Here is a 72,089-nt window from a genome sequence, read left to right as displayed (position 1 = left end):
GGGAGAGGCAGTGCCTTTAGTAGGACACATAGAAACAGGCGAACAATGTAGAGAGAGACAGTGCCTGTAGTAGAACACAGAGAAACAGGCAAACCTTGAAGAGAGAGGCAGTGCCTATAGTAGAACACAGAGAAACAAGTGAAACATGTAGAGAGAGGCAGTGCCTGTAGTAGAACACATAGAAATAGGTGAACAATGGAGAGAGAGGTGGTGCCTGTAGTAGAACACATAGAAACAGGTGAACAATGTAGAGAGAGGCGGTGCCTGTAGTAGAACACACAGAGAAATAGGCGAATTATGTAGAGAGAGGCAGTGCCTTTAGTAGGACACATAGAAACAGGGAAACCATGCAGAGAGAGGCAGTTCCTGCAGTAGAACACAGAGAAACAGGTGAACCATGCAGAGAGAGGCAGTGTCTGTGGTAGAACACAGAGAAACAGGCAAACCTTGAAGAGAGAGGCAGTGCGTATAGTAGAACACAGAGAAACAAGTGAAACATGTAGAGAGAGGCAGTGTCTGTGGTAGAACACAGAGAAACAGGCAAACCTTGAAGAGAGAGGCAGTGCGTATAGTAGAACACATAGAAACAGGTGAACAATGTAGAGAGAGGCGGTGCCTGCAGTAGAACACACAGAGAAACAGGCGAATTATGTAGAGAGAGGCAGTGCCTGTCGTAGAACACACAGAGAAACAGGCGAATCATGTAGAGGTAGGCAGTGCCTGTAGCAGAACACATAGAAACAGGTGAACAATGTAGAGAGAGGCGGTGCCTGTAGTAGAACACACAGAGAAACAGGCGAATTATGTAGAGAGAGGCAGTGCCTTTAGTAGGACACATAGAAACAGGCGAACAATGTAGAGAGAGACAGTGCCTGTAGTAGAACACAGAGAAACAGGAAAACCATGCAAAGAGAGGCAGTGCCTGTAGTAGAACACAGAGAAATGGGCAAACTGTGTAGAGAGAGGCAGTGTCTGTGTAGAACACAGAGAAACAGGCAAACCATGCAGAGAGAGGCAGTGCCTGTAGTAGAACACTGAGAATAGCAGGTGAACCATGCAGAGAGATGCATTGCCTGTCGTAGAACAAGAGAATCAGGCAAACAATGTAGAGAGAGGCAGTGCCTGTAGTGGAACACAGAGAAACAGGTGAAACATGTAGAGAGAGGCAGTGCCTGTAGTAGAACACTCAGAATAGCAGGTGAACCATGCAGAGAGAGGCAGTGCCTGAAGTAGAACACAGAGAAACAGGCGAACCATGCAGAGAGAGGCAGTGCCTGTAGTGGAACACAGAGAAACTGGTGAAACATGTAGAGAGAGGCAGTGCCTGTACTAGAACTCAGAGAAACAGGCAAACAATGTAGAGAGAGGCAGTGCCTGTAGTAGAACACTCAGAATAGCAGGTGAACCATGCAGAGAGATGCATTGCCTGTAGTAGAACAAGAGAATCAGGCAAACAATGCAGAGAGAGGCAGTGCCTGTAGTGGAACACAGAGAAACAGGTGAAACATGTAGAGAGAGGCAGTGCCTGTAGTAGAACACTCAGAATAGCAGGTGAACCATGCAGAGAGAGGCAGTGCCTGAAGTAGAACACAGAGAAACAGGCGAACCATGCAGAGAGAGGCAGTGCCTGTAGTGGAACACAGAGAAACTGGTGAAACATGTAGAGAGAGGCAGTGCCTGTAGTAAAACACTCAGGAAAGCAGGTGAACCATGCAGAGAGAAGCAGTGCCTGTAGTAGAACACACAGAGAAACAGGCGAATCATGTAGAGGGAGGCAGTGCCTGTAGTAGAACACATAGAAACAGGTGAACAATGTAGAACGAGTCAGTGCCTGTAGTAGAACACAGAGAAAACAGTCAAACTATGCAGAGAGAGGCAGTGCCTGTAGTAGAACACAGAGAAACGGGCAAACTGTGCAGAGAGAGGCAGTGCCTGTAGTAGAACACAGAGAAAACAGGTGAACCGTGCAGAGAGATGCAGTGCCTGTAGCAGAACACAGAGAAAACAGGCGAACCACGCAGAGCGAGGCAGCGCCTATAGTAGAACACAGAGGAACAGGCGAACATTATCGAGAGAGACGGTGCATGCAGTATAAAACAGAGAAAACAGGCACATCATGCAGAGTGAGGCAGTGTCTGTAGTAAACCACAGGAAAAACAGGCGAACCATGCAGAGAGAGACAGCGCCTGTAGTAGAACACGGAGAAACAGGTGAACCATGCAGAGAGAGGCAGTGTCTGTGGTAGAACACAGAGAAACAGGCAAACCTTGAAGAGAGAGGCAGTGCCCATAGTAGAACACAGAGAAACAAGTGAAAAATGTAGAGAGAGGCAGTGCCTGTAGTGGAACACAGAGAAACAGGTGAACCATGTAGAGAGAGGCAGTGTCGTTAGTAAAACACAGAGAAACAGGTGAACCATGTAGAGGGAGGCAGTGCCTGTAGTCGAACACAGAGAAACAGGTGAAACATGTAGAGAGAGGTAATGCCTGAAGTAGAACACAGAGAAAGAGGCGAACCATGCAGAGAGAGGCAGTGCCTGTAGTACAACTCTCAGAAAAGCAGGCGAACCATGCAGAGAGAGGCAGTGCCTGCAGTAGTACCAGAGAATCAGGCAAACAATGTAGAGGGAGGCAGAGTCTGTCGTAGAACTCAGATAAACAGGCGAACCATGCAGAGAGAGGCACTGCCTATATTAGAACACAGAGAAACGGGCAAACCATACAGAGAGAGGCAGTGCCTATAGTAGAACACAGAGAATCAGGCGAACATGCAGAATGAGGCAGTGCCTGTCGTACAACACAGAGAAACAGGCGAACCATGCAGAGAGAGGCACTGCCTATGTTAGAACACAGATAAACAGGCAAAACATGCAGAAAGAGGCAGTGCCTGTAGTACAACACACAGAAAAACAGGTGAACCATGCAAATAGAGGCAGTGCCTGTAGTAGAACACATAGAAACAGGTGATACATGCAGAGAGAAGCAGTGCCTGTAGTAGAACACAGAGAAACAGGCGAACCATGTAGAGCGAGGCCGTGCCTGTAGTAGAACACAGCAAAACAGGCAAACCATGTAGAGAGAGGCAGTGCCTGCAGTAGAACACACAGAGAAACAGGCGAATCATGTAGAGGGAGGCAGTGCCTGTAGTAGAACACATAGAAACAAGTGAACAATGTAGAAGGAGTCAGTGCCTGTAGTAGAACACAGAGAAAACAGTCAAACCATGCAGAGAGAGCCAGTGCCTGAAGTAGAACACAGTGAAACGGGCAAACTGTGCAGACAGAGGCAGTGCCTGTAGTAGAACACAGAGAAAACAGGTGAACCGTGCAGAGAGATGCAGTGCCTGTCGCAGAACACAGAGAAAACAGGCGAACCACGCAGAGCGAGGCAGCGCCTATAGTAGAACACAGAGGAACAGGCGAACATTATAGAGAGAGACGGTGCATGCAGTATAAAACAGAGAAAACAGGCACACCATGCAGAGTGAGGCAGTGTCTGTAGTAAACCACAGGAAAAACAGGTGAACCATGCAGAGAGAGACAGCGCCTGTAGTAGAACACAGAGAAACAGGTGAACCATGCAGAGAGAGGCAGTGCGTATAGTAGAACACAGAGAAACAAGTGAAACATGTAGAGAGAGGCAGTGCCTGTAGTGGAACACAGAGAAAGAGGTGAACCATGTAGAGAGAGGCAGTGTCTGTAGTAGAACACATAGAAACAGGCAAACTATGTAGAGAGAGGCAGAGTCGTTAGTAGAACACAGAGAAACAGGTGAACCATGTAGAGAGAGGCAGTGCCTGTAGTCGAACACAGAGAAACAGGTGAAACATGTAGGGAGAGGTAATGCCTGAAGTAGAACACAGAGAAAGAGGCGAACCATGCAGAGAGAGGCAGTGCCTGTAGTGGAACACTCAGGAAAGCAGGTGAACCATGCAGAGAGAGGCAGTGCCTATAGCAGAACACAGAACAACAGGCGAATACGCCGAGAGAGGCAGTGCCTGTAGTAGAACCAGAGAATCAGGCAAACAATGTAGAGGGAGGCAGAGTCTGTCGTAGAACACAGTAAACAGGCGAACCATGCAGAGAGAGGCAGTGCCTATAGTAGAACACAGAGAAACAGGTGAAACATGCAGAAAGAGGCAGTGCCTGTAGTAGAACACAGAGAAACAGGTGAAACATGCAGAAAGAGGCAGTGCCTTTAGTACAACACACAGAAAAACAGGTGAACCATGCAAATAGAGGCAGTGCCTAGAGTAGAACACATAGAAACAGGTGATACATGCAGAGAGAAGCAGTGCCTGTAGTAGAACACAGAGAAACAGGCAAACCATGCAGAGAGAGGCAGTGCCTGTAGGAGAACACAGCGAAACAGGCAAACCATGTAGAGAGAGGCCGTGCCTGTAGCAGAACACAGAGAAACAGGCAAACCATGTAGAGAGAGGCAGTGCCTGTAGTAGAACACAGAGAAAACAGGGAAACCATGCAGAGAGAGGCAGTGTCGTTAGTAGAACACAGAGAAACAGGTGAACAATGCAGAGAGAGGCAGTGTCTGTGGTAGAACACAGAGAAACAGACAAACCATGTAGAGAGAGGCAGTGCCTGTAGTAGAACACACAGAGAAACAGGCGAATCATGTAGAGGGAGGCAGTGCCTGTAGTAGAACACACAGAAAGAGGTGAACAATGTAGAGAGAGGCGGTGCCTGTAGTAGAACACACAGAGAAACAGGCGAATTATGTATAGAGAGGCAGTGCCTTTCGTAGGACACATAGAAACAGGCAAACCATGCGAAGAGAGGCAGTGTCGTTAGTAGAACACAGAGAAACAGGTGAACCATGCAGAGAGAGGCAGTGTCTGTGGTAGAACACAGAGAAACAGGCAAACCTTGAAGAGAGAGGCAGTGCGTATAGTAGAACACAGAGAAACAAGTGAAACATGTAGAGAGAGGCAGTGCCTGTAGTAGAACACAGAGAAACAGGCAAACCATGCAGAGAGAGGCAGTGCCTGTAGGAGAACACAGCGAAACAGGCGAACCATGTAGAGAGAGGCCGTGCCTGTAGCAGAACACAGAGAAACAGGCAAACCATGTAGAGAGAGGCAGTGTCTGTAGTAGAACACATAGAAACAGGTGAACAATGTAGAGAGAGGCGGTGCCTGTAGTAGAACACACAGAGAAACAGGCGAATTATGTAGAGAGAGGCAATGCCTGTAGTAGAACACACAGAGAAACAGATGAATCATGTAGAGGTAGGCAGTGCCTGTAGTAGAACACATAGAAACAAGTGAACCATGTAGAGCGAGGCCGTGCCTGTAGTAGAACACAGCAAAACAGGCAAACCATGTAGAGAGAGGCAGTGCCTGCAGTAGAACACACAGAGAAACAGGCGAATCATGTAGAGGGAGGCAGTGCCTGTAGTAGAACACATAGAAACAGGTGAACAATGTAGAAGGAGTCAGTGCCTGTAGTAGAACACAGAGAAAACAGTCAAACCATGCAGAGAGAGGCAGTGCCTGTAGTAGAACACAGTGAAACGGGCAAACTGTGCAGACAGAGGCAGTGCCTGTAGTAGAACACAGAGAAAACAGGTGAACCGTGCAGAGAGATGCAGTGCCTGTCGCAGAACACAGAGAAAACAGGCGAACCACGCAGAGCGAGGCAGCGCCTATAGTAGAACACAGAGGAACAGGCGAACATTATAGAGAGAGACGGTGCATGCAGTATAAAACAGAGAAAACAGGCACACCATGCAGAGTGAGGCAGTGTCTGTAGTAAACCACAGGAAAAACAGGCGAACCATGCAGAGAGAGACAGCGCCTGTAGTAGAACACAGAGAAACAGGTGAACCATGCAGAGAGAGGCAGTGTCTGTGGTAGAACACAGAGAAACAGGCAAACCTTGAAGAGAGACGCAGTGCGTATAGTAGAACACAGAGAAACAAGTGAAACATGTAGAGAGAGGCAGTGCCTGTAGTGGAACACAGAGAAACAGGTGAACCATGTAGAGAGAGGCAGTGTCTGTAGTAGAACACATAGAAACAGGCAAACTATGTAGAGAGAGGCAGAGTCGTTAGTAGAACACAGAGAAACAGGTGAACCATGTAGAGAGAGGCAGTGCCTGTAGTCGAACACAGAGAAACAGGTGAAACATGTAGGGAGAGGTAATGCCTGAAGTAGAACACAGAGAATGAGGCGAACCATGCAGAGAGAGGCAGTGCCTGTAGTGGAACACTCAGGAAAGCAGGTGAACCATGCAGAGAGAGGCAGTGCCTATAGCAGAACACAGAACAACAGGCGAATACGCCGAGAGAGGCAGTGCCTGTAGTAGAACCAGAGAATCAGGCAAACAATGTAGAGGGAGGCAGAGTCTGTCGTAGAACACAGTAAACAGGCGAACCATGCAGAGAGAGGCAGTGCCTACAGTAGAACACAGAGAAACAGGTGAAACATGCAGAAAGAGGCAGTGCCTGTAGTAGAACACAGAGAAACAGGTGAAACATGCAGAAAGAGGCAGTGCCTTTAGTACAACACACAGAAAAACAGGTGAACCATGCAAATAGAGGCAGTGCCTAGAGTAGAACACATAGAAACAGGTGATACATGCAGAGAGAAGCAGTGCCTGTAGTAGAACACAGAGAAACAGGCAAACCATGCAGAGAGAGGCAGTGCCTGTAGGAGAACACAGCGAAACAGGCAAACCATGTAGAGGGAGGCCGTGCCTGTAGCAGAACACAGAGAAACAGGCAAACCATGTAGAGAGAGGCAGTGCCTGTAGTAGAACACAGAGAAAACAGGGAAACCATGCAGAGAGAGGCAGTGCCTGCAGTAGAACACAGAGAAACAGGCAAACCATGTAGAGAGAGGCAGTGTCGTTAGTAGAACACAGAGAAACAGGTGAACAATGCAGAGAGAGGCAGTGTCTGTGGTAGAACACAGAGAAACAGGCAAACCATGTAGAGAGAGGCAGTGCCTGTAGTAGAACACACAGAGAAACAGGCGAATCATGTAGAGGGAGGCAGTGCCTGTAGTAGAACACACAGAAACAGGTGAACAATGTAGAGAGAGGCGGTGCCTGTAGTAGAACACACAGAGAAACAGGCGAATTATGTATAGAGAGGCAGTGCCTTTCGTAGGACACATAGAAACAGGCAAACCATGCGAAGAGAGGCAGTGTCGTTAGTAGAACACAGAGAAACAGGTGAACCATGCAGAGAGAGGCAGTGTCTGTGGTAGAACACAGAGAAACAGGCAAACCTTGAAGAGAGAGGCAGTGCGTATAGTAGAACACAGAGAAACAAGTGAAACATGTAGAGAGAGGCAGTGCCTGTAGTAGAACACAGAGAAACAGGCAAACCATGCAGAGAGAGGCAGTGCCTGTAGGAGAACACAGCGAAACAGGCGAACCATGTAGAGAGAGGCAGTGCCTGTAGTAGAACACAGAGAAAACAGGCAAACCATGCAGAGAGAGGCAGTGCCTATAGTAGAACACAGAGAAACGGGCAAACTATGTAGAGAGAGGCAGTGTCGTTAGTAGAACACAGAGAAACAGGTGAACCATGCAGAGAGAGGCAGTGTCTGTGGTAGAACACAGAGAAACAGGCAAACCTTGAAGAGAGAGGCAGTGCGTATAGTAGAACACAGAGAAACAAGTGAAACATGTAGAGAGAGGCAGTGCCTGTAGTAGAACACAGAGAAACAGGCAAACCATGCAGAGAGAGGCAGTGCCTGTAGGAGAACACAGCGAAACAGGCGAACCATGTAGAGAGAGGCCGTGCCTGTAGCAGAACACAGAGAAACAGGCAAACCATGTAGAGAGAGGCAGTGTCTGTAGTAGAACACATAGAAACAGGTGAACAATGTAGAGAGAGGCGGTGCCTGTAGTAGAACACACAGAGAAACAGGCGAATTATGTAGAGAGAGGCAATGCCTGTAGTAGAACACAGAGAAACAGGTGAAACATGCAGAAAGAGGCAGTGCCTTTAGTACAACACACAGAAAAACAGGTGAACCATGCAAATAGAGGCAGTGCCTAGAGTAGAACACATAGAAACAGGTGATACATGCAGAGACAAGCAGTGCCTGTAGTAGAACACAGAGAAACAGGCAAACCATGCAGAGAGAGGCAGTGCCTGTAGGAGAACACAGCGAAACAGGCAAACCATGTAGAGGGAGGCCGTGCCTGTAGCAGAACACAGAGAAACAGGCAAACCATGTAGAGAGAGGCAGTGCCTGTAGTAGAACACAGAGAAAACAGGGAAACCATGCAGAGAGAGGCAGTGCCTGCAGTAGAACACAGAGAAACAGGCAAACCATGTAGAGAGAGGCAGTGTCGTTAGTAGAACACAGAGAAACAGGTGAACAATGCAGAGAGAGGCAGTGTCTGTGGTAGAACACAGAGAAACAGGCAAACCATGTAGAGAGAGGCAGTGCCTGTAGTAGAACACACAGAGAAACAGGCGAATCATGTAGAGGGAGGCAGTGCCTGTAGTAGAACACACAGAAACAGGTGAACAATGTAGAGAGAGGCGGTGCCTGTAGTAGAACACACAGAGAAACAGGCGAATTATGTATAGAGAGGCAGTGCCTTTCGTAGGACACATAGAAACAGGCAAACCATGCGAAGAGAGGCAGTGTCGTTAGTAGAACACAGAGAAACAGGTGAACCATGCAGAGAGAGGCAGTGTCTGTGGTAGAACACAGAGAAACAGGCAAACCTTGAAGAGAGAGGCAGTGCGTATAGTAGAACACAGAGAAACAAGTGAAACATGTAGAGAGAGGCAGTGCCTGTAGTAGAACACAGAGAAACAGGCAAACCATGCAGAGAGAGGCAGTGCCTGTAGGAGAACACAGCGAAACAGGCGAACCATGTAGAGAGAGGCAGTGCCTGTAGTAGAACACAGAGAAAACAGGCAAACCATGCAGAGAGAGGCAGTGCCTATAGTAGAACACAGAGAAACGGGCAAACTATGTAGAGAGAGGCAGTGTCGTTAGTAGAACACAGAGAAACAGGTGAACCATGCAGAGAGAGGCAGTGTCTGTGGTAGAACACAGAGAAACAGGCAAACCTTGAAGAGAGAGGCAGTGCGTATAGTAGAACACAGAGAAACAAGTGAAACATGTAGAGAGAGGCAGTGCCTGTAGTAGAACACAGAGAAACAGGCAAACCATGCAGAGAGAGGCAGTGCCTGTAGGAGAACACAGCGAAACAGGCGAACCATGTAGAGAGAGGCCGTGCCTGTAGCAGAACACAGAGAAACAGGCAAACCATGTAGAGAGAGGCAGTGTCTGTAGTAGAACACATAGAAACAGGTGAACAATGTAGAGAGAGGCGGTGCCTGTAGTAGAACACACAGAGAAACAGGCGAATTATGTAGAGAGAGGCAATGCCTGTAGTAGAACACACAGAGAAACAGATGAATCATGTAGAGGTAGGCAGTGCCTGTAGTAGAACACATAGAAACAAGTGAACCATGTAGAGCGAGGCCATGCCTGTAGTAGAACACAGAGAAAACAGTCAAACCATGCAGAGAGAGGCAGTGCCTGTAGTAGAACACAGTGAAACGGGCAAACTGTGCAGACAGAGGCAGTGCCTGTAGTAGAACACAGAGAAAACAGGTGAACCGTGCAGAGAGATGCAGTGCCTGTCGCAGAACACAGAGAAAACAGGCGAACCACGCAGAGCGAGGCAGCGCCTATAGTAGAACACAGAGGAACAGGCGAACATTATAGAGAGAGACGGTGCATGCAGTATAAAACAGAGAAAACAGGCACACCATGCAGAGTGAGGCAGTGTCTGTAGTAAACCACAGGAAAAACAGGCGAACCATGCAGAGAGAGACAGCGCCTGTAGTAGAACACAGAGAAACAGGTGAACCATGCAGAGAGAGGCAGTGTCTGTGGTAGAACACAGAGAAACAGGCAAACCTTGAAGAGAGACGCAGTGCGTATAGTAGAACACAGAGAAACAAGTGAAACATGTAGAGAGAGGCAGTGCCTGTAGTGGAACACAGAGAAACAGGTGAACCATGTAGAGAGAGGCAGTGTCTGTAGTAGAACACATAGAAACAGGCAAACTATGTAGAGAGAGGCAGAGTCGTTAGTAGAACACAGAGAAACAGGTGAACCATGTAGAGAGAGGCAGTGCCTGTAGTCGAACACAGAGAAACAGGTGAAACATGTAGGGAGAGGTAATGCCTGAAGTAGAACACAGAGAAAGAGGCGAACCATGCATGGAGAGGCAGTGCCTGTAGTGGAACATTCAGGAAAGCAGGTGAACCATGCAGAGAGAGGCAGTGCCTGTAGTGGAACACTCAGGAAAGCAGGCGAACCATGCAGAGAGAGGCAGTGCCTATAGCAGAACACAGAACAACAGGCGAATACGCCGAGAGAGGCAGTGCCTGTAGTAGAACCAGAGAATCAGGCAAACAATGTAGAGGGAGGCAGAGTCTGTCGTAGAACACAGTAAACAGGCGAACCATGCAGAGAGAGGCAGTGCCTATAGCAGAACACAGAACAACAGGCGAATACGCCGAGAGAGGCAGTGCCTGTAGTAGAACCAGAGAATCAGGCAAACAATGTAGAGGGAGGCAGAGTCTGTCGTAGAACACAGTAAACAGGCGAACCATGCAGAGAGAGGCAGTGCCTATAGTAGAACACAGAGAAACAGGTGAAACATGCAGAAAGAGGCAGTGCCTGTAGTAGAACACAGAGAAACAGGTGAAACATGCAGAAAGAGGCAGTGCCTTTAGTACAACACACAGAAAAACAGGTGAACCATGCAAATAGAGGCAGTGCCTAGAGTAGAACACATAGAAACAGGTGATACATGCAGAGAGAAGCAGTGCCTGTAGTAGAACACAGAGAAACAGGCAAACCATGCAGAGAGAGGCAGTGCCTGTAGGAGAACACAGCGAAACAGGCAAACCATGTAGAGAGAGGCCGTGTCTGTAGCAGAACACAGAGAAACAGGCAAACAATGTAGAGAGAGGCAGTGCCTGTAGTAGAACACAGAGAAAACAGGGAAACCATGCAGAGAGAGGCAGTGCCTGCAGTAGAACACAGAGAAACAGGCAAACCATGTAGAGAGAGGCAGTGTCGTTAGTAGAACACAGAGAAACAGGTGAACAATGCAGAGAGAGGCAGTGTCTGTGGTCGAACACAGAGAAACAGACAAACCATGTAGAGAGAGGCAGTGCCTGTAGTAGAACACACAGAGAAACTGGCGAATCATGTAGAGGGAGGCAGTGCCTGTAGTAGAACACACAGAAACAGGTGAACAATGTAGAGAGAGGCGGTGCCTGTAGTAGAACACACAGAGAAACAGGCGAATTATGTATAGAGAGGCAGTGCCTTTCGTAGGACACATAGAAACAGGCAAACCATGTAGAGAGAGGCCGTGTCTGTAGCAGAACACAGAGAAACAGGCAAACAATGTAGAGAGAGGCAGTGTCGTTAGTAGAACACAGAGAAACAGGTGAACCATGCAGAGAGAGGCAGTGTCTGTGGTAGAACACAGAGAAACAGGCAAACCTTGAAGAGAGAGGCAGTGCGTATAGTAGAACACAGAGAAACAAGTGAAACATGTAGAGAGAGGCAGTGCCTGTAGTAGAACACAGAGAAACAGGCAAACCATGCAGAGAGAGGCAGTGCCTGTAGGAGAACACAGCGAAACAGGCGAACCATGTAGAGAGAGGCCGTGCCTGTAGCAGAACACAGAGAAACAGGCAAACCATGTAGAGAGAGGCAGTGTCTGTAGTAGAACACATAGAAACAGGTGAACAATGTAGAGAGAGGCGGTGCCTGTAGTAGAACACACAGAGAAACAGGCGAATTATGTAGAGAGAGGCAATGCCTGTAGTAGAACACACAGAGAAACAGATGAATCATGTAGAGGTAGGCAGTGCCTGTAGTAGAACACATAGAAACAAGTGAACCATGTAGAGCGAGGCCGTGCCTGTAGTAGAACACAGCAAAACAGGCAAACCATGTAGAGAGAGGCAGTGCCTGCAGTAGAACACACAGAGAAACAGGCGAATCATGTAGAGGGAGGCAGTGCCTGTAGTAGAACACATAGAAACAGGTGAACAATGTAGAAGGAGTCAGTGCCTGTAGTAGAACACAGAGAAAACAGTCAAACCATGCAGAGAGAGGCAGTGCCTGTAGTAGAACACAGTGAAACGGGCAAACTGTGCAGACAGAGGCAGTGCCTGTAGTAGAACACAGAGAAAACAGGTGAACCGTGCAGAGAGATGCAGTGCCTGTCGCAGAACACAGAGAAAACAGGCGAACCACGCAGAGCGAGGCAGCGCCTATAGTAGAACACAGAGGAACAGGCGAACATTATAGAGAGAGACGGTGCATGCAGTATAAAACAGAGAAAACAGGCACACCATGCAGAGTGAGGCAGTGTCTGTAGTAAACCACAGGAAAAACAGGCGAACCATGCAGAGAGAGACAGCGCCTGTAGTAGAACACAGAGAAACAGGTGAACCATGCAGAGAGAGGCAGTGTCTGTGGTAGAACACAGAGAAACAGGCAAACCTTGAAGAGAGACGCAGTGCGTATAGTAGAACACAGAGAAACAAGTGAAACATGTAGAGAGAGGCAGTGCCTGTAGTGGAACACAGAGAAACAGGTGAACCATGTAGAGAGAGGCAGTGTCTGTAGTAGAACACATAGAAACAGGCAAACTATGTAGAGAGAGGCAGAGTCGTTAGTAGAACACAGAGAAACAGGTGAACCATGTAGAGAGAGGCAGTGCCTGTAGTCGAACACAGAGAAACAGGTGAAACATGTAGGGAGAGGTAATGCCTGAAGTAGAACACAGAGAATGAGGCGAACCATGCAGAGAGAGGCAGTGCCTGTAGTGGAACACTCAGGAAAGCAGGTGAACCATGCAGAGAGAGGCAGTGCCTATAGCAGAACACAGAACAACAGGCGAATACGCCGAGAGAGGCAGTGCCTGTAGTAGAACCAGAGAATCAGGCAAACAATGTAGAGGGAGGCAGAGTCTGTCGTAGAACACAGTAAACAGGCGAACCATGCAGAGAGAGGCAGTGCCTATAGTAGAACACAGAGAAACAGGTGAAACATGCAGAAAGAGGCAGTGCCTGTAGTAGAACACAGAGAAACAGGTGAAACATGCAGAAAGAGGCAGTGCCTTTAGTACAACACACAGAAAAACAGGTGAACCATGCAAATAGAGGCAGTGCCTAGAGTAGAACACATAGAAACAGGTGATACATGCAGAGAGAAGCAGTGCCTGTAGTAGAACACAGAGAAACAGGCAAACCATGCAGAGAGAGGCAGTGCCTGTAGGAGAACACAGCGAAACAGGCAAACCATGTAGAGGGAGGCCGTGCCTGTAGCAGAACACAGAGAAACAGGCAAACCATGTAGAGAGAGGCAGTGCCTGTAGTAGAACACAGAGAAAACAGGGAAACCATGCAGAGAGAGGCAGTGCCTGCAGTAGAACACAGAGAAACAGGCAAACCATGTAGAGAGAGGCAGTGTCGTTAGTAGAACACAGAGAAACAGGTGAACAATGCAGAGAGAGGCAGTGTCTGTGGTAGAACACAGAGAAACAGGCAAACCATGTAGAGAGAGGCAGTGCCTGTAGTAGAACACACAGAGAAACAGGCGAATCATGTAGAGGGAGGCAGTGCCTGTAGTAGAACACACAGAAACAGGTGAACAATGTAGAGAGAGGCGGTGCCTGTAGTAGAACACACAGAGAAACAGGCGAATTATGTATAGAGAGGCAGTGCCTTTCGTAGGACACATAGAAACAGGCAAACCATGCGAAGAGAGGCAGTGTCGTTAGTAGAACACAGAGAAACAGGTGAACCATGCAGAGAGAGGCAGTGTCTGTGGTAGAACACAGAGAAACAGGCAAACCTTGAAGAGAGAGGCAGTGCGTATAGTAGAACACAGAGAAACAAGTGAAACATGTAGAGAGAGGCAGTGCCTGTAGTAGAACACAGAGAAACAGGCAAACCATGCAGAGAGAGGCAGTGCCTGTAGGAGAACACAGCGAAACAGGCGAACCATGTAGAGAGAGGCAGTGCCTGTAGTAGAACACAGAGAAAACAGGCAAACCATGCAGAGAGAGGCAGTGCCTATAGTAGAACACAGAGAAACGGGCAAACTATGTAGAGAGAGGCAGTGTCGTTAGTAGAACACAGAGAAACAGGTGAACCATGCAGAGAGAGGCAGTGTCTGTGGTAGAACACAGAGAAACAGGCAAACCTTGAAGAGAGAGGCAGTGCGTATAGTAGAACACAGAGAAACAAGTGAAACATGTAGAGAGAGGCAGTGCCTGTAGTAGAACACAGAGAAACAGGCAAACCATGCAGAGAGAGGCAGTGCCTGTAGGAGAACACAGCGAAACAGGCGAACCATGTAGAGAGAGGCCGTGCCTGTAGCAGAACACAGAGAAACAGGCAAACCATGTAGAGAGAGGCAGTGTCTGTAGTAGAACACATAGAAACAGGTGAACAATGTAGAGAGAGGCGGTGCCTGTAGTAGAACACACAGAGAAACAGGCGAATTATGTAGAGAGAGGCAATGCCTGTAGTAGAACACACAGAGAAACAGATGAATCATGTAGAGGTAGGCAGTGCCTGTAGTAGAACACATAGAAACAAGTGAACCATGTAGAGCGAGGCCGTGCCTGTAGTAGAACACAGCAAAACAGGCAAACCATGTAGAGAGAGGCAGTGCCTGCAGTAGAACACACAGAGAAACAGGCGAATCATGTAGAGGGAGGCAGTGCCTGTAGTAGAACACATAGAAACAGGTGAACAATGTAGAAGGAGTCAGTGCCTGTAGTAGAACACAGAGAAAACAGTCAAACCATGCAGAGAGAGGCAGTGCCTGTAGTAGAACACAGTGAAACGGGCAAACTGTGCAGACAGAGGCAGTGCCTGTAGTAGAACACAGAGAAAACAGGTGAACCGTGCAGAGAGATGCAGTGCCTGTCGCAGAACACAGAGAAAACAGGCGAACCACGCAGAGCGAGGCAGCGCCTATAGTAGAACACAGAGGAACAGGCGAACATTATAGAGAGAGACGGTGCATGCAGTATAAAACAGAGAAAACAGGCACACCATGCAGAGTGAGGCAGTGTCTGTAGTAAACCACAGGAAAAACAGGCGAACCATGCAGAGAGAGACAGCGCCTGTAGTAGAACACAGAGAAACAGGTGAACCATGCAGAGAGAGGCAGTGTCTGTGGTAGAACACAGAGAAACAGGCAAACCTTGAAGAGAGACGCAGTGCGTATAGTAGAACACAGAGAAACAAGTGAAACATGTAGAGAGAGGCAGTGCCTGTAGTGGAACACAGAGAAACAGGTGAACCATGTAGAGAGAGGCAGTGTCTGTAGTAGAACACATAGAAACAGGCAAACTATGTAGAGAGAGGCAGAGTCGTTAGTAGAACACAGAGAAACAGGTGAACCATGTAGAGAGAGGCAGTGCCTGTAGTCGAACACAGAGAAACAGGTGAAACATGTAGGGAGAGGTAATGCCTGAAGTAGAACACAGAGAAAGAGGCGAACCATGCATGGAGAGGCAGTGCCTGTAGTGGAACATTCAGGAAAGCAGGTGAACCATGCAGAGAGAGGCAGTGCCTGTAGTGGAACACTCAGGAAAGCAGGCGAACCATGCAGAGAGAGGCAGTGCCTATAGCAGAACACAGAACAACAGGCGAATACGCCGAGAGAGGCAGTGCCTGTAGTAGAACCAGAGAATCAGGCAAACAATGTAGAGGGAGGCAGACTCTGTCGTAGAACACAGTAAACAGGCGAACCATGCAGAGAGAGGCAGTGCCTATAGCAGAACACAGAACAACAGGCGAATACGCCGAGAGAGGCAGTGCCTGTAGTAGAACCAGAGAATCAGGCAAACAATGTAGAGGGAGGCAGAGTCTGTCGTAGAACACAGTAAACAGGCGAACCATGCAGAGAGAGGCAGTGCCTATAGTAGAACACAGAGAAACAGGTGAAACATGCAGAAAGAGGCAGTGCCTGTAGTAGAACACAGAGAAACAGGTGAAACATGCAGAAAGAGGCAGTGCCTTTAGTACAACACACAGAAAAACAGGTGAACCATGCAAATAGAGGCAGTGCCTAGAGTAGAACACATAGAAACAGGTGATACATGCAGAGAGAAGCAGTGCCTGTAGTAGAACACAGAGAAACAGGCAAACCATGCAGAGAGAGGCAGTGCCTGTAGGAGAACACAGCGAAACAGGCAAACCATGTAGAGAGAGGCCGTGTCTGTAGCAGAACACAGAGAAACAGGCAAACAATGTAGAGAGAGGCAGTGCCTGTAGTAGAACACAGAGAAAACAGGGAAACCATGCAGAGAGAGGCAGTGCCTGCAGTAGAACACAGAGAAACAGGCAAACCATGTAGAGAGAGGCAGTGTCGTTAGTAGAACACAGAGAAACAGGTGAACAATGCAGAGAGAGGCAGTGTCTGTGGTCGAACACAGAGAAACAGACAAACCATGTAGAGAGAGGCAGTGCCTGTAGTAGAACACACAGAGAAACTGGCGAATCATGTAGAGGGAGGCAGTGCCTGTAGTAGAACACACAGAAACAGGTGAACAATGTAGAGAGAGGCGGTGCCTGTAGTAGAACACACAGAGAAACAGGCGAATTATGTATAGAGAGGCAGTGCCTTTCGTAGGACACATAGAAACAGGCAAACCATGTAGAGAGAGGCCGTGTCTGTAGCAGAACACAGAGAAACAGGCAAACAATGTAGAGAGAGGCAGTGTCGTTAGTAGAACACAGAGAAACAGGTGAACCATGCAGAGAGAGGCAGTGTCTGTGGTAGAACACAGAGAAACAGGCAAACCTTGAAGAGAGAGGCAGTGCGTATAGTAGAACACAGAGAAACAAGTGAAACATGTAGAGAGAGGCAGTGCCTGTAGTAGAACACAGAGAAACAGGCAAACCATGCAGAGAGAGGCAGTGCCTGTAGGAGAACACAGCGAAACAGGCGAACCATGTAGAGAGAGGCCGTGCCTGTAGCAGAACACAGAGAAACAGGCAAACCATGTAGAGAGAGGCAGTGCCTGTAGTAGAACACAGAGAAAACAGGCAAACCATGCAGAGAGAGGCAGTGCCTGCAGTAGAACACAGAGAAACGGGCAAACTATGTAGAGAGAGGCAGTGTCGTTAGTAGAACACAGAGAAACAGGTGAACCATGCAGAGAGAGGCAGTGTCTGTGGTAGAACACAGAGAAACAGGCAAACCTTGAAGAGAGAGGCAGTGCGTATAGTAGAACACAGAGAAACAAGTGAAACATGTAGAGAGAGGCAGTGCCTGTAGTAGAACACAGAGAAACAGGCAAACCATGCAGAGAGAGGCAGTGCCTGTAGGAGAACACAGCGAAACAGGCGAACCATGTAGAGAGAGGCCGTGCCTGTAGCAGAACACAGAGAAACAGGAAAACCATGTAGAGAGAGGCAGTGTCTGTAGTAGAACACATAGAAACAGGTGAACAATGTAGAGAGAGGCGGTGCCTGTAGTAGAACACACAGAGAAACAGGAGAATTATGTAGAGAGAGGCAATGCCTGTAGTAGAACACACAGAGAAACAGATGAATCATGTAGAGGTAGGCAGTGCCTGTAGTAGAACACATGGAAACAGGTGAACAATGTAGAGAGAGGCGGTGCCTGTAGTAGAACACACAGAGAAACAGGCGAAATATGTAGAGAGAGGCAGTGCCTTTAGTAGGACACATAGAAACAGGCGAACAATGTAGAGAGAGACAGTGCCTGTAGTAGAACACAGAGAAACAGGAAAACCATGCAAAGAGAGGCAGTGCCTGTAGTAGAACACAGAGAATCAGGCAAACAATGTAGAGGGAGGCAGAGTCTGTAGTAGAACACAGAGAAACAGGCGAACCATGCAGAGAGAGGCACTGCCTACAGTAGAACACAGAGAAACAGGTGAAACATGCAGAAAGAGGCAGTGCCTGTAGTACAACACACAGAAAAACAGGTGAACCATGCAAATAGAGGCAGTCCCTGTAGTAGAACACATAGAAACAGGTGATATATGCAGAGAGAAGCAGTGCCTGTAGTAGAACACAGAGAAACAGGCAAACCATGTAGAGAGAGGCAGTGCCTGCAGTAGAACACACAGAGAAACAGGCGAATCATGTAGAGGGAGGCAGTGCCTGTAGTAGAATACATAGAAACAGGTGAACAATGTAGAACGAGTCAGTGCCTGTAGTAGAACACAGAGGAAACAGTCAAACCATGCAGAGAGAGGCAGTGCCTGTAGTAGAACACAGAGAAACGGGCAAACTGTGCAGAGAGAGGCAGTGCCTGTAGTAGAACACAGAGAAAACAGGTGAACCGTGCAGAGAGATGCAGTGCCTGTAGCAGAACACAGAGAAAACAGGCGAACCACGCAGAGCGAGGCAGCGCCTATAGTAGAACACAGAGGAACAGACGAACATTATAGAGAGAGACGGTGCATGCAGTATAAAACAGAGAAAACAGGCACACCATGCAGAGTGAGGCAGTGCCTGTAGTAAACCACAGGAAAAACAGGCGAACCATGCAGAGAGAGACAGCGCCTGTAGTAGAACACAGAGAAACAGGTGAACCATGCAGAGAGAGGCAGTGTCTGTGGTAGATCACAGAGAAACAGGCAAACCTTGAAGAGAGAGGCAGTGCCTATAGTAGAAATCAGAGAAACAAGTGAAACATGTAGAGAGAGGCAGTGCCTGTAGTGGAACACAGAGAAACAGGTGAACCATGTAGAGAGAGGCAGTGTCTGTAGTAGAACACATAGAAACAGGCAAACCATGTAGAGTGAGGCAGTGCCTGTAGTGGAACACAGAAATACAGGAGAACCATGTAGAGAGATGCAGTGCCTGTGGTAGAACACACAGAGAAACAGGCGAACAATGTAGAGGGAGGCAGTGCCTGTAGTAGAACACAGAGAAACAGGCGAACCATGTAGAGAGAGGCCGTGCCTGTAGCAGAACACAGAGAAACAGGCAAACCATGTAGAGAGTGGCAGCGCCTGTCGTAGAACACAGAGAAAACAGGCGAACCATGCAGAGAGAGGCAGTGCCTGTAGTAGAACACAGAGAAACGGGCAAACTATGTAGAGAGAGGCAGTGCCTGTAGTAGAACACAGAGAAACGGGCAAACTATGTAGAGAGAGGCAGTGTCGTTAGGAGAATACAGAGAAACGGCAAACTGTGTAGAGAGAGGCAGAGTCTTTAGTAGAACACAGAGAAACAGGTGAACCATGTAGAGAGAGGCAGTGCCTGTAGTCGAACACAGAGAAACAGGTGAAACATGTAGAGAGAGGTAATGCCTGAAGTAGAACACAGAGAAACAGGTGAACCACGTAGAGAGAGGCAGTGTCTGTAGTAGAACACATAGAAACAGGCAAACCATGTAGAGTGAGGCAGTGCCTGTAGTGGAACACAGAGATACAGGAGTACCATGCAGAGAGAGGCAGTGCCTGTAGTAGAACACACAGAGAAGCAGCCGAACAATGTAGAGGGAGGCAGTGCCTGTAGTAGAACACAGAGAAACAGGCGAACCATGTAGAGAGAGGCCGTGCCTGTAGCAGAACACAGAGAAACAGGCAAACCATGTAGAGAGAGGCAGCGCCTGTAGTAGAACACATAGAAACAGGCGAACAATGTAGAAAGAGGCAGTGCCTCTAGTAGAGCACAGATAAAACAGGCAAACCATGCAGAGAGAGGCAGTGCCTGTAGTAGAACACAGAGAAACGGGCAAACTATGTAGAGAGAGGCTGTGCCTGTAGTAGAACACAGAGAAACAGGCAAACTATGTAGAGAGAGGCAGTGTCGTTAGGAGAACACAGAGAAACGGCCAAACTATGTAGAGAGAGGCAGAGTCGTTAGTAGAACACAGAGAAACAGGTGAACCATGTAGAGAGAGGCAGTGCCTGTAGTCGAACACAGAGAAACAGGTGAAAAATGTAGGGAGAGGTAATGCCTGAAGTAGAACACAGAGAAAGAGGCGAACCATGCAGAGAGAGGCAGTGCCTGTAGTGGAACACAGAGAAACTGGTGAAACATGTAGAGAGAGGCAGTGCCTGTAGTAGAAACAGAGAATCAGACAAACAATGTAGAGGGAGGCAGAGTCTGTCGTAGAACACAGTAAACAGGCGAACCATGCAGAGAGAGGCACTGCCTATATTAGAACACAGAGAAACGGGCAAACCATGCAGAGAGAGGCAGTGCCTATAGTAGAACACAGAGAAACAGGTGAAACATGCAGAAAGAGGCAGTGCCTGTAGCGGAACACAGAGAAACAGGCAAACCATGTAGAGAGAGGCAGCGCCTGTAGTAGAACACATAGAAACAGGCGAACAATGTAGAAAGAGGCAGTGCCTCTAGTAGAACACAGAGAAAATAGGCAAACCATGCAGAGAGAGGCAGTGCCTGTAGTAGAACACAGAGAAACGGGCAAATTATGTAGAGAGAGGCAGAGTCGTTAGTAGAACACAGAGAAACGGGCAAACTATGTAGAGAGAGGCAGAGTCGTTAGTAGAACACAGAGAAACAGGTGAACCATGTAGAGAGAGGTAATGCCTGTAGTCGAACACAGAGAAACAGGTGAAACATGTAGAGAGAGGTAATGCCTGAAGTAGAACATAGAGAAACAGGCGAACCATGCAGAGAGAGGCAGTGCCTGTAGTAAAACACTCAGGAAAGCAGGTGAACCATGCAGAGAGAGGCAGTGCCTATAGCAGAACACAGACCAACAGGCGAATACGCCGAGAGAGGCAGTGCCTGTAGTAGAACCAGAGAATCAGGCAAACAATGTAGAGGGAGGCAGAGTCTGTCGTAGAACACAGTAAACAGGCGAACCATGCAGAGAGAGGCACTGCCTATATTAGAACACAGAGAAACGGGCAAACCATGCAGAGAGTGGCAGTGCCTATAGTAGAACACAGAGAAACAGGTGAAACATGCAGAAAGAGGCAGTGCCTTTAGTACAACACACAGAAATACAGGTGAACCATGCAAATAGAGGCAGTCCCTGGAGTAGAACACATAGAAACAGGTGATACATGCAGAGAGAAGCAGTGCCTGTAGTAGAACACAGAGAAACAGGCGAACCATGTAGAGCGAGGCCGTGCCTGTAGTAGAACACAGCGAAACAGGCAAACCATGTAGAGAGAGGCAGTGCCTGTAGTAGAACGCACAGAGAAACAGGCGAATCATGTAGAGGGAGGCAGTGCCTGTAGTAGAACACATAGAAACAGGCGAACAATGTAGAACGAGTCAGTGCCTGTAGTAGAACACACAGAGAAACAGGCGAATTATGTATAGAGAGGCAGTGCCTTTCGTAGGACACATAGAAACAGGCAAACCATGCGAAGAGAGGCAGTGCCTGTAGTAGAACACAGAGAAATGGGCAAACTGTGTAGAGAGAGGCAGTGTCTGTGTAGAACACAGAGAAACAGGCAAACCATGCAGAGAGAGACAGTGCCTGTAGTAGAACACAGAGAAACAGGCAAACCATGCAGAGAGAGGCAGTGCCTGCAGTAGAACACAGAGAAACGGGCAAACTATGTAGTGAGAGGCAGTGTCGTTAGTAGAACACAGAGAAACAGGTGAACCATGCAGAGAGAGGCAGTGTCTGTGGTAGAACACAGAGAAACAGGCAAACCTTGAAGAGAGAGGCAGTGCCCAGAGTAGAACACAGAGAACCAAGTGAAACATGTAGAGAGAGGCAGTGCCTGTAGTGGAACACAGAGAAACAGGTGAACCATGTAGAGAGAGGCCGTGCCTGTAGTAGAACACAGAGAAACAGGCAAACCATGTAGAGAGAGGCAGTGCCTGTAGTAGAACACAGAGAAACAGGCGAACCATGTAGAGAGAGGCCGTTCCTGTTGCAGAACACAGAGAAACAGGCAAACCATGTAGAGAGAGGCAGTGCCTGTAGTAGAACACATAGAAACAGGTTAACAATGTAGAACGAGTCAGTGCCTGTAGTAGAACACAGAGAAAACAGTCAAACCATGCAGAGAGAGGCAGTGCCTGTAGTGGAACACAGAGAAACAGGCAAACCATGTAGAGAGAGGCAGTGCCTGTAGTAGAACACAGAGAAACAGGCGAACCATGTAGAGAGAGGCCGTGCCTGTAGTAGAACACAGAGAAAACAGGCAAACCATGCAGAGAGAGGCACTGCCTATATTAGAACACAGAGAAACTGGCAAACCATGCAGAGAGGGGCAGTGCCTACAGTAGAACACAGAGAAATGGGCAAACTGTGTAGAGCGAGGCAGTGTCTGTGTAGAACACGGAGAAACAGGCAAACAATGCAGAGAGAGGCAGTGCCTGTAGTAGAACCCAGAGAAAACAGGCAAACCATGCAGAGAGAGGCAGTGCCTGCAGTAGAACACAGAGTAACGGGCAAACTATGTAGAGAGAGGCAGTGTCATTAGTAGAACACCGAGAAACAGGTGAACCATGCAGAGAGAGGCAGTGTCTGTGGTAGAACACAGAGAAACAGGCAAACCATGTAGAGAGAGGCAGTGCCTGTAGTAGAACACAGAGAAACAGGCGAACCATGTAGAGAGAGGCCGTGCCTGTAGCAGAACACAGAGAAACAGGCAAACCATGTAGAGAGAGGCCGTGCCTGTAGTAGAACACAGAGAAAACAGGCAAACCATGCAGAGAGAGGCAGTGCCTGTCATAGAACATAGAGAAACAGGCGAACCATGCCGAGAGAGGCATTGCCTGTAGTAGAACCAGAGAAACAGGTGAAACATGTAGAGAGAGGCCGTGCCTGTTGCAGAACGCAGAGAAACAGGCAAACCATGTAGAGAGAGGCAGTGCCTGTAGTAGAACACATAGAAACAGGTTAACAATGTAGAACAAGTCAGTGCCTGTAGTAGAACATAGAGAAAACAGTCAAACCATGCAGAGAGAGGCAGTGCCTGTAGTGGAACACAGAGAAACAGGCAAACCATGTAGAGAGAGGCAGTGCCTGTAGTAGAACACAGAGAAACAGGCGAACCATGTAGAGCTAGGCCGTGCCTGTAGTAGAACACAGAGAAAACAGGCAAACCATGCAGAGAGAGGCACTGCCTATATTAGATCACAGAGAAACGGGCAAACCATGCAGAGAGGGGCAGTGCCTATAGTAGAACACAGAGAAACAGGTGAAACATGCAGAAAGAGGCATTGCCTGTCGTACAACACACAGAAAAACAGGTGAACCATGCAAATAGAGGCAGTCCCTGGAGTAGAACACATAGAAACAGGTGATACATGCAGAGAGAAGCAGTGCCTGTAGTAGAACACAGAGAAACAGGCGAACCATGTAGAGCGAGGCCGTGCCTGTAGTAGAACACAGCAAAACAGGCAAACCATGTAGAGACAGAGGCAGTGCCTGCAGTAGAACACACAGAGAAACAGGCGAATCATGTCGAGGGAGGCAGTGCCTGTAGTAGAACACATAGAAACAGGTGAACAATGTAGAACGAGTCAGTGCCTGTAGTAGAACACAGAGGAAACAGTCAAACCATGCATGGAGAGGCAGTGCCTGTAGTAGAACACAGAGAAACGGGCAAACTGTGCAGACAGAGGCAGTGCCTGTAGTAGAACACAGAGAAAACAGGTGAACCGTGCAGAGAGATGCAGTGCCTGTAGCAGAACACAGAGAAAACAGGCGAACCACGCAGAGCGAGGCAGCGCCTATAGTAGAACACAGAGGAACAGGCGAACATTATAGAGAGAGACGGTGCATGCAGTATAAAACAGAGAAAACAGGCACACCATGCAGAGTGAGGCAGTGCCTGTAGTAAACCACAGGAAAAACAGGCGAACCATACGGAGAGAGACAGCACCTGTAGTAGAACACAGAGAAACAGGTGAACCATGCAGAGAAATGCAGTGTCTGTGGTAGAACACAGAGAAACAGGCAAACCTTGAAGAGAGAGGCAGTGCCTATAGTAGAACACAGAGAAACAAGTGAAACATGTAGAGAGAGGCAGTGTCTGTAGTAGAACACATAGAAACAGGCAAACCATGTAGAGTGAGGCAGTGCCTGTAGTGGAACACAGAGATACAGGAGAACCATGTAGAGAGAGGCAGTGCCTGTAGTAGAACACACAGAGAAGCAGCCGAACAATGTAGCGGGAGGCAGTGCCTGTAGTAGAACACGCAGAGAAACAGGCGAACCATGTAGAGAGAGGCCGTGCCTGTAGCAGAACACAGAGAAACAGGCAAACCATGTAGAGAGAGGCAGCGCCTGTAGTAGAACACATAGAAACAGGCGAACAATGTAGAAAGAGGCAGTGCCTCTAGTAGAACACAGAGAAAATAGGCAAACCATGCAGAGAGAGGCAGTGCCTGTAGTAGAACACAGAGAAACGGGCAAACTATGTAGAGAGAGGCAGTGTCGTTAGGAGAACACAGAGAAACGGACAAACTATGTAGAGAGAGGCAGAGTCGTTAGTAGAACACAGAGAAACAGGTGAACCATGTAGAGAGAGGCAGTGCCTGTAGTCGAACACAGAGAAACAGGTGAAACATGTAGAGAGAGGTAATGCCTGAAGTAGAACATAGAGAAACAGGCGAACCATGCAGAGAGAGGCAGTGCCTGTAGTGGAACACAGAGAAACTGGTGAAACATGTAGAGAGAGGCAGTGCCTGTAGTAGAACCAGAGAATCAGACAAACAATGTAGAGGGAGGCAGAGTCTGTCGTAGAACACAGTAAACAGGCGAACCATGCAGAGAGAGGCTCTGCCTATATTAGAACACAGAGAAACGGGCAAACCATGCAGAGAGTGGCAGTGCCTATAGTAGAACACAGAGAAACAGGTGAAACATGCAGAAAGAGGCAGTGCCTTTAGTACAACACACAGAAAAACAGGTGAACCATGCAAATAGACGCAGTCCCTGTAGTAGAACATATAGAAACAGGTGATACATGCAGAGAGAAGCAGTGCCTGTAGTAGAACACAGAGAAACAGGCGAACCATGTAGAGGGAGGCCGTGCCTGTAGTAGAACACAGCGAAACAGGCAAACCATGTAGAGAGAGGCAGTGCCTGTAGTAGAACACACAGAGAAACAGGCGAATCATGTAGAGGGAGGCAGTGCCTGTAGTAGAACACATAGAAACAGGTGAACAATGTAGAGAGAGGCGGTGCCTGTAGTGGAACACACAGAGAAACAGGCGAATTATGTATAGAGAGGCAGTGCCTTTCATAGGACACATAGAAACAGGCAAACCATGCGCAGAGAGGCAGTGCCTGTAGTAGAACACAGAGAAATGGGCAAACTGTGTAGAGCGAGGCAGTGTCTGCGTAGAACACAGAGAAACAGGCAAACAATGCAGAGAGAGGCAGTGCCTGTAGTAGAACCCAGAGAAAACAGGCAAACCATGCAGAGAGAGGCAGTGCCTGCAGTAGAACACAGAGAAACGGGCAAACTATGTAGAGAGAGGCAGTGTCATTAGTAGAACACCGAGAAACAGGTGAACCATGCAGAGAGAGGCAGTGTCTGTGGTAGAACACAGAGAAACAGGCAAACCATGTAGAGAGAGGCAGTGCCTGTAGTAGAACACAGAGAAACAGGCGAACCATGTAGAGAGAGGCCGTGCCTGTAGCAGAACACAGAGAAACAGGCAAACTATGTAGAGAGAGGCCGTGCCTGTAGTAGAACACAGAGAAAACAGGCAAACCATGCAGAGAGAGGCAGTGCCTGTCATAGAACATAGAGAAACAGGCGAACCATGCCGAGAGAGGCATTGCCTGTAGTAGAACCAGAGAAACAGGTGAAACATGTAGAGAGAGGCCGTGCCTGTTGCAGAACGCAGAGAAACAGGCAAACCATGTAGAGAGAGGCAGTGCCTGTAGTAGAACACATAGAAACAGGTTAACAATGTAGAACAAGTCAGTGCCTGTAGTAGAACATAGAGAAAACAGTCAAACCATGCAGAGAGAGGCAGTGCCTGTAGTGGAACACAGAGAAACAGGCAAACCATGTAGAGAGAGGCAGTGCCTGTAGTAGAACACAGAGAAACAGGCGAACCATGTAGAGCGAGGCCGTGCCTGTAGTAGAACACAGAGAAAACAGGCAAACCATGCAGAGAGAGGCACTGCCTATATTAGATCACAGAGAAACGGGCAAACCATGCAGAGAGGGGCAGTGCCTATAGTAGAACACAGAGAAACAGGTGAAACATGCAGAAAGAGGCATTGCCTGTCGTACAACACACAGAAAAACAGGTGAACCATGCAAATAGAGGCAGTCCCTGGAGTAGAACACATAGAAACAGGTGATACATGCAGAGAGAAGCAGTGCCTGTAGTAGAACACAGAGAAACAGGCGAACCATGTAGAGCGAGGCCGTGCCTGTAGTAGAACACAGCAAAACAGGCAAACCATGTAGAGACAGAGGCAGTGCCTGCAGTAGAACACACAGAGAAACAGGCGAATCATGTCGAGGGAGGCAGTGCCTGTAGTAGAACACATAGAAACAGGTGAACAATGTAGAACGAGTCAGTGCCTGTAGTAGAACACAGAGGAAACAGTCAAACCATGCATGGAGAGGCAGTGCCTGTAGTAGAACACAGAGAAACGGGCAAACTGTGCAGACAGAGGCAGTGCCTGTAGTAGAACACAGAGAAAACAGGTGAACCGTGCAGAGAGATGCAGTGCCTGTAGCAGAACACAGAGAAAACAGGCGAACCACGCAGAGCGAGGCAGCGCCGATAGTAGAACACAGAGGAACAGGCGAACATTATAGAGAGAGACGGTGCATGCAGTATAAAACAGTGAAAACAGGCACACCATGCAGAGTGAGGCAGTGCCTGTAGTAAACCACAGGAAAAACAGGCGAACCATACAGAGAGAGACAGCACCTGTAGTAGAACACAGAGAAACAGGTGAACCATGCAGAGAGAGGCAGTGTCTGTGGTAGAACACAGAGAAACAGGCAAACCTTGAAGAGAGAGGCAGTGCCTATAGTAGAACACAGAGAAACAAGTGAAATATGTAGAGAGAGGCAGTGTCTGTAGTAGAACACATAGAAACAGGCAAACCACGTAGAGTGAGGCAGTGCCTGTAGTGGAACACAGAGATACAGGAGAACCATGTAGAGAGAGGCAGTGCCTGTAGTAGAACACACAGAGAAGCAGCCGAATCATGTAGAGGGAGGCAGTGCCTGTAGTAGAACACAGAGAAACAGGCGAACCATGTAGAGAGAGGCAGCGCCTGTAGTAGAACACATAGAAACAGGCGAACAATGTAGAAAGAGGCTGTGCCTCTAGTAGAACACAGAGAAAATAGGCAAACCATGCAGAGAGAGGCAGTGCCTGTAGTAGAACACAGAGAAACGGGCAAACTATGTAGAGAGAGGCAGTGTCGTTAGGAGAACACAGAGAAACGGGCAAACTATGTAGAGAGAGGCAGAGTCGTTAGTAGAACACAGAGAAACAGGTGAACCATGTAGAGAGAGGCAGTGCCTGTAGTCGAACACAGAGAAACAGGTGAAACATGTAGAGAGAGGTAATGCCTGAAGTAGAACATAGAGAAACAGGCGAACCATGCAGAGAGAGGCAGTGCCTGTAGTGGAACACAGAGAAACTGGTGAAACATGTAGAGAGAGGCAGTGCCTGTAGTAGAACCAGAGAATCAGACAAACAATGTAGAGGGAGGCAGAGTCTGTCGTAGAACACAGTAAACAGGCGAACCATGCAGAGAGAGGCTCTGCCTATATTAGAACACAGAGAAACGGGCAAACCATGCAGAGAGAGGCAGTGCCTATAGTAGAACACAGAGAAACAGGTGAAACATGCAGAAAGAGGCAGTGCCTGTAGCGGAACACAGAGAAACAGGCAAACCATGTAGAGAGAGGCAGCGCCTGTAGTAGAACACATAGAAACAGGCGAACAATGTAGAAAGAGGCAGTGCCTCTAGTAGAACACAGAGAAAACAGGCAAACCATGCAGAGAGAGGCAGTGCCTGTAGTAGAACACAGAGAAACGGGCAAACTATGTAGAGAGAGGCAGTGTCGTTAGGAGAACACAGAGAAACGGGCAAACTATGTAGAGAGAGGCAGAGTCGTTAGTAGAACACAGAGAAACAGGTGAACCATGTAGAGAGAGGCAGTGCCTGTAGTCGAACACAGAGAAACAGGTGAAACATGTAGAGAGAGGTAATGCCTGAAGTAGAACATAGAGAAACAGGCGAACCATGCAGAGAGATGCAGTGCTAGTAGTGGAACACAGAGAAACTGGTGAAACATGTAGAGAGAGGCAGTGCCTGTAGTAAAACACTCAGGAAAGCAGGTGAACCATGCAGAGAGAGGCAGCGCCTATAGCAGAACACAGACCAACAGGCGAATACGCCGTGAGAGGCAGTGCCTGTAGTAGAACCAGAGAATCAGGCAAACAATGTAGAGGGAGGCAGAGTCTGTCGTAGAACACAGTAAACAGGCGAACCATGCAGAGAGAGGCACTGCCTATATTAGAACACAGAGAAACGGGCAAACCATGCAGAGAGAGGCAGTGCCTATAGTAGAACACAGAGAAACAGGTGAAACATGCAGAAAGAGGCAGTGCCTTTAGTACAACACACAGAAATACAGGTGAACCATGCAAATAGAGGCAGTCCCTGGAGTAGAACACATAGAAACAGGTGATACATGCAGAGAGAAGCAGTGCCTAGAGTAGAACACAGAGAAACAGGCGAACCATGTAGAGCGAGGCCGTGCCTGTAGTAGAACACAGCGAAACAGGCAAACCATGTAGAGAGAGGCAGTGCCTGTAGTAGAACACACAGAGAAACAGGCGAATCATGTAGAGGGAGGCAGTGCCTGTAGTAGAACACATAGAAACAGGCGAACAATGTAGAACGAGTCAGTGCCTGTAGTAGAACACACAGAGAAACAGGCGAATTATGTATAGAGAGGCAGTGCCTTTCGTAGGACACATAGAAACAGGCAAACCATGCGAAGAGAGGCAGTGCCTGTAGTAGAACACAGAGAAATGGGCAAACTGTGTAGAGAGAGGCAGTGTCTGTGTAGAACACAGAGAAACAGGAAAACCATGCAGAGAGAGGCAGTGCCTGTAGTAGAACACAGAGAAACAGGCAAACCATGTAGGGAGAGGCCGTGCCTGTAGCAGAACACAGAGAAACAGGCAAACCATGTAGAGAGAGGCAGTGCCTGTAGTAGAACCCAGAGAAAACAGGCAAACCATGCAGAGAGAGGCAGTGCCTGCAGTAGAACACAGAGAAACGGGCAAACTATGTAGAGAGAGGCAGTGTCGTTAGTAGAACACAGAGAAACAGGTGAACCATGCAGAGAGAGGCAGTGTCTGTGGTAGAACACAGAGAAACAGGCAAACCTTGAAGAGAGAGGCAGTGCCTATAGTAGAACACAGAGAAACAAGTGAAACATGTAGAGAGAGGCAGTGTCTGTAGTAGAACACATAGAAACAGGTGAACCATGTAGAGAGAGGCCGTGCCTGTAGTAGAACACAGAGAAACAGGCAAACCATGTAGAGAGAGGCAGTGCCTGTAGTAGAACCCAGAGGAAACAGTCAAACCATGCATGGAGAGGCAGTGCCTGTAGTAGAACACAGAGAAACGGGCAAACTGTGCAGACAGAGGCAGTGCCTGTAGTAGAACACAGAGGAAACAGGTGAACCGTGCAGAGAGATGCAGTGCCTGTAGCAGAACACAGAGAAAACAGGCGAACCACGCAGAGCGAGGCAGCGCCTATAGTAGAACACAGAGGAACAGGCGAACATTATAGAGAGAGACGGTGCATGCAGTATAAAACAGAGAAAACAGGCACACCATGCAGAGTGAGGCAGTGCCTGTAGTAAACCACAGGAAAAACAGGCGAACCATACGGAGAGAGACAGCACCTGTAGTAGAACACAGAGAAACAGGTGAACCATGCAGAGAAATGCAGTGTCTGTGGTAGAACACAGAGAAACAGGCAAACCTTGAAGAGAGAGGCAGTGCCTATAGTAGAACACAGAGAAACAAGTGAAACATGTAGAGAGAGGCAGTGTCTGTAGTAGAACACATAGAAACAGGCAAACCATGTAGAGTGAGGCAGTGCCTGTAGTGGAACACAGAGATACAGGAGAACCATGTAGAGAGAGGCAGTGCCTGTAGTAGAACACACAGAGAAGCAGCCGAACAATGTAGCGGGAGGCAGTGCCTGTAGTAGAACACAGAGAAACAGGCGAACCATGTAGAGAGAGGCCGTGCCTGTAGCAGAACACAGAGAAACAGGCAAACCATGTAGAGAGAGGCAGCGCCTGTAGTAGAACACATAGAAACAGGCGAACAATGTAGAAAGAGGCAGTGCCTCTAGTAGAACACAGAGAAAATAGGCAAACCATGCAGAGAGAGGCAGTGCCTGTAGTAGAACACAGAGAAACGGGCAAACTATGTAGAGAGAGGCAGTGTCGTTAGGAGAACACAGAGAAACGGGCAAACTATGTAGAGCGAGGCAGAGTCGTTAGTAGAACACAGAGAAACAGGTGAACCATGTAGAGAGAGGCAGTGCCTGTAGTCGAACACAGAGAAACAGGTGAAACATGTAGAGAGAGGTAATGCCTGAAGTAGAACATAGAGAAACAGGCGAACCATGCAGAGAGAGGCAGTGCCTGTAGTGGAACACAGAGAAACTGGTGAAACATGTAGAGAGAGGCAGTGCCTGTAGTAGAACCAGAGAATCAGACAAACAATGTAGAGGGAGGCAGAGTCTGTCGTAGAACACAGTAAACAGGCGAACCATGCAGAGAGAGGCTCTGCCTATATTAGAACACAGAGAAACGGGCAAACCATGCAGAGAGTGGCAGTGCCTATAGTAGAACACAGAGAAACAGGTGAAACATGCAGAAAGAGGCAGTGCCTTTAGTACAACACACAGAAAAACAGGTGAACCATGCAAATAGACGCAGTCCCTGTAGTAGAACATATAGAAACAGGTGATACATGCAGAGAGAAGCAGTGCCTGTAGTAGAACACAGAGAAACAGGCGAACCATGTAGAGGGAGGCCGTGCCTGTAGTAGAACACAGCGAAACAGGCAAACCATGTAGAGAGAGGCAGTGCCTGTAGTAGAACACACAGAGAAACAGGCGAATCATGTAGAGGGAGGCAGTGCCTGTAGTAGAACACATAGAAACAGGTGAACAAGGTAGAGAGAGGCGGTGCCTGTAGTGGAACACACAGAGAAACAGGCGAAATATGTATATAGAGGCAGTGCCTTTCATAGGACACATAGAAACAGGCAAACCATGCGCAGAGAGGCAGTGCCTGTAGTAGAACACAGAGAAATGGGCAAACTGTGTAGAGCGAGGCAGTGTCTGCGTAGAACACAGAGAAACAGGCAAACAATGCAGAGAGAGGCAATGCCTGTAGTAGAACCCAGAGAAAACAGGCAAACCATGCAGAGAGAGGCAGTGCCTGCAGTAGAACACAGAGAAACGGGCAAACTATGTAGAGAGAGGCAGTGTCATTAGTAGAACACCGAGAAACAGGTGAACCATGCAGAGAGAGGCAGTGTCTGTGGTAGAACACAGAGAAACAGGCAAACCATGTAGAGAGAGGCAGTGCCTGTAGTAGAACACAGAGAAACAGGCGAACCATGTAGAGAGAGGCCGTGCCTGTAGCAGAACACAGAGAAACAGGCAAACTATGTAGAGAGAGGCCGTGCCTGTAGTAGAACACAGAGAAAACAGGCAAACCATGCAGAGAGAGGCAGTGCCTGTCATAGAACATAGAGAAACAGGCGAACCATGCCGAGAGAGGCATTGCCTGTAGTAGAACCAGAGAAACAGGTGAAACATGTAGAGAGAGGCCGTGCCTGTTGCAGAACGCAGAGAAACAGGCAAACCATGTAGAGAGAGGCAGTGCCTGTAGTAGAACACATAGAAACAGGTTAACAATGTAGAACAAGTCAGTGCCTGTAGTAGAACATAGAGAAAACAGTCAAACCATGCAGAGAGAGGCAGTGCCTGTAGTGGAACACAGAGAAACAGGCAAACCATGTAGAGAGAGGCAGTGCCTGTAGTAGAACACAGAGAAACAGGCGAACCATGTAGAGCGAGGCCGTGCCTGTAGTAGAACACAGAGAAAACAGGCAAACCATGCAGAGAGAGGCACTGCCTATATTAGATCACAGAGAAACGGGCAAACCATGCAGAGAGGGGCAGTGCCTATAGTAGAACACAGAGAAACAGGTGAAACATGCAGAAAGAGGCATTGCCTGTCGTACAACACACAGAAAAACAGGTGAACCATGCAAATAGAGGCAGTCCCTGTAGTAGAACACATAGAAACAGGTGATACATGCAGAGAGAAGCAGTGCCTGTAGTAGAACACAGAGAAACAGGCGAACCATGTAGAGCGAGGCCGTGCCTGTAGTAGAACACAGCAAAACAGGCAAACCATGTAGAGACAGAGGCAGTGCCTGCAGTAGAACACACAGAGAAACAGGCGAATCATGTCGAGGGAGGCAGTGCCTGTAGTAGAACACATAGAAACAGGTGAACAATGTAGAACGAGTCAGTGCCTGTAGTAGAACACAGAGGAAACAGTCAAACCATGCATGGAGAGGCAGTGCCTGTAGTAGAACACAGAGAAACGGGCAAACTGTGCAGACAGAGGCAGTGCCTGTAGTAGAACACAGAGAAAACAGGTGAACCGTGCAGAGAGATGCAGTGCCTGTAGCAGAACACAGAGAAAACAGGCGAACCACGCAGAGCGAGGCAGCGCCGATAGTAGAACACAGAGGAACAGGCGAACATTATAGAGAGAGACGGTGCATGCAGTATAAAACAGTGAAAACAGGCACACCATGCAGAGTGAGGCAGTGCCTGTAGTAAACCACAGGAAAAACAGGCGAACCATACAGAGAGAGACAGCACCTGTAGTAGAACACAGAGAAACAGGTGAAACATGCAGAGAGAGGCAGTGTCTGTGGTAGAACACAGAGAAACAGGCAAACCTTGAAGAGAGAGGCAGTGCCTATAGTAGAACACAGAGAAACAAGTGAAATATGTAGAGAGAGGCAGTGTCTGTAGTAGAACACATAGAAACAGGCAAACCACGTAGAGTGAGGCAGTGCCTGTAGTGGAACACAGAGATACAGGAGAACCATGTAGAGAGAGGCAGTGCCTGTAGTAGAACACACAGAGAAGCAGCCGAATCATGTAGAGGGAGGCAGTGCCTGTAGTAGAACACAGAGAAACAGGCGAACCATGTAGAGAGAGGCAGCGCCTGTAGTAGAACACATAGAAACAGGCGAACAATGTAGAAAGAGGCTGTGCCTCTAGTAGAACACAGAGAAAATAGGCAAACCATGCAGAGAGAGGCAGTGCCTGTAGTAGAACACAGAGAAACGGGCAAACTATGTAGAGAGAGGCAGTGTCGTTAGGAGAACACAGAGAAACGGGCAAACTATGTAGAGAGAGGCAGAGTCGTTAGTAGAACACAGAGAAACAGGTGAACCATGTAGAGAGAGGCAGTGCCTGTAGTCGAACACAGAGAAACAGGTGAAACATGTAGAGAGAGGTAATGCCTGAAGGAGAACATAGAGAAACAGGCGAACCATGCAGAGAGAGGCAGTGCCTGTAGTGGAACACAGAGAAACTGGTGAAACATGTAGAGAGAGGCAGTGCCTGTAGTAGAACCAGAGAATCAGACAAACAATGTAGAGGGAGGCAGAGTCTGTCGTAGAACACAGTAAACAGGCGAACCATGCAGAGAGAGGCTCTGCCTATATTAGAACACAGAGAAACGGGCAAACCATGCAGAGAGAGGCAGTGCCTATAGTAGAACACAGAGAAACAGGTGAAACATGCAGAAAGAGGCAGTGCCTGTAGCGGAACACAGAGAAACAGGCAAACCATGTAGAGAGAGGCAGCGCCTGTAGTAGAACACATAGAAACAGGCGAACAATGTAGAAAGAGGCAGTGCCTCTAGTAGAACACAGAGAAAACAGGCAAACCATGCAGAGAGAGGCAGTGCCTGTAGTAGAACACAGAGAAACGGGCAAACTATGTAGAGAGAGGCAGTGTCGTTAGGAGAACACAGAGAAACGGGCAAACTATGTAGAGAGAGGCAGAGTCGTCAGTAGAACACAGAGAAACAGGTGAACCATGTAGAGAGAGGCAGTGCCTGTAGTCGAACACAGAGAAACAGGTGAAACATGTAGAGAGAGGTAATGCCTGAAGTAGAACATAGAGAAACAGGCGAACCATGCAGAGAGATGCAGTGCTAGTAGTGGAACACAGAGAAACTGGTGAAACATGTAGAGAGAGGCAGTGCCTGTAGTAAAACACTCAGGAAAGCAGGTGAACCATGCAGAGAGAGGCAGCGCCTATAGCAGAACACAGACCAACAGGCGAATACGCCGTGAGAGGCAGTGCCTGTAGTAGAACCAGAGAATCAGGCAAACAATGTAGAGGGAGGCAGAGTCTGTCGTAGAACACAGTAAACAGGCGAACCATGCAGAGAGAGGCACTGCCTATATTAGAACACAGAGAAACGGGCAAACCATGCAGAGAGAGGCAGTGCCTATAGTAGAACACAGAGAAACAGGTGAAACATGCAGAAAGAGGCAGTGCCTTTAGTACAACACACAGAAATACAGGTGAACCATGCAAATAGAGGCAGTCCCTGGAGTAGAACACATAGAAACAGGTGATACATGCAGAGAGAAGCAGTGCCTGTAGTAGAACACAGAGAAACAGGCGAACCATGTAGAGCGAGGCCGTGCCTGTAGTAGAACACAGCGAAACAGGCAAACCATGTAGAGAGAGGCAGTGCCTGTAGTAGAACACACAGAGAAACAGGCGAATCATGTAGAGGGAGGCAGTGCCTGTAGTAGAACACATAGAAACAGGCGAACAATGTAGAACGAGTCAGTGCCTGTAGTAGAACACACAGAGAAACAGGCGAATTATGTATAGAGAGGCAGTGCCTTTCGTAGGACACATAGAAACAGGCAAACCATGCGAAGAGAGGCAGTGCCTGTAGTAGAACACAGAGAAATGGGCAAACTGTATAGAGAGAGGCAGTGTCTGTGTAGAACACAGAGAAACAGGAAAACCATGCAGAGAGAGGCAGTGCCTGCAGTAGAAGACAGAGAAACAGGCAAACCATGTAGAGAGAGGCCGTGCCTGTAGTAGAACACAGAGAAACAGGCAAACCATGTAGAGAGAGGCAGTGCCTGTAGTAGAACCCAGAGAAAACAGGCAAACCATGCAGAGAGAGGCAGTGCCTGCAGTAGAACACAGAGAAACGGGCAAACTATGTAGAGAGAGGCAGTGTCGTTAGTAGAACACAGAGAAACAGGTGAACCATGCAGAGAGAGGCAGTGTCTGTGGTAGAACACAGAGAAACAGGCAAACCTTGAAGAGAGAGGCAGTGCCCATAGTAGAACACAGAGAACCAAGTGAAACATGTAGAGAGAGGCAGTGCCTGTAGTGGAACACAGAGAAACAGGTGAACCATGTAGAGAGAGGCCGTGCCTGTAGTAGAACACAGAGAAACAGGTAAACCATGTAGAGAGAGGTAGTGCCTGTAGTAGAACACAGAGAAACAGGCGAACCATGTAGAGAGAGGCCGTGCCTGTTGCAGAACACAGAGAAACAGGCAAACCATGTAGAGAGAGGCAGTGCCTGTAGTAGAACACATAGAAACAGGTTAACAATGTAGAACGAGTCAGCGCCTGTAGTAGAACACAGAGAAAACAGTCAAACCATGCAGAGAGAGGCAGTGCCTGTAGTGGAACACAGAGAAACAGGCAAACCATGTAGAGAGAGGCCGTGCCTGTAGTAGAACACAGAGAAAACAGTCAAACCATGCAGAGAGAGGCAGTGCCTGTAGTAGAACACAGAGAAACAGGCGAACCATGTAGAGAGAGGCCGTGCCTGTAGTAGAACACAGAGAAAACAGGCAAACCATGCAGAGAGAGGCACTGCCTATATTAGATCACAGAGAAACGGGCAAACCATGCAGAGAGGGGCAGTGCCTATAGTAGAACACAGAGAAACAGGTGAAATATGCAGAAAGAGGCATTGCCTGTCGTACAACACACATGAAAAACAGGTGAACCATGCAAATAGAGGCAGTCCCTGTAGTAGAACACATAGAAACAGGTGATACATGCAGAGAGAAGCAGTGCCTGTAGTAGAACACAGAGAAACAGGCGAAAAATGTAGAGCGAGGCCGTGCCTGTAGTAGAACACAGCAAAACAGGCAAACCATGTAGAGAGAGGCAGTGCCTGCAGTAGAACACACAGAGAAACAGGCGAATCATGTAGAGGGAGGCAGTGCCGGTAGTAGAACACATAGAAACAGGGGAACAATGTAGAACGAGTCAGTGCCTGTAGTAGAACACAGAGGAAACAGTCAAACCATGCATGGAGAGGCAGTGCCTGTAGTAGAACACAGAGAAACGGGCAAACTGTGCAGACAGAGGCAGTGCCTGTAGTAGAACACAGAGAAAACAGGTGAACCGTGCAGAGAGATGCAATGCCTGTAGCAGAACACAGAGAAAACAGGCGAACCACGCAGAGCGAGGCAGCGCCTATAGTAGAACACAGAGGAACAGGCGAACATTATAGAGAGAGACGGTGCATGCAGTATAAAACAGAGAAAACAGGCACACCATGCAGAGTGAGGCAGTGCCTGTAGTAAACCACAGGAAAAACAGGTGAACCATGCAGAGAGAGACAGCACCTGTAGTAGAACACAGAGAAACAGGTGAACCATGCAGAGAGAGGCAGTGTCTGTGGTAGAACACAGAGAAACAGGCAAACCTTGAAGAGAGAGGCAGTGCGTATAGTAGAACACAGAGAAACAAGTGAAACATGTAGAGAGAGGCAGTGCCTGTAGTGGAACACAGAGAAACAGGTGAACCATGTAGAGAGAGGCAGTGTCTGTAGTAGAACACATAGAAACAGGCAAACCATGTAGAGTGAGGCAGTGCCTGTAGTGGAACACAGAGATACAGGAGAACCATGAAGAGAGAGGCAGTGCCTGTAGTAGAACACGCAGAGAAACAGGCGAATCATGTAGAGGGTGGCAGTGCCTGTAGTAGAACGCATAGAAACAGGCGAACAATGTAGAACGAGTCAGTGCCTGTAGTAGAACACAGAGAAACAGGCGAACCATGTAGAGAGAGGCCGTGCCTGTAGCAGAACACAGAGAAACAGGCAAACCATGTAGAGAGAGGCAGCGCCTGTAGTAGAACACATAGAAACAGGCGAACAATGTAGAAAGAGGCAGTGCCTCTAGTAGAACACAGAGAAAACAGGCAAACCATGCATAGAGAGGCAGTGCCTACAGTAGAACACAGAGAAACGGGCAAACTATGTAGAGAGAGGCAGTGTCGTTAGGAGAACACAGAGAAACGGGCAAACTATGTAGAGAGAGGCAGAGTCGTTAGTAGAACACAGAGAAACAGGTGAACCATGTAGAGAGAGGCAGTGCCTGTAGTCGAACACAGAGAAACAGGTGAAACATGTAGAGAGAGGTCATGCCTGAAGTAGAACACAGAGAAACAGGCGAACCATGCAGAGAGAGGCAGTGCCTGTAGTGGAACAGAGAGAAACTGGTGAAACATGTAGAGAGAGGCAGTGCCTGTAGTAGAACCAGAGAATCAGACAAACAATGTAGAGGGAGGCAGAGTCTGTCGTAGAACACAGTAAACAGGCGAACCATGCAGAGAGAGGCACTGCCTATATTAGAACACAGAGAAACGGGCAAACCATGCAGAGAGTGGCAGTGCCTATAGTAGAACACAGAGAAACAGGTGAAACATGCAGAAAGAGGCAGTGCCTTTAGTACAACACACAGAAATACAGGTGAACCATGCAAATAGACGCAGTCCCTGTAGTAGAACACATAGAAACAGGTGATACATGCAGAGAGAAGCAGTGCCTGTAGTAGAACACAGAGAAACAGGCGAACCGTGTAGAGGGAGGCCGTGCCTGTAGTAGAACACAGCGAAACTGGCAAACCATGTAGAGAGAGGCAGTGCCTGTAGTAGAACACACAGAGAAACAGGCGAATCATGTAGAGGGAGGCAGTGCCTGTAGTAGAACACATAGAAACAGGTGAACAATGTAGAGAGAGAGGCGGTGCCTGTAGTGGAACACACAGAGAAACAGGCGAATTATGTATAGAGAGGCAGTGCCTTTCGTAGGACACATAGAAACAGGCAAACCATGCGCAGAAAGGCAGTGCCTGTAGTAGAACACAGAGAAATGGGCAAACTATGTAGAGCGAGGCAGTGTCTGTGTAGAACACAGAGAAACAGGCAAACCATGCAGAGAGAGGTAGTGCCTGTAGTAGAACACAGAGAAACAGGCAAACCATGTAGAGAGAGGCCGTGCCTGTAGCAGAACACAGAGAAACAGGCAAACCATGTAGAGAGAGGCAGTGCCTGTAGTAGAACCCAGAGAAAACAGGCAAACCATGCAGAGAGAGGCAGTGCCTGTCATAGAACATAGAGAAACAGGCGAACCATGCAGAGAGAGGCATTGCCTGCAGGAAAACCAGAGAAACAGGTGAAACATGTAGAGAGAGGCCGTGCCTGTTGCAGAACACAGAGAAACAGGCAAACCATGTAGAGAGAGGCAGTGCCTGTAGTAGAACACATAGAAACAGGTTAACAATGTAGAACGAGTCAGTGCCTGTGGTATAACACAGAGAAAACAGTCAAACCATGCAGAGAGAGGCAGTGCCTGTAGTGGAACACAGAGAAACAGGCAAACCATGTAGAGAGAGGCAGTGCCTGTAGTAGAACACAGAGAAACAGGCGAACCATGTAGAGCGAGGCCGTGCCTGTAGTAGAACACAGAGAAAACAGGCAAACCATGCAGAGAGAGGCACTGCCTATATTAGATCACAGAGAAACGGGCAAACCATGCAGAGAGGGGCAGTGCCTATAGTAGAACACAGAGAAACAGGTGAAACATGCAGAAAGAGGCATTGCCTGTCGTACAACACACAGAAAAACAGGTGAACCATGCAAATAGAGGCAGTCCCTGTAGTAGAACACATAGAAACAGGTGATACATGCAGAGAGAAGCAGTGCCTCTAGTAGAACACAGAGAAACAGGCGAACAATGTAGAGCGAGGCCGTGCCTGTAGTAGAACACAGCAAAACAGGCAAACCATGTAGAGAGAGGCAGTGCCTGCAGTAGAACACACAGAGAAACAGGCGAATCATGTAGAGGGAGGCAGTGCCTGTAGTAGAACACATAGAAACAGGTGAACAATGTAGAACGAGTCAGTGCCTGTAGTAGAACACAGAGGAAACAGTCAAACCATGCATGGAGAGGCAGTGCCTGTAGTAGAACACAGAGAAACGGGCAAACTGTGCAGACAGAGGCAGTGCCTGTAGTAGAACACAGAGAAAACAGGTGAACCGTGCAGAGAGATGCAGTGCCTGTAGCAGAACACAGAGAAAACAGGCGAACCACGCAGAGCGAGGCAGCGCCTATAGTAGAACACAGAGGAACAGGCGAACATTATAGAGAGAGACGGTGCATGCAGTATAAAACAGAGAAAACAGGCACACCATGCAGAGTGAGGCAGTGCCTGTAGTAAACCACAGGAAAAACAGGTGAACCATGCAGAGAGAGACAGCACCTGTAGTAGAACACAGAGAAACAGGTGAACCATGCAGAGAGAGGCAGTGTCTGTGGTAGAACACAGAGAAACAGGCAAACCTTGAAGAGAGAGGCAGTGCGTACAGTAGAACACAGAGAAACAAGTGAAACATGTAGAGTGAGGCAGTGCCTGTAGTGGAACACAGAGAAACAGGTGAACCATGTAGAGAGAGGCAGTGTCTGTAGTAGAACACATAGAAACAGGCAAACCATGTAGAGTGAGGCAGTGCCTGTAGTGGAACACAGAGATACAGGAGAACCATGTAGAGAGAGGCAGTGCCTGTAGTAGAACACGCAGAGAAACAGACGAATCATGTAGAGGGAGGCAGTGCCTGTAGTAGAACGCATAGAAACAGGCGAACAATGTAGAACGAGTCAGTGCCTGTAGTAGAACACAGAGAAACAGGCGAACCATGTAGAGAGAGGCCGTGCCTGTAGCAGAACACAGAGAAATAGGCAAACCATGTAAAGACAGGCAGTGCCTGTAGTAGAACACATAGAAACAGGCGAACAATGTAGAAAGAGGCAGTGCCTCTAGTAGAACACAGAGAAAACAGGGAAACCATGCAGAGAGAGGCAGTGCCTGTAGTAGAATACAGAGAAACGGGCAAACTATGTAGAGAGAGGCAGTGTCGTTAGGAGAACACAGAGAAACGGGAAAACTATGTAGAGAGAGGCAGAGTCGTTAGTAGAACACAGAGAAACAGGTGAACCATGTAGAAAGAGGCAGTGCCTGTAGTGGAACACAGAGAAACAGGTGAAACATGTAGAGAGAGGTAATGCCTGAAGTAGATCACAGAGAAACAGGCGAACCATGCATGGAGAGGCAGTGCCTGTAGTAGAACACAGAGAAACGGGCAAACTGTGGAGACAGAGGCAGTGCCTGTAGTAGAACACAGAGAAAACAGGTGAACCGTGCAGAGAGATGCAGTGCCTGTAGCAGAACACAGAGAAAACAGGCGAACCACGCAGAGCGAGGCAGCGCCTATAGTAGAACACAGAGGAACAGGCGAACATTATAGAGAGAGACGGTGCATGCAGTATAAAACAGAGAAAACAGGCACACCATGCAGAGTGAGGCAGTGCCTGTAGTAAACCACAGGAAAAACAGGTGAACCATGCAGAGAGAGACAGCGCCTGTAGTAGAACACAGAGAAACAGGTGAACCATGCAGAGGGAGGCAGTGTCTGTGGTAGAACACAGAGAAACAGGCAAACCTTGAAGAGAGAGGCAGTGCGTATAGTAGAACACAGAGAAACAAGTGAAACATGTAGAGAGAGGCAGTGCCTGTAGTGGAACACAGAGAAACAGGTGAACCATGTAGAGAGAGGCAGTGTCTGTAGTAGAACACATAGAAACAGGCAAACCATGTAGAGTGAGGCAGTGCCTGTAGTGGAACACAGAGATACAGGAGAACCATGTAGAGAGAGGCAGTGCCTGTAGTAGAACACGCAGAGAAACAGACGAATCATGTAGAGGGAGGCAGTGCCTGTAGTAAAACGCATAGAAACAGGCGAACAATGTAGAACGAGTCAGTGACTGCAGTAGAACACAGAGAAACAGGCGAACCATGTAGAGAGAGGCCGTGCCTGTAGCAGAACACAGAGAAATAGGCAAACCATGTAGAGAGAGGCAGTGCCTGTAGTAGAACACATAGAAACAGGCGAACAATGTAGAAAGAGGCAGTGCCTCTAGTAGAACACAGAGAAAACAGGGAAACCATGCAGAGAGAGGCAGTGCCTGTAGTAGAACACAGAGAAACGGGCAAACTATGTAGAGAGAGGCAGTGTCGTTAGGAGAACACAGAGAAACGGGCAAACTATGTAGAGAGAGGCAGAGTCGTTAGTAGAACACAGAGAAACAGGTGAAACATGTAGAGAGAGGTAATGCCTGAAGTAGAACATAGAGAAACAGGCGAACCATGCAGAGAGAGGCAGTGCCTGTAGTGGAACACAGAGAAACTGGTGAAACATGTAGAGAGAGGCAGTGCCTGTAGTAGAACCAGAGAATCAGACAAACAATGTAGAGGGAGGCAGAGTCTGTCGTAGAGCACAGTAAACAGGCGAACCATGCAGAGAGAGGCTCTGCCTATATTAGAACACAGAGAAACGGGCAAACCATGCAGAGAGAGGCAGTGCCTATAGTAGAACACAGAGAAACAGGTGAAACATGCAGAAAGAGGCAGTGCCTGTACCGGAACACAGAGAAACAGGCAAACCATGTAGAGAGAGGCAGCGCCTGTAGTAGAACACATAGAAACAGGCGAACAATGTAGAAAGAGGCAGTGCCTCTAGTAGAACACAGAGAAAACAGGCAAACCATGCAGAGAGAGGCAGTGCCTGTAGTAGAACACAGAGAAACGGGCAAACTATGTAGAGAGAGGCAGTGTCGTTAGGAGAACACAGAGAAACGGGCAAACTATGTAGAGAGAGGCAGAGTCGTTAGTAGAACACAGAGAAACAGGTGAACCATGTAGAGAGAGGCAGTGCCTGTAGTCGAACACAGAGAAACAGGTGAAACATGTAGAGAGAGGTAATGCCTGAAGTAGAACATAGAGAAACAGGCGAACCATGCAGAGAGATGCAGTGCTAGTAGTGGAACACAGAGAAACTGGTGAAACATGTAGAGAGAGGCAGTGCCTGTAGTAAAACACTCAGGAAAGCAGGTGAACCATGCAGAGAGAGGCAGCGCCTATAGCAGAACACAGACCAACAGGCGAATACGCCGTGAGAGGCAGTGCCTGTAGTAGAACCAGAGAATCAGGCAAACAATGTAGAGGGAGGCAGAGTCTGTCGTAGAACACAGTAAACAGGCGAACCATGCAGAGAGAGGCACTGCCTATATTAGAACACAGAGAAACGGGCAAACCATGCAGAGAGAGGCAGTGCCTATAGTAGAACACAGAGAAACAGGTGAAACATGCAGAAAGAGGCAGTGCCTTTAGTACAACACACAGAAATACAGGTGAACCATGCAAATAGAGGCAGTCCCTGGAGTAGAACACATAGAAACAGGTGATACATGCAGAGAGAAGCAGTGCCTGCAGTAGAACACAGAGAAACAGGCGAACCATGTAGAGCGAGGCCGTGCCTGTAGTAGAACACAGCGAAACAGGCAAACCATGTAGAGAGAGGCAGTGCCTGCAGTAGAACACACAGAGAAACAGGCGAATCATGTAGAGGGAGGCAGTGCCTGTCGTACAACACAGAGAAACAGGCGAACCATGCAGAGAGAGGCACTGCCTATGTTAGAACACAGAGAAACAGGCAAAACATGCAGAAAGAGGCAGTGCCTGTAGTACAACACACAGAAAAACAGGTGAACCATGCAAATAGAGGCAGTGCCTGTAGTAGAACACATAGAAACAGGTGATACATGCAGAGAGAAGCAGTGCCTGTAGTAGAACACAGAGAAACAGGCGAACCATGTAGAGCGAGGCCGTGCCTGTAGTAGAACACAGCAAAACAGGCAAACCATGTAGAGAGAGGCAGTGCCTGCAGTAGAACACACAGAGAAACAGGCGAATCACGTAGAGGGAGGCAGTGCCTGTAGTAGAACACATAGAAACAGGCGAACAATGTAGAACGAGTCAGTGCCTGTAGTAGAACACACAGAGAAACAGGCGAATTATGTATAGAGAGGCAGTGCCTTTCGTAGGACACATAGAAACAGGCAAACCATGCGAAGAGAGGCAGTGCCTGTAGTAGAACACAGAGAAATGGGCAAACTGTGTAGAGAGAGGCAGTGTCTGTGTAGAACACAGAGAAACAGGAAAACCATGCAGAGAGAGGCAGTGCCTGTAGTAGAACACAGAGAAACAGGCAAACCATGTAGGGAGAGGCCGTGCCTGTAGCAGAACACAGAGAAACAGGCAAACCATGTAGAGAGAGGCAGTGCCTGTAGTAGAACCCAGAGAAAACAGGCAAACCATGCAGAGAGAGGCAGTGCCTGCAGTAGAACACAGAGAAACGGGCAAACTATGTAGAGAGAGGCAGTGTCGTTAGTAGAACACAGAGAAACAGGTGAACCATGCAGAGAGAGGCAGTGTCTGTGGTAGAACACAGAGAAACAGGCAAACCTTGAAGAGAGAGGCAGTGCCCATAGTAGAACACAGAGAACCAAGTGAAACATGTAGAGAGAGGCAGTGCCTGTAGTGGAACACAGAGAAACAGGTGAACCATGTAGAGAGAGGCCGTGCCTGTAGTAGAACACAGAGAAACAGGTAAACCATGTAGAGGGAGGCAGTGCCTGTAGTAGAACACAGAGAAACAGGCGAACCATGTAGAGAGAGGCCGTGCCTGTTGCAGAACACAGAGAAACAGGCAAACCATGTAGAGAGAGGCAGTGCCTGTAGTAGAACACATAGAAACAGGTTAACAATGTAGAACGAGTCAGCGCCTGTAGTAGAACACAGAGAAAACAGTCAAACCATGCAGAGAGAGGCAGTGCCTGTAGTGGAACACAGAGAAACAGGCAAACCATGTAGAGAGAGGCAGTGCCTGTAGTGGAACGCCGAGAAACTGGTGAAACATGTAGAGAGAGGCAGTGCCTGTACTAGAACTCAGAGAAACAGGCGAACATTGCAGAGAGAGGCAGTGCCTATAGCAGAACACAGAGAAAAAGTCGGACATGAAGAGAGAGGCAGTGCCTGTAGTAGAACCAGGGAATCAGGCAAACAATGTAGAGGGAGGCAGAGTCTGCAGTAGAACACAGAGAAACAGGCAAACCATGCAGAGAGAGGCACTGCCTATATTAGAACACAGAGAAACAGGCGAACAATGTAGAGAGAGGCAGTGCCTGAAGTAGAACTCAGAGAAACAGGCGAACCATGCAGAGAGATGCATTGCCTGAGGTAGAACAAGAGAATCAGGCAAACAATGTAGAGAGAGGCAGTGCCTGTAGTAGAACCCAGAGAAAACAGGCAAACCATGCAGAGAGAGGCAGTGCCTGCAGTAGAACACAGAGAAACGGGCAAACTATGTAGAGAGAGGCAGTGTCATTAGTACAACACAGAGAAACAGGTGAACCATGCAGAAAGAGCCGGTGTCTTTGGTAGAACACAGAGAAACAGGCAAACCATGTAGAGAGAGGCAGTGCCTGTAGTAGAACACAGAGAAACAGGCGAACCATGTAGAGAGAGGCCGTGCCTGTATCAGAACACAGAGAAACAGGCAAACCATGTAGAGAGAGGCCGTGCCTGTAGTAGAACATAGAGAAAGCAGGCAAACCATGCAGAGAGAGGCAGTGCCTGTCATAGAACATAGAGAAACAGGCGAACCATGCAGAGAGAGGCATTGCCTGCAGGAAAACCAGAGAAACAGGCGAACCATGTAGAGAGAGGCCGTGCCTGTTGCAGAACACAGAGAAACAGGCAAACCATGTAGAGAGAGGCAGTGCCTGTAGTAGAACACATAGAAACAGGCGAACAATGTAGAAAGAGGCAGTGCCTCTAGTAGAACACAGAGAAAACAGGGAAACCATGCAGAGAGAGGCAGTGCCTGTAGTAGAACACAGAGAAACGGGCAAACTATGTAGAGAGAGGCAGTGTCGTTAGGAGAACACAGAGAAACGGGCAAACTATGTAGAGAGAGGCAGAGTCGTTAGTAGAACACAGAGAAACAGGTGAACCATGTAGAAAGAGGCAGTGCCTGTAGTCGAACACAGAGAAACAGGTGAAACATGTAGAGAGAGGTAATGCCTGAAGTAGAACATAGAGAAACAGGCGAACCATGCAGAGAGAGGCAGTGCCTGTAGTGGAACACAGAGAAACTGGTGAAACATGTAGAGAGAGGCAGTGCCTGTAGTAGAACCAGAGAATCAGACAAACAATGTAGAGGGAGGCAGAGTCTGTCGTAGAACACAGTAAACAGGCGAACCATGCAGAGAGAGGCACTGCCTATATTAGAACACAGAGAAACGGGCAAACCATGCAGAGAGAGGCAGTGCCTATAGTAGAACACAGAGAAATAGGTGAAACATGCAGAAAGAGGCAGTGCCTTTAGTACAACACACAGAAAAACAGGTGAACCATGCAAATAGAGGCAGTCCCTGTAGTAGAACACATAGAAACAGGTCATACATGCAGGGAGAAGCAGTGCCTGTAGTAGAACACAGAGAAACAGGCGAACCATGTAGAGGGAGGCCGTGCCTGTAGTAGAACACAGCGAAACAGGCAAACCATGTAGAGAGAGGCAGTGCCTGTAGTAGAACACACAGAGAAACAGGCGAATCATGTAGAGGGAGGCAGTGCCTGTCGTAGAACACATAGAAACAGGTGAACAATGTAGAGAGAGGCGGTGCCTGTAGTGGAACACACAGAGAAACAGGCGAATTATGTATAGAGAGGCAGTGCCTTTCATAGGACACATAGAAACAGGCAAACCATGCGCAGAGAGGCAGTGCCTGTAGTAGAACACAGAGAAATGTGCAAACTGTGTAGAGCGAGGCAGTGTCTGTGTAGAACACAGAGAAACAGGCAAACCATGCAGAGAGAGGCAGTGCCTGTCGTAGAACACAGAGAAAACAGGCAAACCATGCAGAGAGAGGCAGTGGCTGCAGTAGAACACAGAGAAACTGGCAAACTATGTAGAGAGAGGCAGTGTCATTAGTAGAACACCGAGAAACAGGTGAACCATGCAGAGAGAGGCAGTGTCTGTGGTAGAACACAGAGAAACAGGCAAACCATGTAGAGAGAGGCAGTGCCTGTAGTAGAACACAGAGAAACAGGCGAACCATGTAGAGAGAGGCCGTGCCTGTAGCAGAACACAGAGAAACAGGCAAACCATGTAGAGAGAGGCCGTGCCTGTGGTAGAACACAGAGAAAACAGGCAAACCATGCAGAGAGAGGCAGTGCCTGTCATAGAACATAGAGAAACAGGCAAACGATGCCGAGAGAGGCATTGCGTGTAGTAGAACCAGAGAAACAGGTGAAACATGTAGAGAGAGGCCGTGCCTGTAGTGGAACACAGACAAACAGGTGAACCATGTAGAGAGAGGCAGTGTCTGTAGTAGAACACATAGAAACAGGCAAACCATGTAGAGTGAGGCAGTGCCTGTAGTGGAACACAGTGATACAGGAGAACCATGTAGAGAGAGGCAGTGCCTGTAGTAGAACACGCAGAGAAACAGACGAATCATGTAGAGGGAGGCAGTGCCTGTAGTAGAACGCATAGAAACAGGCGAACAATGTAGAACGAGTCAGTGCCTGTAGTAGAACACAGAGAAACAGGCGAACCATGTAGAGAGAGGCCGTGCCTGTAGCAGAACACAGAGAAACAGGCAAACCATGTAGAGAGAGGCAGTGTCGTTAGGAGAACACAGAGAAACGGGCAAACTATGTAGAGAGAGGCAGAGTCGTTAGTAGAACACAGAGAAACAGGTGAACCATGTAGAAAGAGGCAGTGCCTGTAGTCGAACACAGAGAAACAGGTGAAACATGTAGAGAGAGGCCGTGCCTGTAGTAGAACACATAGAAACAGGTTAACAATGTAGAACAAGTCAGTGCCTGTAGTAGAACACAGAGAAAACAGTCAAACCATGCAGAGAGAGGCAGTGCCTGTAGTGGAACACAGAGAAACAGGCAAACCATGTAGAGAGAGGCAGTGCCTGTAGTAGAACACAGAGAAACAGGCGAACCATGTAGAGCGAGGCCGTGCCTGTAGTAGAACACAGAGAAAACAGGCAAACCATGCAGAGAGAGGCACTGCCTATAGTAGAACACAGAGAAACAGGTGAAACATGCAGAAAGAGGCATTGCCTGTCGTACAACACACAGAGAAACAGGTGAACCATGCAAATAGAGGCAGTCCCTGTAGTAGAACACATAGAAACAGGTGATACATGCAGAGAGAAGCAGTGCCTGTAGTAGAACACAGAGAAACAGGCGAACCATGTAGAGCGAGGCCGTGCCTGTAGTAGAACACAGCAAAACAGGCAAACCATGTAGAGAGAGGCAGTGCCTGCAGTAGAACACACAGAGAAACAGGCGAATCATGTAGAGGGAGGCAGTGCCTGTAGTAGAACACATAGAAACAGGTGAACAATGTAGAACGAGTCAGTGCCTGTAGTAGAACACAGAGGAAACAGTCAAACCATGCATGGAGAGGCAGTGCCTGTAGTAGAACACAGACAAACGGGCAAACTGTGCAGACAGAGGCAGTGCCTGTAGTAGAACACAGAGAAAACAGGTGAACCGTGCAGAGAGATGCAGTGCCTGTAGCAGAACACAGAGAAAACAGGCGAACCACGCAGAGCGAGGCAGCGCCTATAGTAGAACACAGAGGAACAGGCGAACATTATAGAGAGAGACGGTGCATGCAGTATAAAACAGAGAAAACAGGCACACCATGCAGAGTGAGGCAGTGCCTGTGGTAGAACACAGAGAAACAGGCAAACCTTGAAGAGAGAGGCAGTGCGTATAGTAGAACACAGAGAAACAAGTGAAACATGTAGAGAGAGGCAGTGCCTGTAGTGGAACACAGACAAACAGGTGAACCATGTAGAGAGAGGCAGTGTCTGTAGTAGAACACATAGAAACAGGCAAACCATGTAGAGTGAGGCAGTGCCTGTAGTGGAACACAGAGATACAGGAGAACCATGTAGAGAGAGGCAGTGCCTGTAGTAGAACACGCAGAGAAACAGACGAATCATGTAGAGGGAGGCAGTGCCTGTAGTAGAACGCATAGAAACAGGCGAACAATGTAGAACGAGTCAGTGCCTGTAGTAGAACACAGAGAAACAGGCGAACCATGTAGAGAGAGGCCGTGCCTGTAGCAGAACACAGAGAAACAGGCAAACCATGTAGAGAGAGGCAGTGTCGTTAGGAGAACACAGAGAAACGGGCAAACTATGTAGAGAGAGGCAGAGTCGTTAGTAGAACACAGAGAAACAGGTGAACCATGTAGAGAGAGGCAGTGCCTGTAGTCGAACACAGAGAAACAGGTGAAACATGTAGAGAGAGGTAATGCCTGAAGTAGAACACAGAGAAACAGGCGAACCATGCAGAGAGAGGCAGTGCCTGTAGTGGAACACAGAGAAACTGGTGAAACATGTAGAGAGAGGCAGTGCCTGTAGTAGAACCAGAGAATCAGACAAACAATGTAGAGGGAGGCAGAGTCTGTCGTAGAACACAGTAAACAGGCGAACCATGCAGAGAGAGGCACTGCCTATATTAGAACACAGAGAAACGGGCAAACCATGCAGAGAGTGGCAGTGCCTATAGTAGAACACAGAGAAATAGGTGAAACATGCAGAAAGAGGCAGTGCCTTTAGTACGACACACAGAAAAACAGGTGAACCATGCAAATAGAGGCAGTCCCTGTAGTAGAACATATAGAAACAGGTGATACATGCAGAGAGAAGCAGTGCCTGTAGTAGAACACAGAGAAACAGGCGAACCATGTAGAGGGAGGCCGTGCCTGTAGTAGAACACAGCCAAACAGGCAAACCATGTAGAGAGAGGCAGTGCCTGTAGTAGAACACACAGAGAAACAGGCGAATCATGTAGAGGGAGGCAGTGCCTGTAGTAGAACACATAGAAACAGGTGAACAATGTAGAGAGAGGCGGTGCCTGTAGTGGAACACACAGAGAAACAGGCGAATCATGGAGAGGGAGGCAGTGCCTGTAGTAGAACACATAGAAACAGGTGAACAATGTAGAGAGAGGCGGTGCCTGTAGTGGAACACACAGAGAAACAGGCGAATTATGTATAGAGAGGCAGTGCCTTTCATAGGACACATACAAACAGGCAAACCATGCAGAGAGAGGCAGTGCCTGTAGTAGAACACAGAGAAGTGGGCAAACTGTGTAGAGCGAGGCAGTGTCTGTGTAGAACACAGAGAAACAGGCAAACCATGCAGAGAGAGGCAGTGCCTGTAGTAGAACACACAGAGAAACAGGCGAATTATGTAGAGAGAGGCAGTGCCTGTAGTAGAACACAGAGAAACAAGTGAAACATGTAGAGAGAGGCAGTGCCTGTAGTGGAACACAGAGAAACAGGTGAACCATGTAGAGAGAGGCCGTGCCTGTAGTAGAACACAGAGAAACAGGCAACCCATGTAGAGAGAGGCAGTGCCTGTAGGAGAACACAGAGAAACAGGCGAACCATGTAGAGAGAGGCCGTGCCTGTAGTACAACACAGAGAAACAAGCGAACCATGTAGAGAGAGGCCGTGCCTGTAGCAGAACACAGAGAAACAGGCAAACCATGTAGAGAGAGGCAGTGTCTGTAGTAGAACACACAGAGAAACAGGAGAATCATGTAGAGGTAGGCAGTGCCTGTAGTAGAACACACAGAGAAACAGTAGAATCATGTAGAGGTAGGCAGTGCCTGTGGTAGAAACATAGCAACAGGTGAACAATGTAGAGAGAGGCGGTGCCTGTAGTAGAACACACAGAGAAACAGGCGAATTATGTAGAGAGAGGCAGTGCCTGTAGTAGAACACAGAGAAACAAGTGAAACATGTAGAGAGAGGCAGTGCCTGTAGTGGAACACAGAGAAACAGGTGAACCATGTAGAGAGAGGCCGTGCCTGTAGTAGAACACAGAGAAACAGGCAAACCATGTAGAGAGAGGCAGTGCCTGTAGTAGAACACAGAGAAACAGGCGAACCATGTTAGAGAGAGGCCGTGCCTGTAGCAGAACACAGAGAAACAGGCAAACCATGTAGAGAGAGGCCGTGCCTGTAGTAGAACACAGAGAAAACAGGCAAACCATGCAGAGAGAGGCAGTGCCTGTAGTAGAACACAGAGAAACAGGCAAACCATGTAGAGAGAGGCAGTGCCTGTAGTGGAACACACAGAGAAACAGGAGAATCATGTAGAGGTAGGCAGTGCCTGTAGTAGAACACACAGAGAAACAGGAGAATCATGTAGAGGTAGGCAGTGCCTGTAGTAGAACACATAGAAACAGGTGAACAATGTAGAGAGAGGCGGTGCCTGTAGTAGAACACACAGAGAAACAGGCGAATTATGTAGGGAGAGGCAGTGCCTGCAGTAGAACCAGAGAATCAGGCAAACAATGTCGAGGGAGGCAGAGTCTGTAGTATAACACAGAGAAACAGGTGAACCATGCAGAGAGAGGCACTGCCTGTATTAGAACACAGAGAATTGGGCAAAGCATGCAGAGAGAGGCAGTGCCGATAGTAGAACACAGAGAAACAGGTGAAACATGCAGAAAGAGGCAGTGCCTGTAGTACAACACACAGAAAAACAGGTGAACCATGCAAATAGAGGCAGTGCCTATAGTAGAACACATAGAAACAGGTGATACATGCAGAGAGAAGCAGTGCCTGTAGTAGAACACAGAGAAACAGACGAACCATGTAGAGAGAGGCAGTGCCTGTAGTAGAACACAGCGAAACAGGCAAACCATGTAGAGAGAGGCAGTGCCTGTAGTAGAACACACAGAGAAACAGGCTAATCATGTAGAGGGAGGCAGTGTCTGTAGTAGAACACATAGAAACAGGCGAACATTGTAGAAAGAGGCAGTGCATGTAGTAGAACACAGAGAAAACAGGCAAACCATGCAGGGAGAGGCAGTGACTTTAGTAGCACACAGAGAAACGGTCAAACTATGTCGAGAGAGGCAGTATCGTTAGTAGAACACAGAGAAACAGGTGAACCATGCAGAGAGAGGCAGTGCCTATAGTAGAACACGGAGAAACAAGTGAAACATGTAGAGAGAGGCAGTGCCTGTAGTGGCACCCAGAGAAACAGGCGGACCATGTAGAGAGAGGCAGTGTCTGTAGTAGAACACATAGAAACAGGCAAACCATGCAGAGTGAGGCAGCGCCTGTAGTGGAACACAGAGAAACAGGCGAACCCTGTAGAGAGAGGCAGTGTCTTTAGTAGAACACATGGAAACAGGTGAACAATGTAGAGAGAGGCGGTGCCTGTAGTAGAACACACAGAGAAACAGGCGAATTATGTAGAGAGAGGCAGTGCCTGTAGTAGGACACATAGAAACAGGTGAACAATGTAGAGAGGGTCAGTGCCTGCAGTAGAACACAGAGAAATGGGCAAACTGTGTAGAGAGAGGCAGTGTCTGTGTAGAACACAGAGAAACAGGCAAACCATGCAGAGAGAGGCAGTGCCTGGAGTAGAACACTCAGAATATCAGGCGAACCATGCTGAGAGAGTCATTGCCTGTAGTAGAACCAGAGAATCAGGCAAACAATGTAGAGAGAGGCAGTGCCTGTAGTGGAACACAGAGAAACTGGTGAAACATGTAGAAAGAGGCCGTGCCTGAAGTAGAACACAGAGAAACAGGCGAACCATGCAGAGAGAGGCAGTGCCTGTAGTGGAACGCCGAGAAACTGGTGAAACATGTAGAGAGAGACAGTGCCTGTACTAGAACTCAGAGAAACAGGCGAACATTGCAGAGAGAGGCAGTGCCTATAGCAGAACACAGAGAAAAAGTCGGACATGCAGAGAGAGGCAGTGCCTGTAGTAGAACCAGAGAATCAGGCAAACAATGTAGAGAGAGGCAGTGCCTGTAGTGGAACACAGAGAAACTGGTGAAACATGTAGAAAGAGGCCGTGCCTGAAGTAGAACACAGAGAAACAGGCGAACAATGTAGAGAGAGGCAGTGCCTGAAGTAGAACTCAGAGAAACGGGCAAACTATGTAGAGAGAGGCAGTGTCGTTAGTAGAACACAGAGAAACAGGTGAACCATGCAGAGAGAGGCAGTGTCTGTGGTAGAACACAGAGAAACAGGCAAACCTTAAAGAGAGAGGCAGTGCCCAGAGTAGAACACAGAGAACCAAGTGAAACATGTAGAGAGAGGCAGTGCCTGTAGTGGAACACAGAGAAACAGGTGAACCATGTAGAGAGAGGCCGTGCCTGTAGTAGAACACAGAGAAACAGGTAAACCATGTAGAGAGAGGCAGTGCCTGTAGTAGAACACAGAGAAACAGGCGAACCATGTAGAGAGAGGCCGTGCCTGTTGCAGAACACAGAGAAACAGGCAAACCATGTAGAGAGAGGCAGTGCCTGTAGTAGAACACATAGAAACAAGTTAACAATGTAGAACGAGTCAGCGCCTGTAGTAGAACACAGAGAAAACAGTCAAACCATGCAGAGAGAGGCAGTGCCTGTAGTGGAACACAGAGAAACAGGCAAACCATGTAGAGAGAGGCAGTGCCTGTAGTAGAACACAGAGAAACAGGCGAACCATGCAGAGAGAGGCCGTGCCTGTAGTAGAACACAGAGAAAACAGGCAAACCATGCAGAGAGAGGCACTGCCTATATTAGATCACAGAGAAACGGGCAAACCATGCAGAGAGGGGCAGTGCCTATAGTAGAACACAGAGAAACAGGTGAACCATGCAGAAAGAGGCATTGCCTGTCGTACAACACACAGAAAAACAGGTGAACCATGCAAATAGAGGCAGTCCCTGTAGTAGAACACATAGAAACAGGTGATACATGCAGAGAGAAGCAGTGCCTGTAGTAGAACACAGAGAAACAGGCGAACAATGTAGAGCGAGGCCGTGCCTGTAGTAGAACACAGCAAAACAGGCAAACCATGTAGAGAGAGGCAGTGCCTGCAGTAGAACACACAGAGAAACAGGCGAATCATGTAGAGGGAGGCAGTGCCTGTAGTAGAACACATAGAAACAGGGGAACAATGTAGAACGAGTCAGTGCCTGTAGTAGAACACAGAGGAAACAGTCAAACCATGCATGGAGAGGCAGTGCCTGTAGTAGAACACAGAGAAACGGTCAAACTGTGCAGACAGAGGCAGTGCCTGTAGTAGAACACAGAGAAAACAGGTGAACCGTGCAGAGAGATGCAGTGCCTCTAGCAGAACACAGAGAAAACAGGCGAACCACGCAGAGCGAGGCAGCGCCTATAGTAGAACACAGAGGAACAGGCGAACATTATAGAGAGAGACGGTGCATGCAGTATAAAACAGAGAAAACAGGCACACCATGCAGAGTGAGGCAGTGCCTGTAGTAAACCACAGGAAAAACAGGTGAACCATGCAGAGAGAGACAGCGCCTGTAGTAGAACACAGAGAAACAGGTGAACCATGCAGAGAGAGGCAGTGTCTGTGGTAGAACACAGAGAAACAGGCAAACCTTGAAGAGAGAGGCAGTGCGTATAGTAGAACACAGAGAAACATGTGAAACATGTAGAGAGAGGCAGTGCCTGTAGTGGAACACAGAGAAACAGGTGAACCATGTAGAGAGAGGCAGTGTCTGTAGTAGAACACATCGAAACAGGCAAACCATGTAGAGTGAGGCAGTGCCTGTAGTGGAACACAGAGATACAGGAGAACCATGTAGAGAGAGGCAGTGCCTGTAGTAGAACACGCAGAGAAACAGACGAATCATGTAGAGGGAGGCAGTGCCTGTAGTAGAACGCATAGAAACAGGCGAACAATGTAGAACGAGTCAGTGCCTGTAGTAGAACACAGAGAAACAGGCGAACCATGTAGAGAGAGGCCGTGCCTGTAGCAGAACACAGAGAAACAGGCAAACCATGTAGAGAGAGGCAGCGCCTGTAGTAGAACACATAGAAACAGGCGAACAATGTAGAAAGAGGCAGTGCCTCTAGTAGAACACAGAGAAAACAGGGAAACCATGCAGAGTGAGGCAGTGCCTGTAGTAGAACACAGAGAAACGGGCAAACTATGTAGAGAGAGGCAGTGTCGTTAGGAGAACACAGAGAAACGGGAAAACTATGTAGAGAGAGGCACAGTCGTTAGTAGAACACAGAGAAACAGGTGAACCATGTAGAGAGAGGCAGTGCCTGTAGTCGAACACAGAGAAACAGGTGAAACATGTAGGGAGAGGTAATGCCTGAAGTAGAACACAGAGAAAGAGGCGAACCATGCAGAGAGAGGCAGTCCCTGTAGTAGAACACATAGAAACAGGTGATACATGCAGAGAGAAGCAGTGCTTGTAGTAGAACACAGAGAAACAGGCAAACCATGTAGAGAGAGGCAGTGCCTGTAGCAGAACACAGAGAAACAGGCAAGCCATGCAGAGAGAGGCAGTGCCTGTAGTAGAACACAGAGAAACTGGTGAAACATGTAGAGAGAGGCAGTGCCTGTAGTAGAACCAGAGAATCAGACAAACAATGTAGAGGGAGGCAGAGTCTGTCGTAGAACACAGTAAACAGGCGAACCATGCAGAGAGAGGCAGTGCCTATAGTAGAACACAGAGAAACAGGTGAAACATGCAGAAAGAGGCAGTGCCTTTAGTACAACACACAGAAAAACAGGTGAACCATGCAAATAGAGGCAGTCCCTGTAGTAGAACACATAGAAACAGGTGATACATGCAGAGAGAAGCAGTGCTTGTAGTAGAACACAGAGAAACAGGCAAACCATGTAGAGAGAGGCAGTGCCTGTAGTAGAACACACAGAGAAACAGGCGAATCATGTAGAGGGAGGCAGTGCCTGTAGTAGAACACATAGAAACAGGTGAACAATGTAGAGAGAGGCGGTGCCTGCAGTGGAACACACAGAGAAACAGGCGAATTATGTATAGAGAGGCAGTGCCTTTCGTAGGACACATAGAAACAGGCAAACCATGCGCAGAGAGGCAGTGCCTGTAGTAGAACACAGAGAAATGGGCAAACTGTGTAGAGCGAGGCAGTGTCTGTGTAGAACACAGAGAAACAGGCAAACCATGCAGAGAGAGGTAGTGCCTGTAGTAGAACACAGAGAAACAGGCAAACCATGTAGAGAGAGTCCGTGCCTGTAGCAGAACACAGAGAAACAGGCAAACCATGTAGAGAGAGGCAGTGCCTGTAGTAGAACACAGAGAAAACAGGCAAACCATGCAGAGAGAGGCAGTGCCTGCAGTAGAACACAGAGAAACGGGCAAACTATGTAGAGAGAGGCAGTGTCATTAGTAGAACACAGAGAAACAGGTGAACCATGCAGAGAGAGGCAGTGTCTGTGGTAGAACACAGAGAAACAGGCAAACCATGTAGAGAGAGGCAGTGCCTGTAGTAGAACACAGAGAAACAGGCGAACCATGTAGAGAGAGGCCGTGCCTGTAGCAGAACACAGAGAAACAGGCAAGCCATGCAGAGAGAGGCAGTGCCTGTAGTAGAACACAGAGAAAACAGGCAAACCATGCAGAGAGAGGCAGTGCCTGTCATAGAACATAGAGAAACAGGCGAACCATGCAGAGAGAGGCATTGCCTGTAGTAGAACCAGAGAAACAGGTGAAACATGTAGAGAGAGGCCGTGCCTGTTGCAGAACACAGAGAAACAGGCAAAACATGTAGAGAGAGGCAGTGCCTGTAGTAGAACACATAGAAACAGGTTAACAATGTAGAACGAGTCAGTGCCTGTAGTAGAACACAGAGAAAACAGTCAAACCATGCAGAGAGAGGCAGTCCCTGTAGTAGAACACAGAGAAACGGGCAAACTATGTAGAAAGAGGCAGTGCCTTTAGTACAACACACAGAAAAACAGGTGAACCATGCAAATAGAGGCAGTCCCTGTAGTAGAACACATAGAAACAGGTGATACATGCAGAGAGAAGCAGTGCCTGTAGTAGAACACAGAGAAACAGGCGAACCATGTAGAGGGAGGCCGTGCCTGTAGTAGAACACAGCGAAACAGGCAAACCATGTAGAGAGAGGCAGTGCCTGTAGTAGAACACACAGAGAAACAGGCGAATCATGTAGAGGGAGGCAGTGCCTGTAGTAGAACACATAGAAACAGGTGAACAATGTAGAGAGAGGCGGTGCCTGTAGTGGAACACACAGAGAAACAGGCGAATTATGTATAGAGAGGCAGTGCCTTTCGTAGGACACATAGAAACAGGCAAACCATGCGCAGAGAGGCAGTGCCTGTAGTAGAACACGGAGAAATGGGCAAACTGTGTAGAGCGAGGCAGTGTCTGTGTAGAACACAGAGAAACAGGCAAACCATGCAGAGAGAGGCAGTGCCTGTAGTTGAACACAGACAAAACAGGCAAACCATGCAGAGAGAGGCAGTGCCTGCAGTAGAACACAGAGAAACGGGCAAACAATGTAGAGAGAGGCAGTGCCTGTAGTAGAACACAGAGAAACAGGCGAACCATGTAGCGAGAGGCCGTGCCTGTAGCAGAACACAGAGAAACAGGCAAACCATGTAGAGAGAGGCAGCGCCTGTAGTAGAACACACAGAAACAGGCGAACAATGTAGAAAGAGGCAGTGCCTCTAGTAGAACACAGAGAAAACAGGGAAACCATGCAGAGTGAGGCAGTGCCTGTAGTAGAACACAGAGAAACGGGCAAACTATGTAGAGAGAGGCAGTGTCGTTAGGAGAACACAGAGAAACGGGCAAACTATGTAGAGAGAGGCAGAGTCGTTAGTAGAACACAGAGAAACAGGTGAACCATGTAGAGAGAGGCAGTGCCTGTAGTCGAACACAGAGAAACAGGTGAAACATGTAGAGAGAGGTAATGCCTGAAGTAGAACACAGAGAAACAGGCGAACCATGCAGAGAGAGGCAGTGCCTGTAGTGGAACACAGAGAAACTGGTGAAACATGTAGAGAGAGGCAGTGCCTGTAGTAGAACCAGAGAATCAGACAAACAATGTAGAGGGAGGCAGAGTCTGTCGTAGAACACAGTAAACAGGCGAACCATGCAGAGAGAGGCACTGCCTATATTAGAACACAGAGAAACGGGCAAACCATGCAGAGAGAGGCAGTGCCTATAGTAGAACACAGAGAAACAGGTGAAACATGCAGAAAGAGGCAGTGCCTTTAGTACAACACACAGAAAAACAGGTGAACCATGCAAATAGAGGCAGTCCCTGTAGTAGAACACATAGAAACAGGTGATACATGCAGAGAGAAGCAGTGCCTGTAGTAGAACACAGAGAAACAGGCGAACCATGTAGAGGGAGGCCGTGCCTGTAGTAGAACACAGCGAAACAGGCAAACCATGTAGAGAGAGGCAGTGCCTGTAGTAGAACACACAGAGAAACAGGCGAATCATGTAGAGGGAGGCAGTGCCTGTAGTAGAACACATAGAAACAGGTGAACAATGTAGAGAGAGGCGGTGCCTGTAGTGGAACACACAGAGAAACAGGCGAATTATGTATAGAGAGGCAGTGCCTTTCGTAGGACACATAGAAACAGGCAAACCATGCGCAGAGAGGCAGTGCCTATAGTAGAACACAGAGAAACAGGTGAAACATGCAGAAAGAGGCAGTGCCTTTAGTACAACACACAGAAAAACAGGTGAACCATGCAAATAGAGGCAGTCCCTGTAGTAGAACACATAGAAACAGGTGATACATGCAGAGAGAAGCAGTGCCTGTAGTAGAACACAGAGAAACAGGCGAACCATGTAGAGGGAGGCAGAGTCTGTCGTAGAACACAGTAAACAGGCGAACCATGCAGAGAGAGGCACTGCCTATATTAGAACACAGAGAAACGGACAAACCATGCAGAGAGAGGCAGTGCCTATAGTAGAACACAGAGAAACAGGTGAAACATGCAGAAAGAGGCAGTGCCTTTAGTACAACACACAGAAAAACAGGTGAACCATGCAAATAGAGGCAGTCCCTGTAGTAGAACACATAGAAACAGGTGATACATGCAGAGAGAAGCAGTGCCTGTAGTAGAACACAGAGAAACAGGCGAACCATGTAGAGGGAGGCAGAGTCTGTCGTAGAACACAGTAAACAGGCGAACCATGCAGAGAGAGGCACTGCCTATATTAGAACACAGAGAAACGGGCAAACCATGCAGAGAGAGGCAGTGCCTATAGTAGAACACAGAGAAACAGGTGAAACATGCAGAAAGAGGCAGTGCCTTTAGTACAACACACAGAAAAACAGGTGAACCATGCAAATAGAGGCAGTCCCTGTAGTAGAACACATAGAAACAGGTGATACATGCAGAGAGAAGCAGTGCCTGTAGTAGAACACAGAGAAACAGGCGAACCATGTAGAGGGAGGCCGTGCCTGTAGTAGAACACAGAGAAATGGGCAAACTATGTAGAGCGAGGCAGTGTCTGTGTAGAACACAGAGAAACAGGCAAACCATGCAGAGAGAGGTAGTGCCTGTAGTAGAACACAGAGAAACAGGCAAACCATGTAGAGAGAGGCCGTGCCTGTAGCAGAACACAGAGAAACAGGCAAACCATGTAGAGAGAGGCAGTGCCTGTAGTAGAACACAGAGAAAACAGGCAAACCATGCAGAGAGAGGCAGTGCCTGCAGTAGAACACAGAGAAACGGGCAAACTATGTAGAGAGAGGCAGTGTCATTAGTAGAACACAGAGAAACAGGTGAACCATGCAGAGAGAGGCAGTGTCTGTGGTAGAACACAGAGAAACAGGCAAACCATGTAGAGAGAGGCAGTGCCTGTAGTAGAACACAGAGAAACAGGCGAACCATGTAGAGAGAGGCCGTGCCTGTAGCAGAACACAGAGAAACAGGCAAGCCATGTAGAGAGAGGCCGTGCCTGTAGTAGAACACAGAGAAAACAGGCAAACCATGCAGAGAGAGGCAGTGCCTGTCATAGAACATAGAGAAACAGGCGAACCATGCAGAGAGAGGCATTGCCTGTAGTAGAACCAGAGAAACAGGTGAAACATGTAGAGAGAGGCCGTGCCTGTTGCAGAACACAGAGAAACAGGCAAACCATGTAGAGAGAGGCAGTGCCTGTAGTAGAACACATAGAAACAGGTTAACAATGTAGAACGAGTCAGTGCCTGTAGTAGAACACAGAGAAAACAGTCAAACCATGTAGAGAGAGGCCGTGCCTGTAGCAGAACACAGAGAAACAGGCAAACCATGTAGAGAGAGGCAGTGCCTGTAGTAGAACACAGAGAAAACAGGCAAACCATGCAGGGAGAGGCAGTGCCTGCAGTAGAACTCAGAGAAACGGGCAAACTATGTAGAGAGAGGCAGTGTCATTAGTAGAACACAGAGAAACAGGTGAACCATGCAGAGAGAGGCAGTGTCTGTGGTAGAACACAGAGAAACAGGCAAACCATGTAGAGAGAGGCAGTGCCTGTAGTAGAACACAGAGAAACAGGCGAACCATGTAGAGAGAGGCCGTGCCTGTAGCAGAACACAGAGAAACAGGCAAGCCATGTAGAGAGAGGCCGTGCCTGTAGTAGAACACAGAGAAAACAGGCAAACCATGCAGAGAGAGGCAGTGCCTGTCATAGAACATAGAGAAACAGGCGAACCATGCAGAGAGAGGCATTGCCTGTAGTAGAACCAGAGAAACAGGTGAAACATGTAGAGAGAGGCCGTGCCTGTTGCAGAACACAGAGAAACAGGCAAAACATGTAGAGAGAGGCAGTGCCTGTAGTAGAACACATAGAAAAAGGTTAACAATGTAGAACGAGTCAGTGCCTGTAGTAGAACACAGAGAAAACAGTCAAACCATGCAGAGAGAGGCAGTGCCTGTAGTAGAACACAGAGAAACGGGCAAACTATGTAGAAAGAGGCAGTGCCTTTAGTACAACACACAGAAAAACAGGTGAACCATGCAAATAGAGGCAGTCCCTGTAGTAGAACACATAGAAACAGGTGATACATGCAGAGAGAAGCAGTGCCTGTAGTAGAACACAGAGAAACAGGCGAACCATGTAGAGGGAGGCCGTGCCTGTAGTAGAACACAGCGAAACAGGCAAACCATGTAGAGAGAGGCAGTGCCTGTAGTAGAACACACAGAGAAACAGGCGAATCATGTAGAGGGAGGCAGTGCCTGTAGTAGAACACATAGAAACAGGTGAACAATGTAGAGAGAGGCGGTGCCTGTAGTGGAACACACAGAGAAACAGGCGAATTATGTATAGAGAGGCAGTGCCTTTCGTAGGACACATAGAAACAGGCAAACCATGCGCAGAGAGGCAGTGCCTGTAGTAGAACACAGAGAAATGGGCAAACTGTGTAGAGCGAGGCAGTGTCTGTGTAGAACACAGAGAAACAGGCAAACCATGCAGAGAGAGGTAGTGCCTGTAGTAGAACACAGAGAAACAGGCAAACCATGTAGAGAGAGTCCGTGCCTGTAGCAGAACACAGAAAAAACAGGCAAACCATGCAGAGAGAGGCAGTGCCTGCAGTAGAACACAGAGAAACGGGCAAACTATGTAGAGAGAGGCAGTGTCATTAGTAGAACACAGAGAAACAGGTGAACCATGCAGAGAGAGGCAGTGTCTGTGGTAGAACACAGAGAAACAGGCAAACCATGTAGAGAGAGGCAGTGCCTGTAGTAGAACACAGTGAAACAGGCGAACCATGTAGAGAGAGGCCGTGCCTGTAGCAGAACACAGAGAAACAGGCAAGCCATGTAGAGAGAGGCCGTGCCTGTAGTAGAACACAGAGAAAACAGGCAAACCATGCAGAGAGAGGCAGTGCCTGTCATAGAACAGAGAGAAACAGGCGAACCATGCAGAGAGAGGCATTGCCTGTAGTAGAACCAGAGAAACAGGTGAAACATGTAGAGAGAGGTCGTGCCTGTTGCAGAACACAGAGAAACAGGCAAACCATGTAGAGAGAGTCAGTGCCTGTAGTAGAACACATAGAAACAGGTTAACAATGTAGAACGAGTCAGTGCCTGTAGTAGAACACAGAGAAAACAGTCAAACCATGCAGAGAGAGGCAGTGCCTGTAGTAGAACACAGAGAAACAGGCGAACCATGTAGAGCGAGGCCGTGCCTGTAGTAGAACACAGAGAAAACAGGCAAACCATGCAGAGAGAGGCATTGCCTTTATTAGATCACAGAGAAACGGGCAAACCATGCAGAGAGGGGCAGTGCCTATAGTAGAACACAGAGAAACAGGTGAAACATGCAGAAAGAGGCATTGCCTGTCGTACAACACACATGAAAAACAGGTGAACCATGCAAATAGAGGCAGTCCCTGTAGTAGAACACATAGAAACAGGTGATACATGCAGAGAGAAGCAGTGCCTGTAGTAGAACACAGAGAAACAGGCGAAAAATGTAGAGCGAGGCCGTGCCTGTAGTAGAACACAGCAAAACAGGCAAACCATGTAGAGAGAGGCAGTGCCTGTAGTAGAACACAGAGAAACGGGCAAACTATGTAGAAAGAGGCAGTGCCTTTAGTACAACACACAGAAAAACAGGTGAACCATGCAAATAGAGGCAGTCCCTGTAGTAGAACACATAGAAACAGGTGATACATGCAGAGAGAAGCAGTGCCTGTAGTAGAACACAGAGAAACAGGCGAACCATGTAGAGGGAGGCCGTGCCTGTAGTAGAACACAGCGAAACAGGCAAACCATGTAGAGAGAGGCAGTGCCTGTAGTAGAACACACAGAGAAACAGGCGAATCATGTAGAGGGAGGCAGTGCCTGTAGTAGAACACATAGAAACAGGTGAACAATGTAGAGAGAGGCGGTGCCTGTAGTGGAACACACAGAGAAACAGGCGAATTATGTATAGAGAGGCAGTGCCTTTCGTAGGACACATAGAAACAGGCAAACCATGCGCAGAGAGGCAGTGCCTGTAGTAGAACACAGAGAAATGGGCAAACTGTGTAGAGCGAGGCAGTGTCTGTGTAGAACACAGAGAAACAGGCAAACCATGCAGAGAGAGGTAGTGCCTGTAGTAGAACACAGAGAAACAGGCAAACCATGTAGAGAGAGTCCGTGCCTGTAGCAGAACACAGAAAAAACAGGCAAACCATGCAGAGAGAGGCAGTGCCTGCAGTAGAACACAGAGAAACGGGCAAACTATGTAGAGAGAGGCAGTGTCATTAGTAGAACACAGAGAAACAGGTGAACCATGCAGAGAGAGGCAGTGTCTGTGGTAGAACACAGAGAAACAGGCAAACCATGTAGAGAGAGGCAGTGCCTGTAGTAGAACACAGTGAAACAGGCGAACCATGTAGAGAGAGGCCGTGCCTGTAGCAGAACACAGAGAAACAGGCAAGCCATGTAGAGAGAGGCCGTGCCTGTAGTAGAACACAGAGAAAACAGGCAAACCATGCAGAGAGAGGCAGTGCCTGTCATAGAACAGAGAGAAACAGGCGAACCATGCAGAGAGAGGCATTGCCTGTAGTAGAACCAGAGAAACAGGTGAAACATGTAGAGAGAGGTCGTGCCTGTTGCAGAACACAGAGAAACAGGCAAACCATGTAGAGAGAGTCAGTGCCTGTAGTAGAACACATAGAAACAGGTTAACAATGTAGAACGAGTCAGTGCCTGTAGTAGAACACAGAGAAAACAGTCAAACCATGCAGAGAGAGGCAGTGCCTGTAGTAGAACACAGAGAAACAGGCGAACCATGTAGAGCGAGGCCGTGCCTGTAGTAGAACACAGAGAAAACAGGCAAACCATGCAGAGAGAGGCATTGCCTTTATTAGATCACAGAGAAACGGGCAAACCATGCAGAGAGGGGCAGTGCCTATAGTAGAACACAGAGAAACAGGTGAAACATGCAGAAAGAGGCATTGCCTGTCGTACAACACACATGAAAAACAGGTGAACCATGCAAATAGAGGCAGTCCCTGTAGTAGAACACATAGAAACAGGTGATACATGCAGAGAGAAGCAGTGCCTGTAGTAGAACACAGAGAAACAGGCGAAAAATGTAGAGCGAGGCCGTGCCTGTAGTAGAACACAGCAAAACAGGCAAACCATGTAGAGAGAGGCAGTGCCTGCAGTAGAACACACAGAGAAACAGGCGAATCATGTAGAGGGAGGCAGTGCCTGTAGTAGAACACATAGAAACAGGTGAACAATGTAGAACGAGTCAGTGCCTGTAGTAGAACACAGAGGAAACAGTCAAACCATGCGCAGAGTGGCAGTGCCTGTAGTAGAACACAGTGAAACGGGCAAACTGTGCAGACAGAGGCAGTGCCTGTAGTAGAACACAGAGAAAACAGGTGAACCGTGCAGAGAGATGCAGTGCCTGTAGCAGAACACAGAGAAAACAGGCGAACCACGCAGAGCGAGGCAGCGCCTATAGTAGAACACAGAGGAACAGGCGAACATTATAGAGAGAGACGGTGCATGCAGTATAAAACAGAGAAAACAGGCACACCATGCAGAGTGAGGCAGTGCCTGTAGTAAACCACAGGAAAAACAGGTGAACCATGCAGAGAGAGACAGCGCCTGTAGTAGAACACAGAGAAACAGGTGAACCATGCAGAGAGAGGCAGTGTCTGTGGTAGAACACAGAGAAACAGGCAAACCTTGAAGAGAGAGGCAGTGCGTATAGTAGAACACAGAGAAACAAGTGAAACATGTAGAGAGAGGCAGTGCCTGTAGTGGAACACAGAGAAACAGGTGAACCATGTAGAGTGAGGCAGTGTCTGTAGTAGAACACATCGAAACAGGCAAACCATGTAGAGTGAGGCAGTGCCTGTAGTGGAACACAGAGATACAGGAGAACCATGTAGAGAGAGGCAGTGCCTGTAGTAGAACACGCAGAGAAACAGACGAATCATGTAGAGGGAGGCAGTGCCTGTAGTAGAACGCATAGAAACAGGCGAACAATGTAGAACGAGTCAGTGCCTGTAGTAGAACACAGAGAAACAGGCGAACCATGTAGAGAGAGGCCGTGCCTGTAGCAGAACACAGAGAAACAGGCAAACCATGTAGAGAGAGGCAGTGCCTGTAGTAGAACACATAGAAACAGGCGAACAATGTAGAAAGAGGCAGTGCCTCTAGTAGAACACAGAGAAAATAGGGAAACCATGCAGAGAGAGGCAGTGCCTGTAGTAGAACACAGAGAAACGGGCAAACTATGTAGAGAGAGGCAGTGTCGTTAGGAGAACACAGAGAAACGGGCAAACTATGTAGAGAGAGGCAGAGTCGTTAGTAGAACACAGAGAAACAGGTGAACAATGTAGAAAGAGGCAGTGCCTGTAGTCGAACACAGAGAAACAGGTGAAACATGTAGAGAGAGGTAATGCCTGAAGTAGAACACAGAGAAACAGGCGAACCATGCAGAGAGAGGCAGTGCCTGTAGTGGAACACAGAGAAACTGGTGAAACATGTAGAGAGAGGCAGTGCCTGTAGTAGAACCAGAGAATCAGACAAACAATGTAGAGGAAGGCAGAGTCTGTCGTAGAACACAGTAAACAGGCGAACCATGCAGAGAGAGGCACTGCCTATATTAGAACACAGAGAAACGGGCAAACCATGCAGAGAGGGGCAGTGCCTATAGTAGAACACAGAGAAATAGGTGAAACATGCAGAAAGAGGCAGTGCCTTTAGTACAACACACAGAAAAACAGGTGAACCATGCAAATAGAGGCAGTCCCTGTAGTAGAACACATAGAAACAGGTGATACATGCAGAGAGAAGCAGTGCCTGTAATAGAACACAGAGAAACAGGCGAACCATGTAGAGGGAGGCCGTGCCTGTAGTAGAACACAGCGAAACAGGCAAACCATGTAGAGAGAGGCTGTGCCTGTAGTAGAACACACAGAGAAACAGGCGAATGATGTAGAGGGAGGCAGTGCCTGTAGTAGAACACATAGAAACAGGTGAACAATGTAGAGAGAGGCGGTGCCTGTAGTGGAACACACAGAGAAACAGGCGAATTATGTATAGAGAGGCAGTGCCTTTCGTAGGACACATAGAAACAGGCAAACCATGCGCAGAGAGGCAGTGCCTGTAGTAGAACACAGAGAAATGGGCAAACTGTGTAGAGCGAGGCAGTGTCTGTGTAGAACACAGAGAAACAGGCAAACCATGCAGAGAGAGGCAGTGCCTGTAGTTGAACACAGACAAAACAGGCAAACCATGCAGAGAGAGGCAGTGCCTGCAGTAGAACACAGAGAAACGGGCAAACAATGTAGAGAGAGGCAGTGCCTGTAGTAGAACACAGAGAAACAGGCGAACCATGTAGCGAGAGGCCGTGCCTGTAGCAGAACACAGAGAAACAGGCAAACCATGTAGAGAGAGGCAGCGCCTGTAGTAGAACACACAGAAACAGGCGAACAATGTAGAAAGAGGCAGTGCCTCTAGTAGAACACAGAGAAAACAGGGAAACCATGCAGAGTGAGGCAGTGCCTGTAGTAGAACACAGAGAAACGGGCAAACTATGTAGAGAGAGGCAGTGTCGTTAGGAGAACACAGAGAAACGGGCAAACTATGTAGAGAGAGGCAGAGTCGTTAGTAGAACACAGAGAAACAGGTGAACCATGTAGAGAGAGGCAGTGCCTGTAGTCGAACACAGAGAAACAGGTGAAACATGTAGAGAGAGGTAATGCCTGAAGTAGAACACAGAGAAACAGGCGAACCATGCAGAGAGAGGCAGTGCCTGTAGTGGAACACAGAGAAACTGGTGAAACATGTAGAGAGAGGCAGTGCCTGTAGTAGAACCAGAGAATCAGACAAACAATGTCGAGGGAGGCAGAGTCTGTCGTAGAACACAGTAAACAGGCGAACCATGCAGAGAGAGGCACTGCCTATATTAGAACACAGAGAAACGGGCAAACCATGCAGAGAGAGGCAGTGCCTATAGTAGAACACAGAGAAACAGGTGAAACATGCAGAAAGAGGCAGTGCCTTTAGTACAACACACAGAAAAACAGGTGAACCATGCAAATAGAGGCAGTCCCTGTAGTAGAACACATAGAAACAGGTGATACATGCAGAGAGAAGCAGTGCCTGTAGTAGAACACAGAGAAACAGGCGAACCATGTAGAGGGAGGCCGTGCCTGTAGTAGAACACAGCGAAACAGGCAAACCATGTAGAGAGAGGCAGTGCCTGTAGTAGAACACACAGAGAAACAGGCGAATCATGTAGAGGGAGGCAGTGCCTGTAGTAGAACACATAGAAACAGGTGAACAATGTAGAGAGAGGCGGTGCCTGTAGTGGAACACACAGAGAAACAGGCGAATTATGTATAGAGAGGCAGTGCCTTTCGTAGGACACATAGAAACAGGCAAACCATGCGCAGAGAGGCAGTGCCTGTAGTAGAACACAGAGAAATGGGCAAACTGTGTGGAGCGAGGCAGTGTCTGTGTAGAACACAGAGAAACAGGCAAACCATGCAGAGAGAGGTAGTGCCTGTAGTAGAACACAGAGAAACAGGCAAACCATGTAGAGAGAGGCCGTGCCTGTAGCAGAACACAGAGAAACAGGCAAACCATGTAGAGAGAGGCAGTGCCTGTAGTAGAACACAGAGAAAACAGGCAAACCATGCAGAGAGAGGCAGTGCCTGCAGTAGAACACAGAGAAACGGGCAAACTATGTAGAGAGAGGCAGTGTCATTAGTAGAACACAGAGAAACAGGTGAACCATGCAGAGAGAGGCAGTGTCTGTGGTAGAACACAGAGAAACAGGCAAACCATGTAGAGAGAGGCAGTGCCTGTAGTAGAACACAGAGAAACAAGTGAAACATGTAGAGGGAGGCAGTGCCTGTAGTGGAACACAGAGAAACAGGTGAACCATGTGGAGAGACGCCGTGCCTGTAGTAGAACACATCGAAACAGGCAAACCATGTAGAGAGAGGCAGTACCTGTAGTAGAACACAGAGAAACAGGCGAACCATGCAGAGAGAGGCATTGCCTGTAGTAGAACCAGAGAAACAGGTGAAACATGTAGAGAGAGGCCGTGCCTGTTGCAGAACACAGAGAAACAGGCAAACCATGTAGAGAGAGTCAGTGCCTGTAGTAGAACACATAGAAACAGGTTAACAATGTAGAACGAGTCAGTGCCTGTAGTAGAACACAGAGAAAACAGTCAAACCATGCAGAGAGAGGCAGTGCCTGTAGTAGAACACAGAGAAACAGGCGAACCATGTAGAGCGAGGCCGTGCCTGTAGTAGAACACAGAGAAAACAGGCAAACCATGCAGAGAGAGGCATTGCCTTTATTAGATCACAGAGAAACGGGCAAACCATGCAGAGAGGGGCAGTGCCTATAGTAGAACACAGAGAAACAGGTGAAACATGCAGAAAGAGGCATTGCCTGTCGTACAACACACAGAAAAACAGGTGAACCATGCAAATAGAGGCAGTGTCTGTAGTAGAACACATAGAAACAGGTGATACATGCAGAGAGAAGCAGTGCCTGTAGTAGAACACAGAGAAACAGGCGAACCATGTAGAGCGAGGCCGTGCCTGTAGTAGAACACAGCAAAACAGGCAAACCATGTAGAGAGAGGCAGTGCCTGCAGTAGAACACACAGAGAAACAGGCGAATCATGTAGAGGGAGGCAGTGCCTGTAGTAGAACACATAGAAACAGGTGAACAATGTAGAACGAGTCAGTGCCTGTAGTAGAACACAGAGGAAACAGTCAAACCATGCACGGAGAGGCAGTGCCTGTAGTAGAACACAGACAAACGGGCAAACTGTGCAGACAGAGGCAGTGCCTGTAGTAGAACACAGAGAAAACAGGTGAACCGTGCAGAGAGATGCAGTGCCTGTAGCAGAACACAGAGAAAACAGGCGAACCACGCAGAGCGAGGCAGCGCCTATAGTAGAACACAGAGGAACAGGCGAACATTATAGAGAGAGACGGTGCATGCAGTATAAAACAGAGAAAACAGGCACACCATGCAGAGTGAGGCAGTGCCTGTAGTAAACCACAGGAAAAACAGGTGAACCATGCAGAGAGAGACAGCGCCTGTAGTAGAACACAGAGAAACAGGTGAACCATGCAGAGAGAGGCAGTGTCTGTGGTAGAACACAGAGAAACAGGCAAACCTTGAAGAGAGAGGCAGTGCGTATAGTAGAACACAGAGAAACAAGTGAAACATGTAGAGAGAGGCAGTGCCTGTAGTGGAACACAGAGAAACAGGTGAACCATGTAGAGTGAGGCAGTGTCTGTAGTAGAACACATAGAAACAGGCAAACCATGTACAGTGAGGCAGTGCCTGTAGTGGAACACAGAGATACAGGAGAACCATGTAGAGAGAGGCAGTGCCTGTAGTAGAACACGCAGAGAAACAGACGAATCATGTAGAGGGAGGCAGTGCCTGTAGTAGAACACATAGAAACAGGCGAACAATGTAGAACGAGTCAGTGCCTGTAGTAGAACACAGAGAAACAGGCGAACCATGTAGAGAGAGGCCGTGCCTGTAGCAGAACACAGAGAAACAGGCAAACCATGTAGAGAGAGGCAGTGCCTGTAGTAGAACACATAGAAACAGGCGAACAATGTAGAAAGAGGCAGTGCCTCTAGTAGAACACAGAGAAAATAGGGAAACCATGCAGAGAGAGGCAGTGCCTGTAGTAGAACACAGAGAAACGGGCAAACTATGTAGAGAGAGGCAGTGTCGTTAGGAGAACACAGAGAAACGGGCAAACTATGTAGAGAGAGGCAGAGTCGTTAGTAGAACACAGAGAAACAGGTGAACAATGTAGAAAGAGGCAGTGCCTGTAGTCGAACACAGAGAAACAGGTGAAACATGTAGAGAGAGGTAATGCCTGAAGTAGAACACAGAGAAACAGGCGAACCATGCAGAGAGAGGCAGTGCCTGTAGTGGAACACAGAGAAACTGGTGAAACATGTAGAGAGAGGCAGTGCCTGTAGTAGAACACGCAGAGAAACAGACGAATCATGTAGAGGGAGGCAGTGCCTGTAGTAGAACGCATAGAAACAGGCGAACAATGTAGAACGAGTCAGTGCCTGTAGTAGAACACAGAGAAACAGGCGAACCATGTAGAGAGAGGCCGTGCCTGTAGCAGAACACAGGGAAACAGGCAAACCATGTAGAGAGAGGCAGTGTCGTTAGGAGAACACAGAGAAACGGGCAAACTATGTAGAGAGAGGCAGAGTCGTTAGTAGAACACAGAGAAACAGGTGAACCATGTAGAAAGAGGCAGTGCCTGTAGTCGAACACAGAGAAACAGGTGAAACATGTAGAGAGAGGTAATGCCTGAAGTAGAACACAGAGAAACAGGCGAACCATGCAGAGAGAGGCAGTGCCTGTAGTGGAACACAGAGAAACTGGTGAAACATGTAGAGAGAGGCAGTGCCTGTAGTAGAACCAGAGAATCAGACAAACAATGTAGAGGGAGGCAGAGTCTGTCGTAGAACACAGTAAACAGGCGAACCATGCAGAGAGAGGCACTGCCTATATTAGAACACAGAGAAACGGGCAAACCATGCAGAGAGTGGCAGTGCCTATAGTAGAACACAGAGAAATAGGTGAAACATGCAGAAAGAGGCAGTGCCTTTAGTACAACACACAGAAAAACAGGTGAACCATGCAAATAGAGGCAGTCCCTGTAGTAGAACATATAGAAACAGGTGATACATGCAGAGAGAAGCAGTGCCTGTAGTAGAACACAGAGAAACAGGCGAACCATGTAGAGGGAGGCCGTGCTTGTAGTAGAACACAGCGAAACAGGGAAACCATGTAGAGAGAGGCAGTGCCTGTAGTAGAACACACAGAGAAACAGGCGAATGATGTAGAGGGAGGCAGTGCCTGTAGTAGAACACAGAGAAACAGGTGAACAATGTAGAGAGAGGCGGTGCCTGTAGTGGAACACACAGAGAAACAGGCGAATTATGTATAGAGAGGCAGTGCCTGTAGTAGAACACAGAGAAATGGGCAAACTGTGTAGAGCGAGGCAGTGTCTGTGTAGAACACAGAGAAACAGGCAAACCATGTAGAGAGAGGCAGTGCCTGTAGTTGAACACAGAGAAAACAGGCAAACCATGCAGAGAGACGCAGTGCCTGTAGTAGAACACATAGAAACAGGTGAACAATGTAGAGAGAGGCAGTGCCTGTAGTAGAACACACAGAGAAACAGGCGAACCATGTAGCGAGAGGCCGTGCCTGTAGCAGAACACAGAGAAACAGGCAAACCATGTAGAGAGAGGCCGTGCCTGTAGTAGAACACAGAGAAAACAGGCAAACCATGCAGAGAGAGGCAGTGCCTGTAGTAGAACACAGAGAAATAGGCAAACCATGTAGAGAGAGGCAGTGCCTGTAGTAGAACACACAGAGAAACAGGAGAATCATGTAGAGGTAGGCAGTGCCTGTAGTAGAACACACAGAGAAACAGGAGAATCATGTAGAGGTAGGCAGTGCCTGTAGTAGAACACATAGAAACAGGTGAACAATGTAGAGAGAGGCCGTGCCTGTAGTAGAACACACAGAGAAACAGGCGAATTATGTAGAGAGAGGCAGTGCCTTTAGTAGGACACATAGAAACAGGCGAACAATGTAGAGAGAGACAGTGCCTGTAGTAGAACACAGAGAAACAAGTGAAACATGTAGAGAGAGGCAGTGCCTGTAGTGGAACACAGAGAAAAAGGTGAACCATGTAGAGAGAGGCCGTGCCTGTAGTAGAACACAGAGAAACAGGCAACCCATGTAGAGAGAGGCAGTGCCGGTAGTAGAACACAGAGAAACAGGCAAACCATGTAGAGAGAGGCCGTGCCTGTAGTACAACACAGAGAAACAGGCGAACCATGTAGAGAGAGGCCGTGCCTGTAGCAGAACACAGAGAAACAGGCAAACCATGTAGAGAGAGGCCGTGCCTGTAGCAGAACACAGAGAAAACAGTCAAACCATGCAGAGAGAGGCAGTGCCTGTAGTAGAACACAGAGAAACAAGCAAACCATGTAGAGAGAGGCAGTGCCTGTAGTAGAACACACAGAGAAACAGGAGAATCATGTAGAGGTAGGCAGTGCCTGTAGTAGAACACACAGAGAAACAGGAGAATCATGTAGAGGTAGGCAGTGCCTGTAGTAGAAACATAGAAACAGGTGAACAATGAAGAGAGAGGCGGTGCCTGTAGTAGAACACACAGAGAAACAGGCGAATTATGTAGAGAGAGGCAGTGCCTGTAGTAGAACACAGAGAAACAAGTGAAACATGTAGAGAGAGGCAGTGCCTGTAGTGGAACACAGAGAAACAGGTGAACCATGTAGAGAGAGGCCGTGCCTGTAGTAGAACACAGAGAAACAGGCAAACCATGTAGAGAGAGGCAGTGCCTGTAGGAGAACACAGAGAAACGGGCAAACTATGTAGAGAGAGGCAGTGTCATTAGTAGAACACAGAGAAACAGGTGAACCATGCAGAGAGAGGCAGTGTCTGTGGTAGAACACAGAGAAACAGGCAAACCATGTAGAGAGAGGCAGTGCCTGTAGTAGAACACAGAGAAACAGGCGAACCATGTAGAGAGAGGCCGTGCCTGTAGCAGAACACAGAGAAACAGGCAAACCATGTAGAGAGAGGCCGTGCCTGTAGTAGAACACAGAGAAACAGGCAAACCATGCAGAGAGAGGCAGTGCCTGTAGTAGAACACATAGAAACAGGTGAACAATGTAGAGAGAGGCGGTGCCTGTAGTAGAACACACAGAGAAACAGGCGAATTATGTAGGGAGAGGCAGTGCCTGCAGTAGAACCAGAGAATCAGGCAAACAATGTAGAGGGAGGCAGAGTCTATAGTATAACACAGAGAAACAGGTGAACCATGCAGAGAGAGGCACTGCCTGTATTAGAACACAGAGAATTGGGCAAAGCATGCAGAGAGAGGCAGTGCCTATAAG

Source organism: Chiloscyllium punctatum, chromosome 50, assembly GCF_047496795.1.
Source record: "Chiloscyllium punctatum isolate Juve2018m chromosome 50, sChiPun1.3, whole genome shotgun sequence".
Taxonomy (NCBI): domain Eukaryota; kingdom Metazoa; phylum Chordata; class Chondrichthyes; order Orectolobiformes; family Hemiscylliidae; genus Chiloscyllium; species Chiloscyllium punctatum.
Note: the sequence above shows the minus strand (reverse complement) of the source record.